This window comes from Pelophylax lessonae (assembly GCF_965119305.1).
Source record: "Pelophylax lessonae genome assembly, chromosome: 12".
NCBI classification, from domain to species: Eukaryota; Metazoa; Chordata; class Amphibia; order Anura; family Ranidae; genus Pelophylax; species Pelophylax lessonae.
Window position 1 is genome coordinate 35,255,051 of NC_138779.1, and position 72,089 is coordinate 35,327,139.

A 72,089-nucleotide genomic window follows, 5' to 3' on the forward strand; every position below is an offset into this window, starting at 1 on the left:
GGAATGGTGTCCACTGTAGTATTTGCAGTGACAAGGCAGTGTTGGACTGGCCATAGAGGGATTACTTTGACGCAGTTGGCCAGCTTAAGCATGTATTGCAATAGATGTGAACTTAATATCCCTGTTTTTCATTTTTAACACTATATTGGACATCTGAGCAGATTTCCTTATAATGGAGGTGTTCTTGGAGGTGCACCTGCAAGTCAGATTCTTGGTGGTGGTGTGCGATCCTTACGTGCCTCACGAGAGCGGTTTCTGACCACCTTGCTGTGAATGGTGCAGCTAACACAGTAGTGCAGCTTCACATAAAGCTTAGAAGTGGAGGGGGGGGGGATGCTTTCCACATCCAGAGAGGAGTCCAAACAAGGGGGTTCTGGGGGGGAGAACAATAAGCAAGTGATGATTCCTTTAGGAAAGCAAAAGTCAGGCAGGAGGGAAACAGAATCAGGTTTGTTTCCCTCATCACATGATTATTGTTTCCCCCAGAACCCCCTTGTTTGGACTCCTCTCTGGATTTGGGAACCCCCCCCCCCTTCACTTCTATTGATAATCAGGGACTGCTGACCACCATTGAGGACCCCATGGTGACTGTGATTGAGCCGGTCTATGGACTCTGAAGATGAAGCTCTGGCTAAGCTGCTTTATTCCTAGTTGGATATACGTGTGGTGATTCAGCGGAGGTCTCTCTACTATCCGATATCCAGAACGATCCTGGAGTATGTACGTTTAAGGCATTTCAGCTACTGTAATGGTAGCCAGATTATCTGGTAATGGCGGAAATACCCTTTACACACTGGTACTGACTAGTATTCCAGTGTTTCTCTTCTCCCTCAATTTCTCTCCATCAGTCAGTTAATGTCAGCCCAGTGCTGAAGGAGAGGGGCAGAGGAGGGTCAAACAAGGATGCTGGGGAGGCAACAGACATCCTCCATATTAACTGAAGACGTCATTGGTTGTTAGGATGCCAATGTCTAGAAATTCGTAATGGTGCATAATGAAAACTCATGGGTTTGTGTAACTAAAAGGCATGTTTGATCCATCTGCTGGCTTGTATACAATTTTTGATCAATTTTATGGCATTTTGCCAAGGCACCCCTGAAGAAACCTCAAGGTGCCCGAGCACCCTGGTTGAAAAAGACAGTACGAAAATGCAACCACAGTGACCCCTGTAGTGGGATGACTTTTGCACAACATAACAGAACCAGAACTTGCAGCAGACTTGCAGAATATTTTCAAAGAAAGTTAATGTGGAGTCATGCAGTGCGGACTTGCTGCAATTGTGCAACAAACCTGTTAAGCTTGGCAAGTCTAGCAATAGCTTAGCAAGTCTTTCTCAAACTTTCATCTCAATTGCTTGCTATCTGAGAGAGTTAAAGACATGGGCGTCCGCAGAACTTTTTTAATGGGGGGGCATCATTTTAAGGTCACCCATGCTCCGCCCCTTTTCGCCCCACATAGATCCCCCTTTAGAGCAGTCCAGGCCAGGGTCCCCCATAGTTCCCCTTTAAAGCAGGGTCCCCATAGATCCCCCTTTAGAGCAGCCCAGGCCAGGGTCCCTCATAGACCCTGCTTTAGAGCAGGCCAGGGTCCCCATATATCCCTTTTTAGTCTTACCTTTTCACCTATATTCCCCATGCTACCAGGTTTTCCTGCACCAGGTACTCCAGGCTCTCCCTGCAAAGGATATATATATATATATATATATATATATATATATATATATATATATTTAGCCAATATGACCCCCTTTAGAGCAGGCCAGGATCTCCATAGATCCCCTTTAGAGCAGGCCTGGGTCCCCATTGATCCCCCTTTAGAGCAGACCAGGTCAGGTTCCCCTATAGATCCCCTTTAGAGGAGGGTCCCCAAAGATCCCCCTTTAGAGCAGGACAGGCCAGGGTTCCCCATAGATCCCCCTTTAGAGCAGGGCACCCATAGATTCCCCTCCTTGAGCAGGCCAGGAAATTTCCTGCGGACGCCCATGGTTATAGACAGGTTTATGAACACTGCTAAAATTGCCTCACTCATCTTTGCATCACTGACCTCTAGTCATGTAGGGGTTAAGGCTTGCGGTCAAAATACGACTACGCCATCCACAGACAGGACAGAAATCGGAGAGCGCAGATCTCAGGAATGGGTCCTAGGGAGTTAAAGGGTCTTAGTGGGCCGTTAACCCTTTGTTGCAGTCCCAGTGACCCTTTGTTGCAGTCCCAGTAGACATTCCCCCCACAGTCTTTACCTATGAAGGTCAGAAGGTTCTTCTTCTGCATCCCTGAAGGTCGCAGAATAATTTGAGAACTCTCAGTGACGCTTCTGCTTGTTCCTGCAAGACCTGCTGAGCAACTTTGTGTTTCAATACGGGGATGAAATGATGATTCTCACAAAGCTGAACCAGAAGATCTTAGTAAAGAGAGAGCAGGAATGGGTTAAAGATGAGGCAAGAAGTGCGAAGGATGCAGCGTCTTACCTGTAAGGGGTGAAGAGTTGGTAGTTGGAGCACACAGGCCCAGGAGCAGCTCTGTACAACGTCCTCCCAGCACTGTTTCCCAGTCCCAGCCTCTTCCTATTATTAGGTTACCTCTTGGCACTGGTTCCCATAGTGTGTCAGCACAATTCCCAGCCTCCCCTTACATCATGCTGCAGCCAATGCATCTGCAAGGGCGAGGCGTGGATCTGTCTGAAACTTGATGTCTGCAGTAGTTACCGGACCTGACAATGCGAGGACCGTCCATTGCTGGTGTGAGTCAGCGGAGTACTGGAAATGGGATCAGCAGAGGGACTGAGTTTCCAAAATTCCTTGAATATTTTATAACTTTTAAAGTCACATACACACTGTATTCTATTATACTATCCTTACAGGAGAAAAGCAGAAGAAAAAGCACAGTAAAAGTCGCAATTTTGCATGCACAATTATGCACATGCGTTCAAGCATTTGGCCTTAATGCATTCTTTTAGCCATAATAATTCTTTATTCTTTACTACAATAATATAATTACTGTAGTAAAGCCGTGGTAAACTCTAGGAATAAAAAAAAAAAAAAAAATGAATATAAAGTTTTCCCCTGCAAGGCACCGTGCATACAAGCACATTTTGAAAGTCTTACCCTTAAAGCGGAGTTCCACCCAAAAGTGGAACTTCCGCTCATTTTCTTCCCCCCCCCTCTGGTGCCACATTTGGCACCTTTCAGTGAAGAGGGGAGAAGGGTACCTGTTTTCGACAGGTACCCTTCCCCACTTCCGGGATACGGAGCCGCGGAAGTTTGGTCCCCTCCTCCTTCGCCCGCCGCAGAGCTAACCCGAATGCGCAGCGCGGTTTGCGCATGTGCAGTAGGGATCCGCCCGTGAAGCTGCAAGGCTTCACTGCCGGGTTCCCTTACCGGCAATGGCGGCGGCAGCACCCGACAGCCAATGGAAACATTGGCTGCGGTGCCGACATCGCTGGACTCCAGGACAGGTAAGTGTCCAAATATTGAAAGTCAGCAGCTACAGTATGTGTACAGTGTGTGTATCTGCTGACTTTTAATTTTTGGAGGGGCGAGCGGAACTCCGCTTTAAGTCCCCATTCACATCGGGCCGATTTGACATTGCAAATTGCATGCCAAATCAGAGTCTGTTGCTGTGAACGCACATGCAATAACACCGCTTTAAGTCCCGGTTCACACTATTGCGATGCGGGAACACTGCGAATATACACCCCCAGATCAGATCGCATATCGCAGTGTGATCTGACAGTTCGCACATGAATCGGATCGCATTGGTGTGAATCCGATTCTGCTGCGGACCAAAAAAAGGGTCCTGTGCGAGTTTACTGCGATTGCGGTGCGAATTCAGCCATACAAACTGTATGGCTGAATTTGCACCGCACAGAGATCGCATGTGATTTTAGGAGCAGTGCGCTCCGAATCATATGCAATGTCTGTGATCGCAGAAATGTGAACCGACACTTATTGTGTTTTTTTTTTTTTCTTCTCCTGCTTGGGCTGAAAAAACGTGCATAAACGCGTGTTAATGAGTTTATGCCCGTTGGCACGTTAATACATTAGAATGCCCAGAATGAATTAATATTCTGGGCAATAGAATGCGTTCATGCCAAACGCTTGAATGCATACAATTGGGAATGCGCTTGCAATAACACAGATTACAGATTTTATTACATGTTTTCTGTTGCTATTTGGGCTGTAAAAATGTGTAAACGCACATAAACGCTAAGCGTATTCATGCGCGTTTGCGCATTGAAGTGGTAGTGAACCTTCTGCCTTTATTTTTACCTGCAAGTAAGTTTATAGTAAGACTTACCTGTTGGCAGTGGCGGCTGGTGCATTGGGGGCGCAGGGATGGCGCCCCCCTATCCATGTGTCCGGCCCCCTAGTCTACATGCGGGGCACCGGACGCATGGACTTCAATGGGGCTTTTTTTTTTTTTTTTTAGCCATGTGATTAGAGCCAGAGGCTCTAATAGGCTAAAAAAAGGGTGGGTTCAGGGTGCAGGGCAGTGCGCCCCAAGCCCACCCAGTTGTGTGAAAATAGCGAATGAAAATTCACTATTGTTACACGGATCCTCCTCCTGGCCAATCAGAAAGTGTTTCCCGATTGGCCAAAAGGAGAAGCCATGCCATTGGGCATGGAGGAGGAGGGAGGAGACACAGAAGACAGGAGGAAGAAGCCGAAGCCGCCGCCTGCTGCTGCAGATATCCAGGCAGGGTGAGTGAGCAGGGGGGGGGGTCCTGTCCTCTGTCCTCTGTCCTGTCCTCTGTCCTGTCCTCTGTCCTCTGTCCTGTCCCCTGTCCCATCCTGTCCCCTGTCCCCTGTGTCCTGTCCCCTGTGTCCTGTCCCCTGTCCCCTGCTGTACCCACAGATCAGCTCCAGCTGTGTCTAATCACATGCATGCGCGCCCCAGACCCAGAAGTACAGGATCATGTACAGGTCGGCGATTCTGCAAAGGAGAGCTGCTGCCCCGATGTGTGTATATATATATATATATATATATATATATATATATATATATTTATATACACATACACAGTATACAGTCAGCAAGTGCTTAAGGCCCCTTTCACACTGACAGACTGGGATCCTGTGTTCCTCTTATTTAGGAACATAGGTCTCTGTGTTCATGCAGAAAGCCCATCCCTCCCATACAGTTAGAAAACACCCCCTATGGACACACTTAACCCTTTGATCGCCCCTGGTGTTAACCCCTTCCCTGCCAGTGTCATTATTACAGTAACAGTGCATATTTTTAGCACTGATTACTGTAGTAATGTCACTGGTCACCCCGAAAGTGTAAAAAATGTCAGTTGGGGCTCCGATCTGTCCGCCGCAATGTTGCAGTCCCGCTAAAAATCGCAGATCGCCGCCATTACTAGTAAAATAATAAATAAAAAATGACATAAATCTTTCCCGTAGTTTGTAGACACAATAACTTTTGCGCAAACCAATCAAAACACGCTTATTACGATTTTTTTTACTCAAAAATATGTAGCAGAATACAAATTGGCCTAAAAGGATGAAAAAAAAAAAGGATTTTTAAATTGTATTTTTTTGGGGGGGAATGTTATATAGCAGAATGTGAAAAATATTGTTTTTTTTTCCGGAATTGTCGCTCTTTTTTGTTTATAGCGCAAAAAATAAAATCGCAGAGGTGATTAAATACCACCAAAAGAAAGCTCTGTTTGTGGGAAAAAAAGGACATCAATTTTATTTGAGTACAGCGTCGCACGACCGCGCTTTTGTCGATTACAGTAACACAGAGCCGAAACGCAAAATATGGGTTGGTTAAAACCTTCCGGTCCAGAAGTGGTTAAAAGCCGCACCACAAATGCGGCAGAATCCGTGTGAATGTGCCCTTCGCCTAGGTTCACAGTGAATGCGGATTTGCACGATTTCAAACCGGCATTTCAATCCGACTGAAAACATCTGTGCGGGTTCATGCACAAATATCTATCGAAATCGCCCCCTGAAGTCGCCAAAAGTAGAGCAGGAACTACTTTTGGGAATAGGTGCAAAGTTGGCCTCTTACAGATTTGGACGGAGCCTTTGTCAGCGTTTGTGCGTTCACATGCCTTTAGGCGCATTAAATCGTTTGGTTTTATTGCATTCTAAAATAATTTATTCTGTCCATTAGAATGTATTAATGTGCAAACACACGTTTATGCGTTTTGTGCATTTTTTTCAGCCCAAACAGCAGAAAAATGCAAAAAAATCTGTGGTATTGTATGCACATTCACACATTTGGCGTTAATGCATTCTATTGCTCAGAATATTCATTTATTGTGCAAATTAGAATTTATTAGAAAAAATAAACGCGTGTTTGCATGTTTTTTTCAGCCCAAGCAGGAGAAGAAAAAAAACACAGTATAAGTGATGGTATTGCATGTGCGTCTGTGTGTTCACATGCGTTTAGGCGTATTCAAGCGTTTGGCATTAATGCATTCCAATATTTATTCATTCTGGCCATTAGAATGTATTAATGTGCAAACACACGTTTATGCGTTTTGTGCATTTTTTCAGCCCAAACAACAGCAGAAAAATGCAAAAAAATCTGTGGTATTGCATGCACTTTTATGCACATTCACACATTTGGCGTTAATGCATTCTATTGCCCAGAATATTCATTTATTTTGGAAATTAGAAAGTATTAGAAAAAACAAAATTATACTGCGCTCGTCGTGTCAATATCAAAACAAAACTTAGGCCCCGTGCACACAGGGCGTCAGAAAAAAACGAGCTGCAGAGCCACTTCTAACGCCAGGAAAAAGCAGCTGTAAAAACGTGCTTTTAGTAGCTTTTTCCATTGGCGTTATCGCACGTTTGGCCACGTTGGCTTTAAGCAGCATTTTTTCTGCCTCTATTCAAAATCAATGGTTGCCTAGGAGCCGTCATTGATACTGCTTTCAGCCCATTGATTTGAATGGAATTCACATCACAAGTCGGATCAGGATGATCTGACTTATGGTGCGACTTAGGCTCTGAGAATCTTGAGGGGGAACTTCACGCCAAAAATGGGAAAAAAAGGGCATGGGGGCCCTTCGGGTCTGGTATGGATTTTGAGGGGAGCCCCCCCCAAAAAAAAAACGGCGTATAGTCCCCCCCAAATCCATACCAGACCCTTATCCGAGCATGCAGCCCGACAGGACTGGAAAGGGGAGGGGACGAGCGAGCGGACCCACCCCCCGGACCATGCCAGACCTCATGCCCTCAACATGGGGGGGGGGTGGGTGCTTTGGGGCAGGGGGAGCTCTGCATCCCCCACCCCAAAGCACCTTGCCCCCATGTTGATGAGGACAAGGGTCTCTTCCCAACAACCCTGGGCGGTGGTTGTGGGGGTCTGCGGGCAGTGGGCTTATCGAATCTGGAAGATCCAGATCCCGGACTGCCTCCCTATGTGAATGGGTATGGGGTACATTGTACCCCTACCCATTCACTCCATAAAAGGCAGTGTATGTAAATAATGACAGGAGACGTTTTGAGAAGTTTATTAAAAATCTTCATCCGGTCTTCTCCGCTCTGGTCTTCTCCGCTCTGGTCTTCTCCCCTCTGGTCTTCTCCCCTCTGGTCTTCTCTCCTCTGAGTGCGATGCGGGAACCCGCAGTGGTTTCGCAGGGTTCCCGCATCGCATATATACAAACCAGGACACACATTAATTACACAGGTTCTGTGGCTGATTAACCACTTGCCGACTGCCTAACGCCGATCTACGTCGGCAGTCAGCCCCTCACAGGCAAAGTGACGTAGGGCTACGTCACTAGCTTGTGAGGGTCTAGGGAGCGAGCGAGCGAGCGCGCGCCCCCGGAGGCGTGCTCCCGCTCCCGCGTGGTCACGGACCCCCCCGCGCGTGTGACCAGCTCCGCCGGTCACTCGGCGATCGGCGGGGGAGAGGGAGAAAGTCAGGCGGCTTGTGTAAACAAGCCACCTGTCATTCTCCTCGCTGTAAAGACACTGATCAAACGGATCTAGTATGTAGATCCGTTGATCAGTGTCCTTACAGCTCAAGCCACAGCCAATCACAGTAGAAAGCACGCCCCTAGGGATACACACAGCCCCTCCCTCCCAAATAAAGTTAACCCCTTCACAACCAGTGTATTTTTACAGTAACAGTGCATATGTATAGCACTGATTACTGTAGAAATGTCACTGGTAACCCCAAAAGTGTCACAAATGTCAGTCAAGGGTCCGATCTGTCCGCCCCAATGTCGCAGTACCGCAAAAAAAATCGCAGATCGCCGCCATTACGCGTTAAAAAAAAACAACAAAAATTACAAAAATCTTTCCCTTTGTTAGTAAACGCGATAACTTTTGCGCAAACCAATAAAAATACGCTTTTTGAGATTTTTTTTACCAAACATAGGTAGCATAAAACAAATTGGCTGAAAATTTTAAAAAATTTTGATTTTTACTTTTTTTTGGGGGGGAATTTCATATAAAAAAATGTGAAAAATATTGCTATTTTTGCAAAATTGACTCTCTTTTTTTGTTTATAGCGCGTGATCAAAAAAATCGCACAGGTGATCAAATACCACCAAAAGAAAGCTCTGTTTGTGGGAAAAAAAGGACGTTAAATTCGTTTAGGTACAGCGTCGCACGACCGCGCAATTGTCCGTTAAAGTCACGCAGTGCCGAATCGCAAAATACCCCCTGGTCAGGAAGGGGGTAAAATCTTTTGGGGCTTAAGTGGTTAAGGTGGTAAATAAACTCACTTAGTGCCTTATGTGCATTATATCAGCCTCAGAACCTGTGTAATTAATATGTGTCCTGGATTAAAGGGATGAGGTGGCAACCATGGAACTTGGGACTAGGATCCCAAACACATCAGATCCCATTTCTACCCCTTCCATCCAAGCCCCAGGCAATTCATACTGCCCTCTGTGAACTGCTGCGGGTGTCAATACAAAATTAATGACACCCCCAGATCGGTTCACAGATTGCGGTGAGAACTGTGAATTCAGACACAAATCAGAACCCATAGCAGACATCCCAAGTCCACCGCCTCCCCCGACTCACGGACACCCGCCAGTGCTGTGCGATCTCCTGTCAAATCACTGAAGGGGTCATGGTGGTTAGAGTGTTCCTTTAATATCTGTCAGAAGAAGTAAACCCCATTTCATTTGATCATCCTCTAGTTGTGTTAAATTAGTGTGGGGGGGGGGGGGGCACAGCGCGGAGTGCCACCTCCCTGAAATCGGACAAAAAAGAGGGACAACGCCGGAGGAAAGTGGGACAGAATAATTTGAAAAGAGGGACAGACCCTTCAAATGATGTACAGTTGGGAATAATGCAGCTAGTGTTTTTAAGCCTCATTCACACAAGTGGCAAGAGCTTCTGCTCAGCTGAAAAGTGATCATGCTTGGATTGCTTTTAAGAGGCATTTGACCAGTTGCCTCCTAACCACCTGTTTAACCCCCTAAACACCTAAATGCTGCAACAATGGCAGTTGCAGTGCAGCCACATTCACCGGAATGGGTCATGTTTGGCAGGCAGTAGTGCTCACCAAACTCAACAAAGTGTACAATTCCGGCTGCGGCACATACACCCATCCCCTCTTCCCATGGTCTGGTTTACATCTCTGCAGTTTGCTTTTGATCTGTTTCTGCAGTGCTTTTTGTGGTGCGTTTTGCATTTTCGCACACACTCCTTTTCTATACTTTTTTTTTTTTTTTAGGGAAGATGTTTTTGTTGTTAGGCAGATTTAAATCCACAAAAAAACAAAAATCGCACTACAAGCCTTTGCACAGCATGTCCATTGAAGTCTATTGAGCCAAAAACGCAGGGAGGAGAGCCTATTCATTTGAATGGGCTGCCGTAAGAAATTACGGGGCCCCATACAGCCTTCCTGACAGGGCCCCCCTTTCTCCCAGCTGAAACTGACTGAGGACTTTCCCTTTCTCTGCAGCCTCAGCTTTACAGATAAATGCATAGGAAGCACTCTGATCTTCCTGCTCATTCACAAACGGAAGCACTGTTTGCTATGCTTCAGCTATGAATGGACACAGGAGTGATTGCTACCAATCCCTCATTGTGTTCAGGAAAGGAAGGGGCCAGTAAATTACATATCCTTCCATCCTGAAACATTCCCCTGTGTGCCCGCAGCAGCTGCTAGTGGAAGAGAGGAGAAGCCAGCAGCGCTGCTTGACAAAGGAGCACACTGGGGGTCCCTGACAGCATATGGAAGGGGCGCATGTGCAAGATCACTCCCCATGCAGTGCAGCCAGGGGAGAAAGAGGAGGGGAAGCCGGCAGCGCTGCTTGACAATGGAGCACACTGGAGGACCCTGACAGCATAAGAAAGGGGCGCATGTGCTAAAATCACTCCCGTTGCAGTGCAGCCAGGGGAGAAAGAGGAGGGGAAGCCGGCAGCGCTGCTTGACAAAGGGGCACACTGGGGGTCCCTGACAGCATAAGAAAGGGGCGCATGTGCTAAAACCACTCCCGTTGCAGTGCAGCCAGGGGAGAAAGAGGAGGGGAAGCCGGCAGCGCTGCTTGACAAAGGGGCAAACTGGGGGTCCCTGACAGCATAAGAAAGGGGCGCATGTGCTAAAACCACTCCCGTTGCAGTGCAGCCAGGGGAGAAAGAGGAGGGGAAGCCGGCAGCGCTGCTTGACAAAGGAGCACACTGGAGGACCCTGACAGCATAAGAAAGGGGCGCATGTGCTAAAATCACTCCCCTTGCAGTGAAGCCAAGGGAGAAAGAGGGAGGAGAAGCTGGCAGCGCTGCAGGGGGAGATAGAAGAGGATTGGTGTCTTCAATAAGAAAGGACAGCCGGCCCTCCTGCTCAGCAGGTGCCTTGGCCCCCTTTTTTAACTGATGGGGCCCAGGCCCAGTACAGGAGGGCTGACTGTACTGCCTTATCAGCAGCCCTGCTGCCGCGTCCCGTGACATACAGGAAAGAAGTCCCTGCACAATTTTTGCAGCCTGCACTGCTATTGAGGTTCCCAGTACAAGTGTAATTTCCAGTGTGGGCGGCTTTCCATTAGGATTAATGGCACCCGCCCGCAGATCCTGCATTTCTCTGTGTGGGTGGTTGCGGCTCCCGGTATTTGTGCGGGTCCCGCACAGATGTGAACCTAGCCTTAAAGGGGAGCAGTTGGGTGACAGTAAAAATGTGGCTCAACCGTGTTGTTTTATCCTCCCCCAAGTTTGGGTGTGAGAAGACCAGGAGCCGTACAAGAAGGGAGCTCGTCATACACAGGTGTGGGAAGGGCCGGCCGTTCCTGATTTGTAGCATAGCCAGGTGAGCGACCCGCATTTCCACCTTCAGACTTGGAATGGCTTTGCTGAACTTTACATGTGAAAAGCTGAATGTCTGACTCTTCAGAGTCCCTGGGATGGTACACCTCGACCACCAACATCTGTTTTCAGATCAGCTTCACCTGTTTGCACTGAGCCTGTGACAGGTAATGGAGGGGATAATATAGTCACAGAACACAGAGGGACGCCTTCTTACATCACATTCTTCCAGGCTGCCTTCACACCTTGCTGTTTCCTTTTGCATGTATTTTTTATGACTTTGGGCAACTGCTATGTCATACATTAACATGTGCTCCTGTTCCTATGAAAAGCCTATATATTGTGCATCAATAGATGAAAGTACTACACTAATGTTAATGCTTACCATCCTCTGAAAAGCAACCTGCAATTGATTGCTTTTCAGAGGGTTGTATACAGTGAGGGGAAAAAAGTATTTTATCCCCTGCTGATTTTGTACATTTTCCCATTGACAAAGAAATGATCAGTCTATAATTTTAATAGTAGGTTTATTTTAACAGTGAGAGACCGAATAAAAAAAAAAAAAAAAAAAAAAAAAACCCCAGAAAAACGCATTTAAAAAAAGTTATAAATTGATTTGCATTTCAGTGGCGGTTCACACTGGTGCGATGCGGGAACCCTGCAAATCCACCGCCGTACCCGACTCACGGGCAGTTCACATTGCCATATCAATACAAAGTGTCACCCCCAGATTAGTTTGCATATCGCAGTGCGAACTGACGATTCGGACAGGAATCAGATCACATAGGTGTGAACACCCATGCGATCCGATTCTGGTGAGGACCAACAAAAAAGGGTCCTGTACGACTGAATTTGCTTCGCATTCGACCATACAATCTGGATGGCTGAATTCACATGGCACAGACATCGCATGTGATTTGCAGTGTGGTGCGAATCACATGCAATGTCTGACATCGCAATAGTGTGAACCGGTGTTCCGTGAAAAAACCATACCCGTGAGAAAACCATACCCTCGTCACTTCCGGTTCCGCTACGGAGGGTATGGATTTCTCACGGTAGTTACACTTGCGGCGCTTACATTAAAACAGCTCCTCTGAAACGTAAATCATCTCCGCTCTTCGCCCTGTCACTGCCCTCATCTCCGGTAATAAATATAAAAGCGGATCACGGAGCCGCGATCGCCGTCACATTTACATCTCATACACCCGCCGCCGCTTTTATATTTATTACCGGAGATGAGGGCAGTGACAGGGCGAAGAGCGGAGATGATTTACGTTTCAGATGAGCTGTTTTAATGTAAGCGCCGCAAGTTTTACATTAGACACAGTGCCGTGAGAATTTCATGCCCACCGAGCATGCGCACTTGTCTAAGTCTTTAATGTTCAATCACGTATCCGGGGCTCTGAGCATGCGCACTGCTGCGCTGCTCAGCTGTTTCAGCCCGGAAGTGACGAGGGTATGGTTTCTCCACGGGGTATGGTTTCTTAACGTTACACCGGCACTGAATGAGTGAAAAAAGTATTTGACCCCCCTATCGATCAGCAAGATTCTGGCTCCCAGGTGTCTTCTATACAGGTAACGAGCTCAGGTGAGGACCACTCTCTTAACCCACGTTCACATTGGTCGGATTTGACATGTGATTTGCCATGTCAAATCGGAGCCAATTGCCGGCAATTGCACCGTCTGAATCGGTATGATGCCGACTTTGCGGCGCCGCACCGATTCCCAAAAGTAGTTTCTGTACTACTTTTGGCAACCTCAGGGGGCGATTTCAATAGACATCTGTGCAGATCTGTGAAATCACCCCCGAAGTCGGGCTGAAATGCGTGCGAGTTCAGATTTCAAGATGGCCTCAGTGTGAACCTAGGCTTAAAGGGAGTGCTCCTAATCTCTTACCTGTATAAAAGACACCTGTCCACAGAAGCAATCAATCAGATTCCAATCTCTCCACCATGGCCAAGACCAAAGAGCTGTCCAAGGATGTCGGGGACAAGATTGTAGACCTGGAATGGGCTACAAGACCATTGCCAAACAGCTTGGTGAGAGGATGACAACAGTTGGTGCCATTATTCACAAATAGAAGAAACACAAAATAACTGTCAATCTCTCTCGGTCTGGGCATCCATGAAAGTCCTCACCTCGTGGAGTTTCAATGATCATGAGATCAGTGAGGAATCAGCCAAGGACTACACGGGAGAATCTTGTCAATCATCTCATGGCAGCTGGGACCATAGTCACCAAGAAAACAATTGGTAAAACACTACGCCGTGAAGGACTGAAATCCTGCAGTGCCCACAAGATCCCCCTGCTCAAGAAAGCACATGTGCAGGCCTGTCTGAAGTTTGCTAATGAACATCTGAATGATTCAGAGGAGAACTGGGTGAAAGTGTTGTAGTCAGATGACACCAAAATCAAGTTCTTTGGCCTCAACTCATCGTGTTTAGAGGAGGAACGCGGTCTATGACCCCAAGAACATCAACCCCACTATCAAACATAGGGGTGGAAACATTATGCTTGCCTGGAAGCTGAAGGGGTGGAACTTCTGGGAACTCAGCCTGCTCTCCTCCAATAATCAGACTTGTCCCCCCACCCATTCACTGGCAAAATGGGTGTGCTGCTGTTTCTCCTCCCCCCAGCTCTTATGCAGCTGAGAACAGCTCTGGGTCAACTGTGTGTATAGGAGGTGTATATGGGATTTTATTTTTTTTTCAACCTAACTATGTAACAGAGGGAATGTGATAACTTACATTTTTTCCCCCTTGTATATATTTATGTCTTTTAGATCTATACATAAATGTGTTACCTTTCATTTCTGTTTTAAACTGACTGGGTTGTTTCATAATGTGATCATTTACCTATACACTCAAAAACATTAACCACATAACGTCTGCTCACGTTGCTGCTACTGCAGCAACATGGCTCATTATCGTCTAGCAACGTAGTACTACGTCGCTAGACTCCTCCCCCTGTAGGCGGCGCTCGCGAGCCGCCGAAGGCGCGCTCCCGCTGTTTTCAGTCACAGCGGGAGTCGGGCCAGGGGAGGAGCGGTGGCGATCGCCGCTGCTCTTCCCTGATCGTCGGGGAATCTAGTTTGGAGATCCGCCCGCCTGTGTAAACATAGCGGGCGGATCTCCTAAGTGACAGGGAATGACAGATTACAGGGTTCAGCATAGCTGAACATCCAATCTGTCCCTGACTCACATAGTCACCTCCCCCCACACACGTCAGTAAGCACCAGGCATACATTAACCCCTCCCTCTCCAATAAAAATTAACCCCTTCCCTGCCAGTGTCATTTTTACAGTAACAGTGCATATGTATAGCACTGATTACTGCAGTAATGTCACTGGTACCCCCAAAAGTGTCAAAAATGTCAGTCAAGGGTCCAATCTGTCCGCCGCAATGTCGCAGTCCCGCAAAAAAAATCGCAGATCGCTGCCATTACTCGTTAAAAAAAAAAAAACCACCAAAAATGACAAAAATCTTTCCCTTAGTTAGTAAACGCAATAACTTTTGCGCAAACCAATCAAAATACGCTTTTTGTGATTTTTTTTTTTTTTATCAAACATAGGTAGCAGAAAACAAAATGGCCAAAATTTTAAAAAAATGTGGATTTTTACATTTTTTGGGGGGAATTTCATATAAAAAATTTTAAAATCTTTTTTTGTTTATAGTGCGAAAAGTAAAAATCGCACAGGTGATCAAATAACACCAAAAGAAATCTCTGTTTGTGGGAAAAAAAGGACGTAAATTTCGTTTGGGTACAGCATCGCACGACCGCGCACTTGTCCGTTAAAGTCGCACAGCGCCGAATCGCAAAAAGTGGCCCAGACGTAAGAAAGCAAAATCCTCCGGTGGTAAAGGAACACTCTTTAATCAGAGTATGGGTCCTTTCACACGAATGATGCGATCAGATCCACCTGTCAGTTTTTTAGGCGGATCTGATTGGATCCTCAATGCATCCCTATGGGGCAGTGGATGTCAGCGGAGACATGTCAGCTGACACTTTCTGCCATCCGCATCCGATCCTGTCTGTGAAATCCAGACGGATGGAAACCCTATTTTTCATCCGTCCAGGGGATCGGATCGGATGGGATCAGATGAGATGCATGGGGCTCTGACACCTCCCTCCCTGCACACAGTGCGGAGACTGACCTGTCATCAGCTTGCTCAGCAGGGGATCAGTGTATCGATCCCCCGCTGAGCAGTGCGGAGTCCGCCGACGGAGCGGACCGTGTGAAAGGAGCCTATAGCATCAAGTCAATTAAACTCCTGGGATATTGATCTGGTCAGTTAAGTAGCAGTGGGGGTTGTTAATCAGTTTCAGCTGCTTTGGTGATTGTGTTAATGAAATTAACAGGTACAGGAGATGGGCAACAATTAGGAGACCTCCAAAACAGGAATGGTTTACAGGTGGAGGCCGCTGACATTTTTCCCTACTCACAGAGACACACAGTCCTCTACAGGATAGACAATGGAACCCTGACTGCCTTTAGGTATCAGGATGAAATCCTTGGACCCATTGTCAGACCCTACATTGGTGCAGTTGGTCCTGGGTTCCTCCTGGTGCACGACAATGCCCGGTGTTCTATCAGAAAACCCTACCCTGTCAGATTTCCCTACGTACGTCATTTCCGGTGCGGGTTCGTCATGCACCAGCTGTAGCCGCGTCACACGTCCTGTTGGGCATGCGCGGAATAGGTAGGGAATTTTGATAATGTCGTAGAGGGTGAGGCAAAAGTCCTACTGCGCATGAGTGGGCGCATGCGCACCAACGGATCGGGCAGCGGCATCTCCTATAACAAACATACATCCGATCTCTATGGCACACACTGCGGCGAGCTGACAATGGGACAATCCTATTCCCTACCCACACGCGCATGCCCACTGTCGGGTCAGCACAGTGTGGGGCATGGAGATCGGATTGTCGAGTCGGCGCAGTGTCGGGTCAGCGCAGTTTGGGCCATGGAGATCGGATGGATGTTTGCTATAAGAGACCCGACACTGCACCGACCCGACAATCCGATCTCCATGCCCCACACTGTGCTGACCCGACAGTGGGCATGCGTGTGTGGGTAGGGAATAGGATTGTCCTATTGTCGGCTCGCCGCAGTGTGTGCCATGGAGATCGGATGGATGTTTGCTATAAGAGATCCTGCTGCCCCACCCGTTGGTGCGCATGCGCCGGCGCATGCACACTAGGACTTTTGCCTGACCCCTTACAATGTTATCAAAATTCCCTACCTATTCTGCGCATGCCCAATAGGATGTGTGACGCGGCTACAAGCTGCTGCATGACGAATCCACAGCTGATCTCAACCAGAAATGACGTAGGTAGGGAAATCTGACGGGGTAGGGAAATCTGATAGAACACCTGCATTATGTGGGGAGAGTATGCAGCCAGTTAGGATGGAGAAATTGATAACATTGAATAGCCCCCCCATACTCACCTGACCTAAAATCTAATTGGAAAACACTTCTGGGACATGACTAAGGTATTAAATAAGGCTTGCTCTTTAATACTATACCTACAAACCGCCCTTCCGGTAAAATAACCACACCACAACCAATTGGAGTTAAATTGGCCATAGCAGCCTCTTATTAACCACAAATATAAATAACTGATCAATAACATAGTAACCTGAACACCGTGCATAAAATAAACTTGTCAGGCCTCCAGCTGTAAAAACACACTGACTCGGAGACAACTCACAGGTACACCTACACCACATGGGAGCCGTACCTCAGACTGGTCCCTACACCATACCTTCTTGTGCCCATATGAACCTAAAAGGACCTTGCACCCCACCACCATCACAATAGGCTCCCCACCACATCCAATAATCAAATAAAAAGCCAGGAGCACGGGTACATGAGGTCTTTGGCAGGAAGCAGAGTCCCAGAAGGAGGGTGGTGACGGCCTCCTCTTCTGAAGAGTTGGTGTATGGCCACAGGCGGGCGGCAGAGTTTTATAAAGTACTTGAAACCCATACTTGAGTAAAAGTACAAGTGCTCGATCAAAAAGTGACTTGAGTAGGAGTGCTAAAATATTCAACATTTTTTGTACTTAAGTATTGGTATTGCAAGTAGTTATTTTAAAAATTGTGCTACTCAAGTACTGAAAGTAAAAGTACCAGTAGTTTTGAAAAAAAAATTGCTACTCAAGTACTGAAAGTAAAAGTACAAGTACTGTGTTATGTAGTTATTAAAGAAAGAAGTCAAAAGTTTGAACATCATATTGTTTTTTATTATTTCAAATGCAGCTTTTATTTATACATACAGTAGCATTTATTTTCATATGCACTGATAATACACATGTTTTGAGCTTCATGAAACCTGCCATCTACTGTTCTGGCAGTGGTAATTTTTATAATTGTAACGAGTACCTATGCAGCACAAAAAACAAATATCGGAGTAGAAGTATTGAAATCATTGAAAAAATGTAGTGAAGTAAAAGTGGAAGTAGGAGAAAAAAATCCTACTCCAGGAAAGTACAGATACCGCCTTTCGGTACTTAAGTACAGTAGTGAAGTAGTTCTACTTAGTTACTATACATCTCTGGCGGGCGGCCTGGTGAGCCAGAGGTTTAGGAGAGCTGAACCCAGAGGTCCAGGAGAGCTGACTGGAGGAGTTGAGACACTGCGAGACTCTGGAAAGCAGTAGCGGGAGTACAGAGGACCTTGCCTAAGGGGTCTGCCCAGGAAGGGGACCACTCCGGAGTAATGTAGAGTCAGTGGACGGGTGTCAGCTGGAGGAAAGTGGGTACTAGGTGAGTGCCCTGAAGAGAAATATTATAAGGAACATTTACCTCAGATTCATCCAGTGGCAGGTTGAAGTAGTGGCCTTGCCGCATCCTCAAGTTAGAAGTCCTCAAAATTGTGAATAGTTCATAGTTGGAGTATCCCACTCATCCCTTCTCCCATCCCAATATAAAATAAAAACAACAAAAACATCAACCCCCTAGACTGATCATTGACTGAGCCAAGGAAGTAAAGTGCTAAAATTTCTGCTCGCAGTTGCTATGGGTAACCCAGGGGAATCCAAAAGTGTTAAAAACCAGCAGCTCTTAAGGGGGCAGTGCTACATATGTATGTGTGTGTGTGTGTGTGTGTATGTATATATGTGTGCGTGTGTGTATGTATATATGTGTGTGTGTGTGTGTGTGTGTGTATATATATATATATATATATATATATATATATATATATATATATATATATATATATATTAGCAGAGACCCTATAGAATTAAATGGTGTGTGTTGCAATTTTTTATGTCACACGGTATTTGGGCAGCGTTTTTTTAAACAAAAAAGTAAACTAAGCCCAACTTATTTTTGTATAATGTGAAAGATGATGTTACACCGAGTAAATGGATACCCAACATGTCACTATTTAAAATTTGCATCTGCCTGTGGAAAGCGGCAAACTACGGTGCTTAAAATTCTCCATAGGCAATGCTTTAAACGCTTTTACAGTTGCACAGGAGGTCCGGTGCTAGGAGGTCCGGTGCTAGAATTATTACTCTGGCGTTTGGAAAAATACAAAATAAGCACAGTGGGATGGGGGCTCTTTACATTTTTTATTTATTTTATAAAAAAAAAAAATTTTTATGTAATTTTTTTTTTTTTGTACAAACTTTATTGCTATGAACAACATCCCTTGCGATAGCATGGGCCGTGATAGGTCCTCTTTATGGGGAGATTTAAGGTAGGGTCTATTTGCCCCCAAATCTCTCCTCTTGCCCCCCATGCAGCCGATCGGACCACTGGGGGGCCAAGTAAACAAAGGGGTGGACCTGGAAGTGACAAATACTCTGTTATTAAAAAAAAAAAAAAAACATGTTATACTTACCTCCTCTGTGCAGTTGGTTTTGCACAGAGCAGCCCGGATCCTCCTCGTTCCTGCTCCTGGCCACTCCCTCCTGTCGAGTGCCCCCACAGCAAGCAGCTGTTTGGGCCGCATCTCTAAAAAAAAAAAATGTGGATTTTTGGATGTCGTGACAGTGGCGGATCCGGGGGGGGGGGGCAAGGGGTCAATCCCCCCCCCCCCCCCCCCCCGAAAATATCACCCACTCCAGTCTAGACCAGTGTCTGAGTTCCAGGCCAGCAGCGGTGGCAGAGCCGGGAGCCTCTGTTGTTGTAGTACCGCCGACGCGCCGCTGGCCTATACTACAGTGCACTGGTTGCTATCGCCGCCTGGCGTCTAGCAACCAGTGACGTCACCTGAGGAAGAGGAGGAGAGTGAGGCCCCAGCATTCACAGCGGAGCCTTCTGCCGCTCGCCTAGTAAAGTGTTGGCTCCACCCACCTCCTCCATCCAGCTACTCCAGGCCAGGGAAGCACAGTGAGTCTGAGTGTCCGCCTATAAAAGTGAGTACAATTGAATCTGGAGGCTCATATTTAATGTTAAGAGGAGGAGCAGTTCTGGGGTCCCTGATGTGAGGGGGGGCTCTCTGGGGACCCTGATGTGAGGGGGGGCTCTCTGGGGACCTTAATGGGAGGGGGGGCTCTCTGGGGACCCTGATGGGAGGGGGGGCTCTCTGGGGACCCTGATGTAGGGAGGGGGCTCTCTGGGGACCCTGATGTAAAGAGGGGGGGCTCTTGGAGGACCCTGATGTAAGGAAGAGACCCTGATGTGAGGGGGGGGCTCTCTGGGGACCCTGATGCCAGGGAGGAGCTCTCTGGGGACCCTGATGCGAGGGGGGCCTCTCTGGGGACCCTGATGCGAGGGGGGAGCTTTCTGGGGACCCTGATGTAAGGGGGAGCTCTCTGGGGACCTTGATGTAGGGGGGGCTCTCTGGGGACCCTGATGTAAGGGGGGAGCTCTCTGGGGACCCTGATGTAAGGGGGGGAGCTCTCTGGGGACCCTGTGACAGGGGGGGCTCTCTGGGGACCCTGATGCAAGGGAGGAGCGCTCTGGGGACCCTGATGCAAGGGGGGAGCTCTCTGGGGACCCTGATGTAAGGGGGAAGCTCTCTGGGGACCCTGATGTAAGTGGGGAGCTCTCTGGGGACCCTGATGTAAGGATAGGGGGCTCTCTGGGGACCCTGATGTAAGGATAGGGGGCTCTCTGGGGACCCTGATGTAAGGAGAGGGGGCTCTCTGGGGACCCTGATGTAACAAGAAGGCCTCTTGGGACCCTGATGTAAGGTGGGGTGCTCTGGGGTCCCTGATGTAAGGAGGGGGGCTCTCTAAGGACCCAGATGTAACAAGGAGCAACTCTGATGTAAGGAGGAGGGCTCTGGGGACCTTAATGTAAAGGGGGTGGCTCTGGAGACCCCGGAGTAAGGGGGAGGGTGACTCTGGGAACCCAGATGTAAGGGGGGGAGGGGTGACCCTGGGGACATGAGGGGGATAGGGATTTATGATGTAAGGAGGGACATTCATGTAAACAAGGGGGCTTGTCCTGACTGCAGCACTCTGTTGTTTTGTCTGATAGACTGGCTTCTGATAAACAGTCCTGCAGTATTCGGTCAGCACATGCAGCCAGTGACTGCAATGCTGATCAGTGTATTCTGACAGTGGGGGAATCCTGCTGTCAGAATATACAGACACAACAGGGGGGATTTGCCTATTCACCTTGAATGTGTGGATGGGGACATTTTATTCAGTTTATTTTGTTCAGCTGGCTGGCTGAATGGAAAAATAATGAGCCAAATATGGCAAGCTTTACTCGTGGCCCCTGTTCTCTATACATTACTCATGGTCCCTGTTCTCTATACATTACTCATGGCCCCTGTACTCTATACATTACTCATGGCCCCTGTTCTCTATACATTACTCATGGCCCCTGTTCTCTATACATTACTCATGGCCCCTGTACTCTATACATTACTCATGGCCCCTGTACTCTATACATTACTCATGGCCCCTGTTCTCTATACATTACTCATGGCCCCTGTTCTCTATACATTACTCATGGCCCCTGTACTCTATACATTACTCATGGCCCCTGTACTCTATACATTACTCATGGCCCCTGTACTCTATGGACGTAATTATTTCCCATACCCCTGAATGTTTTGATCTTTGAGATGTATGTCCAAGAGTCTTTTAAAAATAGCCATACCCCCCGCAGTTACCACCATTTGTGGAAGAGAGTTCCACAATGTTATTGTCCTTACTGTAAAAAACCCTCTGTGTAGCCTGAGGCTAAATCTCTTCTCCTCTAACAGCATTGAATGGCCTCGTGTCTTTTTTGCGCTTCTTGAGACTGAATAGATTTTTTTTTCTATGCTGAGATCACAGTTGAGGTATTTGTAAATCGCTATCATGTCGCCTCTCAGACGTCTCTTCTCCAGGGAGAATAAATCGAGCGCTTGTAATCGCTCCTCATTATTTAGGTCCTCCAATTCCCTAATTAGCTTAGTTGCCCTTCTTTGGACTCTTTCCAGTTACAAAACATCCTTTCTGAGGATTGGCGACCAGAACTGGACAGAATACTCCAGATGTGGTCAGACCAGTGTTTTATAAAGTGGTAGGATTATAGATTCATCTCTGGAATACATCCCTTTCTTTATGCATGCTAATATTCTGCTGGCTTTGTTCTGCTGGCTTTGGCAGCTGCAGCTTGACATTGCATGCTATTCCTTAGTCTATCTTCCTTTAAGACTCCCAGATCTTTCTCCATTTTTGATTCCCCCAGAGGTTACCCCCCCCCCCCCCCCTAAAGCGTATTTTGCGTTTGTTTTTAGTTCCCAAGTGCAATACCTTACACTTCTCCACATTAAACCTCATTTGCCACGTAGTTGCCCAACTTATTGTACCAACAGTTTCAGGTTTTAATGAAGATTTTCTGTAAGGTAGGCTCAGGGATCAGTTTCTGTGCGAAGTAAAGCATATGTGATGGAAACGTTTAAATTTTTAAAAATGATCGTTCATTCTGAAGTTTATATTTGTCTATAAAACGGTTACCTGTGGCACAGTGTTTAGGAGTGTAGCACTACTCCGATGGGAGCTGCTGGTTACGGATTCCCCTGGGTTACCCATAGCAATGACTTGACAATATATAGCATATTCTAAGTGCTTGGCTCAGTCAGAAAACAGTCCAGGGTTTTGTTTTTTTGTGGTTTTATTTGAGAACTGGGATGGGGGAAGGTATGAGTGAGATACTCCAACTGAATAACTATGCACAATTGCTGGGACTTCTGATAACAATGGATGCGGCAAGGCCGCTGCTTCACCTTGCCACTGTAGTGAAGAATTAAATAAACTGCACTGTGAAGCACTCTTCAGGGTCCTACTTGGCACCCCCTTTTTCCCTACTCTTCAGGGTTTTACATGGCACCCCCTTCACTCTGACACTCTGTGTGAGCTGATCCCTTGATCCTCTGACTTCACTGGAGTAGTCCCCCTTCCTGGGCAGACCCTTTGGCAAGTCCCCTGGTACTCATGAACACTGTTTTTCCCGGAAGACTCTGCCAGCCGCTCCACTGTCAGCTTTACAGGATCCTCTGCAGCTCAGCTCCACACCTGGTCCACTAGGCTGACCGCCTATGACCACCTTCCTCATGCAACAGGAGGAGAGACAGCCGTCCACCTCCTCCTGGGACTCTGCTTCACGCCAAAGACTCCCTGTCACATGTCCCCCCAGCTTTTATGAGCAATCCCAGGATGCACTGCAAGAGTGCCTTCTCACTGGAACTGTCAGGGACATAGACGCCGCTGTGCAGCCAACGACCTATCCAGTGCGCATGCGCGGGTGCGCATGCACGAAGACGTGGCGGCGCAGCGCGCGTGCATCATGATGCACATCGCACCAACCCAGCCTCCTCTTAAGGACCACTCACCCTGCCATCCGGCGCTGGATTATCGACAGCTTCCTGTACCTTTTGACCTGTGTTTGTTCCTGCTTCCTTGTTGTGACCCGGCATGCCTTCTGACCTGTTGATCTCGCTCCTGTGCTTTGACCTCTGGCTGTAACGCTCTGGGGTTTGACTTAGTGAACTGGATTTGCAGCTGCAGAATTTCCACTCAGTAGTCTTGTAGAGATGTGTTGAATCACCTTATCCAACTCTCCTGACTCATCATAGTGGCTCAGCCCGCTTCAGTATGCACATACACAAACACTCAGATAAGATGTTGCTGGAGTGATAGATATCTATGCAATAGTATTGAGGTGATATACTGAAGGAATAGGCTTGAGTAGTGATAGCAATTAATGATAGGCACTCAGGTAGTAATGTTGCAGGAGCGATAGCAGATGGTGATAGATAGTATGCAGGAGGGTTAGCAATCATGTACAAGTAACAGGTGGTAGGGGATGGCAGATGAAGTGTACAGGAGATGCTAAGTTAATGCAAGGTTATAAGTTACAGGTGGTAGTAGGCTCAAGAGCTAGCAATCTAGGTAACGATGCAGGTGATAGATATTGTAGTGCATATATCCTAGAGTTTAGCAACAGTTCTTAATATGCAAGAATAGATAGCATGTGACTTGATAGGAAGGGATCCCCTGCGGGGTACTTATCACTAGCTGGTAAGCGAGGTAAAGGATCAGGTAGCGAGGTAAAGGATCAGGTAGCGAGGCTCCGGTCAATCCAGGTATAGGAAGATAGCTGGAGGATTCGGCAGCGTCAGACAGGGATGTATAACGAGCGGTTGCACGAACACCTTGTGAGTGCACAGCGTCGGTTGAAATAGCCGCTCAGAGCGGCGCCTAGTGATGACGTCATCAGATGTTAAAGAGACATGCAGCTATATGCGTTCCACCTACCTGAATGGTGGAACGCAATGCGGAAGTAAGAGGCTAGAAAGGTACTGAAAGTACCAGGATCTTACACTGGCTCGTCTGACCATCCCTACGCCTGCTGCCTCTTCTGCATGATTACTTGTGTACCGACCCCGGCTTGCTCCACGGACCTGCTTCTGCCTGATTACTTGTGTACCGACCCCGGCTTGCTGTACTTGGACTGACCACATGTGTATGACCCTCGGCCTGGCATTTACTTCCGCACTACTTGCTCCCACTGGAGTTTCAAGGAAGGAACCCAGAAATCCCTCTCAGCCATCCACCTGCACTCCACAAGCATCCAGTGCTACTTGGGTTGCGTCACCTCCTGTCTCACTTCCAGGGGTGATTCGCACCGAGCTGCAAGGGAAGCCCTCTCAGCACTTCGGCCTCCAAGAGATCTGACAGGAACTCTCACAAAAGCCTATGTGTCATTGGCTGGGTTTCCTCCACTGTCCAACAGGCTGCCCTATTGGATACAGTGGGGACACTTCCTAAGACCCAGTGAATTGCACCTGGGAACATGCAACAGGCAAAACTAGAAGATCAGACTCCCCTGATAAGCAGATGGAGCGTATTATGCTTTTTTTTTTCCTAGCACTTACCCAGGAGGGTGCTACAGGAGTATTTTGTGGTAGAAGGATTGAGGTATGTGCAGTGCTTTAAGTGGGCCGGTATGCACTGGTACTCAGTACCGCCACTTCCAAATATGGCCCTCGAGCATACCGCCACCTTTCCGTGCGCCTTAGCGTACCAGTACGCTCATTTTGGACATCTGCGCCTTTAATTGCCCCCCCCCCCCAAGAATATTTCCCACTCCAGAGTCAGATCAGTCACCACCAGTGAGTCCCCCTTCTCCGGAGTCCCAGCCCAGGCCAGGGGGGGGGGTGCTATGTGGGACCCTGACAGGGGAGGAATGGGCCAGGGGGGCAATTGCCCCCTGGGCCACTCTGATGCCCCGTAAAAATGCCCCACTGGAGACTCTCCTCCAGCCCCAACCTAGCTGCCCCCCTCCTGACCGCCCTCTGCTGGCTAGGTCGGAAACCCGGATTCAGCTAGTGAGTAAAGAGAACCTGGTGCGGAGCTTCAGCCTGGAATGGGGGTCACTAGGGGGCAGAGAAGAGGGAGAGTGGGAGGGAAGCCGAATCGATGCACCATGGGCCTCTGGTTTGAACTTGCCCCCTGGGTCGAAAGTTGCCAGTCAGCCCCTGGACTCTGATGTGGGGTGGGGGACAAAATCTATAGGCTATAATAGAGTACCGGAACCTCTTTTGGGCCACTTAAAGCACTGGGTATGTGTGTGCAGTGTATACAGCGAGTGGGCACAGATTCTGTTTAATCGCCCCCCCCCCTTTAAGCCCTTTCCACTTTTAGCTGGGTACACAATTAAAGGAGAAGTACGGGGAAAGCTCGTTTGGCTGTACTTCTATGGATCACAGGAGTGCAGTTCATTTTGCAATACAGTTCTGTAAGCAAACAACTTATTTTCTGGCAGTGCCCCTCCCGAGACTAGACTCTGGATAGTAGTTAAATGCAGCACATCCTCGCCCTCAGTCTCACATGACGGCAAAAGCAAAGGTTTCTCTGTATTTGACTAGTCAGCTGGTATAATGACAGGTCCTTGTTAAGCTTCCCGGCTTAACACTCCCCCCTCCCTTGTGAGGCCAGTCGCTGCTCGCTGTCTGTCATCCCAAGTCAGGAGATTCCCCGATGACTGCTGGGAAATCCATCGGACGCACACAGGCAGCATCAGGAGCAGAGAGAGGAAGTAATCGCTGTGTGACGTTTACACCTGCACCGGTGATCCCCTCCGACTTGTCCCCCCATCTACGTCATCGTGCAGAGTTCTCCTTCAATCCTACGATGAGGAAAGGTGAAAGTGAAACTTCAGCGTAAATCCCACCCCGGGGAGAGACGACGTCTTCCTGTCTGCGAGGAGATCCGCTGCGGGGACAATCTGCGTCCATCATCGAAAGGCAGGAGGGGCCCCATAGATCTGATGTAGGGAAATTTTGTGCCTTTGGGGATGGTGGGGAGGCGGAGGGGGAGGGGGTGGGCGGGGATCGATTCTGTTTTCTGTAATTTGCTAAGAGGCTGCAAAAAAAATGCAGGCTGAGCTTCTCACCGTCACTCCTTTTATTTCTGCTTCCTGGTGACAAACCAAGACAGAGGTAAAACCAGCAGCAGCTGTACAAAGGCAACATTTTAATCACTTCCTGTCCGGGCCAATCCTGTCATTCATCTCCTACATGTAAAAAAAAACATAATTTTTTGCCAGAAAACAACTTATAACCTCCAGACATAATATACACTATATTATCAAAAGTATTGGGACGCCTGCCGTTATACATACATTAACTTTAATGGCATCCCAGTCTTAGTCTGTAGGGTTCAGTATTGAGTTGGCCCACCCTTTGCAGCTATAACAGCTTCAACTCTTCTGGGAAGGCTGTCCACAAGGTTTAGGAGTGTGTCTATGGGAATGTTTGATCATTCTTCCAGAAGCGCATTTGTGAGGTCAGGCGCTGATTTTGGATGAGAAGGCCTTGCTTGGTGTTCTATCAGGTTGAGGTCAGGACTCTGTGCAGGCCAGTTAAGTTCCTCCACCCCAAACTCGCTCATCCATGTCTTTTTTTTTTTTTTTTTTTTTTTTTAGTTGTCAAAGATTTTTATTAGTTTCAAACATAAATGAACAGGAAAGCATCAAAATGCACAGCAGGTTGAAAATAACAACAAGGTATAACAGGGTGTGAATTTGGACTGTGAAGTCACGCAAACCTAAGAGATTGAGGAAGACATACAATGTAAGTAACAAACCATCTAGTGATCCAGGCACCCCTATTGGGGACTAACTGTGCCAGGAGACTAATAAAGTAGTCCTCTCAACGTCCATGAAGGTTGGAATGTTCCATGCCAGTTAGCTGTATGCCCAGTGGCGTAGCATGAGTTGTCAGCGCCCGGGGCAGGGTAAGTAATTTGTGCCCCCCTACACAAATCTACACAGACCACTACACTGACACCTACACTGACTTAGCTGACTACTACAGAGACCTACCTGTCCACTACACAAACCTACCTGATTACTATACTGACACCTACACAGACCTACCTGACCACTACACAGACCTACCTGACCACTACACAGACCTACCTGACCACTACACAGACGCCTACACTGACCTATCTTATTCCTACACTGACCTACCTTATTCCTGCACTAACCAACCTGATCACTACACAAACCTACCTGACAATTACACTGACCCCTACACTAACCTACCTTATTACTATACTGACACCTACACAGACCTACCTGACCACTACACAGACCTACCTGATTCCTGCACTAACCAACCCTGATCACTACACTGACCTACCTTATTACTACACTGACCCCCTACACTGACATTCCTGATGCCTACACTGACCTACCTGACACCTTCACTGACCCCCTACACTTACACCCCTACACTGACACCCCCCCCCCACACTGATACCTTCACTGATACCTTCACTGATACCTACACTGACACCTACACTGACCCTTCTTCCCTGCCCCTCCTTCACTGACCCCCCCCCCTACACTGACCCCTTCACTGACACCTACACTGACACATACACTGTCCCCCCCTTCACTGACCCCTACACTAACCCCTAAACTGACCCCCCTACACCGACACCTACACTGACCCACCCTACATTGACCCCCCCATTCACTGAACCCTTACACTGACCCCCCTACATTGACCCCTTCCCTGACCCCCCTTCACTGACACACTGACCCCCCCCCCACATTGACACCTACACTGACACCTACACTGACCCCCCCCCCCCCACATTGACACCTACACTGACACCTACACTGACCCCCCCCCCCCCCCCCTCACTGAACCCTTACACTGACCCCCCCATACATTGCCCTTCACTGACTCCCCTACACTGACCCCCCCCCACATTGACACCTACACTGACCCCCCTTCACTAACCCCCTCCCCTACTGACACCTACACTGACCTCCCCTACAGTTCCACTTTCACTTTATTGCAGTCAGTGCTCTCCAGTCCAGGCTGCTCCCCCCCCCCCCCTCCTCCTCCCTCCCTAGATGCCTTGTGCATCTGTCAGTCCAGAAAAACCTCTCTCATGGTCTCACCTCACCTCTCACAACTCTCTCTTCAGTCCTCTTCACGCTGTGCTGGCTGAGTGCCACAACTGGAAAGATAGAGATGAATGATTCCTGTGACAGCGCCGGGCGGCTGAGTGAAAAGAAGGCTGCTGATTCGCTGAGCTGACTGAGCTGTGCAGAACACGCCGCCGACAGGCGGGGCTTGGCTTGCAACACTACGCCATTGGGCAGGGGAGGCACAGTCCAGCTCCGCCCCGCCTCGACCCGCAATTTCCAGCCATAGGGCGCCCGCCGGCTATCTCCCAGCCTAAAGATGGCGGCAGCCGCAAATAGTGTGTGATGACACCGTGTTAGTAATATATATAATGTCAGACAGAGTGACACTGCAGGATGCGCCCCCCCAGATGTTGCGCCTGGTGCGGCCAGCCCCCCCTGCACCCCCCCACGCTACGCCACTGTGTATGCCAGGGGTGGGGAACCTACAGTTCGGGGGCCGTATGCGGCCCCCGAAGTCATCTGGTCCGGCTCTCCATGCAGCTGAGTCTGTGTCTCTCAGCTGATCTGTCAGAATGAAGTCGATGCTTCCTGTATAGTTCCTGCTCTGTTATGACAGTCTGAGTGAGTCATAGGCAGAGTGATATCAAATGCACTCCGCCTGTGACCAATACAGGAAACATCACCTCTTGCAGCCAGAGCCAGCATTACCAGCCAGAGCCAGCAGTACACACAGCGGAACCAGCAGTACTCACAGCAGTACACACAGCGGAACCAGCAGTACCCACAGCAGAACCAGCAGTACTAGCCAGAGCCAGCAGTACCCACAGCAGTACCAGCCAGCAGTTTTTTTCAAAACTTACCACCACAAAAAAGTTGACTGCGCTCCAGACTGACCGATGCAAATCTGGAAAACCAGTTGCGAGCATCATCAATACCAGCCAACATCACACACCTCACCAAAGAGAAGCAGTTGCAGCCATCACATTAGGGGTGAGTTAATTAAATGTTTGACCAAATATAACAGGCTAATTTTTAAGGTGATAATTTTGTACGGCCCCCGATGATTTTATAAATACCCAAATGGCCCTTGGCAGAAAAAAGGCTCCTCACCCCTGGTGTACGCCATAACAGTAAAGGAATCAGCCGCGGGAGGCAATTACAAAAAACCCCGTTAGCCCCTTAATGGGGCCAGCGGAGCTGTGTAGATTGCAGTCAACTGCGGCTGAATGAGTTGAAATAACAAAAATCCAGAAGTGCCATAAATTCAGAACAGAGGAGGTAGAGTAGAGAAAGAGAAGGAAATAATAGTGAGGAGGGAGGAAATAGGGTGAGTAGAGAGAAGGAAAGAAAGAGAGGAAAAAGGCGAGCAGGAGAAGAAGGTAGGGCAAGTCTCCTCAGGGGCCTCCGTGGGTGGGTGTAAAGTGTCCTGGGAATAGTGGGGTCTTCGAGTAGACAGCCCAAGGTTCCCAAACTGCTTCAAATAGATGTTCCTTGTCGAAGGATACTGGCTAGTTTTTCTTGTGTCATAATTCAGGAGACTTTTCGCTTTACTGCATGAATCGAAATTCCCTCCCGCATCCAAGACTTGGCAAGTGTCATTTTGGCTCCTAACAAAATGAAAAAGAGGAGCCTAGACATATGTTTAGGGGCCTTGTCAATTTTAAAGTTGAGAAGAATCATCCATATCTTTATGGACCTTGTTTGTGCATTGGCCCAAATCATTTGGTGGAGGGGGGATTATAGTGTGGGGTTGTTTTTCAGGGGTTGGGCTTGGCCTCTTAGTTTCAGTGAAAGTGGAGTTACGCTCTAAATTAATTTTTATTGCACAGAAACACAAAAGAAAACGTGATTGTTTGCTTGCAAAATATAAAAGATGTTACGTCGCATGTATGGATACCAAACATGTCATGCTTTAAAATTGCATCCGCCCCTGGAACGACTGCAAACTCCGATACCTAAAACCTCCATAGGTAACGCATTAAAAGCATTTACAGGTTACCAGTTTAGTGTGATCACCGTTTACATATGTGAGCGCCAGTGGCGGCTGGTGCTCCATGGGCTGGGGGGCGGCAGACGGACGGCACCATACCCCCCCACGGACTACACCAGCCTGCACACCATACCCCCCCCCCGGGTCACCGGCTCACTCATCCTGGACATGTGGAGGGCAGGCAGGCGGCGGTGGCAGCTTCCCCCTCAGTCTTTTATGTCTCCTCCCTCCTCCTCCTCTTTGACCATTGGAATGGCTTCTCCTTTCAGCCAATCGGGAAACGGGTCTCAGGACCCGCTTGCTGATTGGCCAGGAGGAGGATCCGTGTGACAATAGCAAATTCTCATTCGCTATTGTCACACAATTGGGTGGGCTCAGGACGCAGTGCTCTGTGCCCCGAGCTCACCCTTTTTTAAAGCTATTAGAGCCTCTGGCTTTAAACACATGGTTAAAAAAAAAAAAAAAAAACCATTGGAATCCATGCATCCGGCGCCCTGCATGTAGATTAGGGGGCCGGGCGCATGGATAGGGGGAGGCGGCACCCCTGCACCCCCAATGGATGGGCCGCTACGGGTGAGCGCGACCTTCAAGCTTGTGAACAGGGACGCTTTGCTTCTTTTCTTTTATTATTTATTTATAGAATTATATATAGAAAAATGATTGTTTACATTGTATCTTTATTGATCTTCATGGCTATGGCTATCACAAGGGATGAACAACATCCCTTGTGATAGCATGGGCCATGACAGGTTATTTTTTAATGGAGAGGTCTGGGGTCTATTAGACCCCAGATCTCCCCTACTGGACTCCTTACTGGGCTCCCCGACTGAACTTGAGAGCCCGACCTGCTGGGTGGAGCCTGGGGTGGTGGGTGGAAGGGGGGGAGGGGCTTGATACAGGTGACCTGTCGTCACTCTTTCTTTTCTATGTTTGCCCTGTGTGGCACTGTGTTTGTGTTATGTTTTTGTTTCAAATTAAAAAAAAAACTAATAAACAGAAATTAAAAAAAAAAAAAAACGGAGGCCAGAAGGGGGCGGGCTTCCTTGGTGCTAGGATCCATTTGACAGTGAAGGGAATTGCCGCCCCTAAATGTCTCGATCATCGCTGCAAAGACCAAGATATCACCCTTCCAGTCGCTGGATAGGAAACCATTACAAAAAAAAGAGAAAAAAAAATTAAAAACTCAATGCTGTGTGCAATCTGCCACCGCTTCCTTCCTGAAAGCAGATGAGGGTTACAAACCAGGTGTGCAGGTATTTTGCCCTAGTTTGAGGCTGCAGGGTGTTGTCCAATAGCAGCTGTGTGTCTCCACTGACAGGTCAGTAGATCAGAGGGAGTACAGTCAGGGAATGAGCTAGCCAATGGGCTGTGATTGCGGGTATACGGTAATATTAGAGCATTCAAATGTCGCTCCATTTTGTTTGCTTTCAACCACTTCCCACTCATAGGACGTCCAATGACATCCTGGACTGTGAGTGGAGATATCTGAATGATGGGTGCAGCTGCAGGCATCATTCGCATCATTCAGATATCATTCTTTTCTGCTGGTGATTCCCTGCAAAGTAAAAATAAATCATAGCTGCTGTTTAGCCACTTGATTGTTCTTACATGCGGTGGGAGGGGACATCCCCCCTCCCTCCGCCTTCTGGTGCTTCAATCGGTTTACCCGTACGATTGGCAAGCCGGAGAATGAATCGGCCGACGGCGGAAGTTTACCATAGAGCTGACCGAGGACTAGATGGTCCTTGGCCATCTCTATGACCTTCAAAGGTCACTTTCGGCACCGACAGATGTAAACATGGTCGTGTTTTTAGCTGGAAAGGCTGAGATCTCTTTTTTTTTGTTTTTGTTTTTTTTTTGATCTCCAGGTTTTCCAGCCTAGAGGAGAGATATGGGGACTTGTAGACCCCAGATCTCCCTGTAAAGAGGACCAGTCATGCCCTTTTACTATTACAAGGGATGTTTACATTCCTTGCTATAGAAATAACAAGTGATAAATAAAAATAAATTAAAGGAAAGTGTAAAAAGAAAAAATTAATAAATAAAAATTAAACATTGTTTTTTTTCCAAAGTGCTCCCCCCCCCCCCCCATCCCCTTGTGCTCACAAGCAGAAGCGAACGCATACGTATGTCGCGCTTGCATATGTGAGCAGCGTTCAAACCACACATGTGTGGTATCACCGTGAATGTTCGAGTGAGAGCAATAATTCAAGCACGAGACCTCCTCTGTCACTCTAAACAGGTAACCTGTAAACAATTTAAAAGCGTAGCCTATGGAGATTTTTAAGTACCAAAGTTTGGTGCCATTCCACGCATGTGCGCAATTTTAAAAAGTGTGACACGTTGGGTATCTATTTACTCAGCGTAACATCTTTCACATTTATTAAAAAAAATCGGGCTGAGGTTAATTTATTTATTTATTTTTTTGTTATTTTCCCTAAAAAATTGCGTTTGAAAAAAATTGCTGTGCAAATACCGTGTGGCACAAAGAGTTGCCATTTTATTCCCTAGGGTTTCTGCTAAAAAAAAAAACATATATAATGTTTGGGGGTCCTGTGTCATTTTCTCGCAAAAAAATGATGGTTTTTACATGGAGAGAAATTCCAGAATTGGCTTGGGTTGTAAGTGGTTAACATTCGATTTTGGAAGGAGTGAACTTTACCGAATGAAAACCACTTACACTGATAGAAATGTTTACATTTGAGCAAAATTATGCTCATTACTGCGGTCAAAAAAGAACGTTGATTTGACCCCAGGCTGAAAATCGGGCCTGGGCAGGAAGAGGGGTAAAAGTGTCCGGTATTGATGTGGTTAAACTCTAACTTGTTGGAATGCTGCATAGCTTGGCTGGGATATGTGACTGCATCAGGCATACATGGGTAATTTCAATTCATAGCAGGAGTTCAGGGGGCAGAGGGGTAACTTGAACCTTCAGGGCCCCGGTGCAAGAAACCATGAAGGGCCCCCCAGACCCCTGGCTGGGGCCCTTCCCTTCAAGCCTGGGGCTCTTCCCACTGATCCTGGGGCCCTTTACTCTCATTGCGGGGCCCAGAGACAGCAGAACAAAAGTGAACTGGATAGGAGTAGTGGGGGCAGCATACAGAGGAACCAATCTCCTCCATTTTCCTCCTGCAGCTACAGGAGGAAAAAGGAAGACAGTGATTTCTCTACATGCTGCCCCCGCCACCCCTCCTATCCAGGTGTACAGGGGAGCCGCACAGGCCCCCTGGAGCATGGGGCCCGGTTGCAATTGCAACCCCTGCAACCCCTGTAGTTATGCCCCTGTCAGGGGGCAATATATGTACACAGCTAATACAGATGAGCCCATTCTTCTTACTGCACAGAGGAGAATCTGTGAGTAGAAGGTTAGTGAGGTTAAGGTCCCTTTTCACACTTGTGCGACCTATCCTGCGACTTGGGACTGCAAAGTCGCATGACAAGTCGTACTCCAGGATTTCCAATGAGTACCATTCATATCTGTACGACTTCAAGTTGCAACGACTTCAAAGTTGGCCCTGCACTTTTTCTTTTTTTTTTTTTTGAGGTCCACAGGCATTGGTTCAAGTCCAGTCAAAATCACGCAAATTTTAGGTTGCATAAATATGAAAGGGAAAGTAATGCCCCGTACACACGCATCGATTATTGGCGGGGAATTTTCGGCCAACGTCCGATCGGCCGATTTTCGGCTTGTTAGTATGATGCTTTCGACAAACGACTCCGACTTTTCGGCCAAAAAAAATCTAGTGTGCAGGCTATAAAATTTTTGTTGGCCGTCAACACAACGGCCGATTTTTCGGTCAGTCAGTACAGATTTCGGCAGACAAAAATCTGATGAGCAAGACTGGGCATGCTCAGAGAAGAAAGAACACACGGAAAGTAAACCAGCACATGACATCACTTCTGAAGTAGATTTTTGTTGGCCGAGAAAATTAGTGTGCAGTCTAGGCACATTCCAACCAACACAACACCACTCTGGACAAAAGTCGGACGATCGGTCGGCTGATAATCGTTGCGTGTGTACGAGGCATTAGTTGTGTCAGCTGCTCTTGTATAAATTTAATTATAGACTGCCCATTCTGATCACTAGTTTGGGTTAAATAAGGAGGATTATAGGTCCCTTGCCAATGATGGTAGCTCTATTATAATTTAGTGGGGTCCTGTAATTTCTAGTAATGCCATTCAGGGGTAACATGGAGTTATACTGTGATTTGTACATGGTTTTTATGAGTCTCTGGGTGTTTGCCATTTTAATTTTTGCTTTTTTGGACTTTGCAAGAATTAAACAGGGCACAGAATGATCATTAACGGCATTCCGGAAGGCGCTCTGCTGGAAATTCTGTCCGTGGTCCCTGCCTGCGATCTCATCCTGCACTGTCGGTTGGTCTGCACTCTATGGAGGGATATTATTGACTCTCCAGCCTTGTGGAAAAGGAAGTCTCAGCAGGACGGACTTGTCTCTAAGCGCTGCCAAAGAATTCCACCTGACTGGAGGATGTTCTACTTCCTACATGAGAAGAAGAGGAATTTACTTAAAAACCCCTGCGCTGCAGGTAAGAGTGCTTCACCCAATCTTATCCAATCTAATCCTCTTGGGCTGGTCAACAGATGGTCCCTAATTCTGCTTGTTCAGAGATGCTGGTGGTTAGACTCTGCCTATGCCACATCCCTTATCCATTATAGAAGCAAGAAAACTCTCCACGGTGGTGGGACGTTTAAGGCATTGTATATTGGATCATGACAAATGGAAAAAAATAAAAATGTAAATACAACTAATGTTTATAATCCGATGTAAAAATAGTATGCCTGGTATGCAGAGGTATGATAAACTGGTGGTATATCCCCCGCGCCAATGGATAAAACTATGAGCTAGAAAAAAAAAAAAAAAAAAACGTAAAAAAGCTACTACTAAGGGGGTGGGATGCAGCTGCTATAGTAAAGTGCTAGTGACTGTGTGAAGTAACCTTGATACAGGATTACCTATAGCGCTTGCTCTATTTAAAGTGCAGATATTTGATATAAATTATATACAATCCTATAATATTTCAGAAAAATTAGTACTTATATTAAAGTGCATAGAGTTGTGAAGAAAACCAAGTGAGCAAATAAATGTGATATTCAAAAGAACAAAAATTGCTTGTTCAATGAATTAGATATATAAAAAAATGTACATAAAAAAATGGAAAAGTTCAAGTTCATAAGTAGTGCATGAGATGTGTGAATGATCTCATAAATACTCCATACAGTTCATGTGCAAATGTGACTTTTTGTGATAAAAGTTCAAAGATATTAAGATAATTCAATGCAGTGCAAGGTGCAGGTGCTCAGTGCCAGGCTCTCCAATCAATTACTGGTGTCACGTTTTACTTTCCACTGTGGCTAATAGTAAAATTGCTCACTCACCAGACCACGTGAGTCTTATATGCTTTATGGCATTAAGACCACATAAGCTTAAGTGACCCCCAGAGCCGGGATGGGTTCCCCCTGAATGGGTGCCTCCTCTTTATTCCAATAGTGTCACTCCTCCGCTGTCCTCCTCCGGCCAGATATGTTTAAAAAGCAAAGCTCCAGATAGTGCAGTAACGTTTAAAAATATATTTTATCGCACAAAAATCCAAAGAAACCGTTCACACGGTCCAATTGCAGGAACTAAACCATTAAAAACGCCGTCACATAAGAGCTGTGGCGTGGAGAGCGGTACTACCGGTTTGCGTTCCACCCAGCTCATGTGACGTCACGATGTGCGTTCCAGCTAACGCGTTTCGTCATTGGCTGACGTCTTCAGAGCTCTTCCGCGGCTCGCCCGGGTCTCCCATCCAACCGGAAAAATATGTATTGGTCGATCCCTACACTTAAGTGATTTGGTAACCAGTCGCAGGGCACACTGAACTATGGGGTTTTACAGACCCCCAAAACGCAAATGTAAACAAGCCCTTACTGTCCTGACCCACCTTCTCTGTGTCGGCAACCTTTTGATCGCAATCTGGGCTTGCTGACCCGCAATTCCAGTGCATGGGCATGCGCATCCTTGGTTTTAGATCACTGGCCACATCAGAGGGCTCCATGACCTCGGGTTAATCTCCCTCTCCCTCTTCTCCTTTAAAATTCTTTTTTTAAAGGGGCAAAAGAATGACCCTTGCCTCCAGGTTATTCATCTACTTGTACTAGGTATTGTTAAGAAAAAGGTCTAGCAAGTGTAGTGCTTACTCTTGTAGGAACCGCTGCAAATTTACCCAGGTCCTTCCCCAGTGGATTGCCCCACAGCCAGGTACACAATCTCAGCCACACTATTACTAAAAAACAGTCTAGGGGTGTTTTTGTTGTTTTTATTTTTGGAGCACATGCATAGGGTTGAGGGAATTGAGTGACATACTCCAAAAATAGAAACTATGTACAGTTTGAGGACCGTTCACTTCTTTCTGTAAGGTATAAGCAGAAGTCCTTGAATAAAGCAAACTGTGGACTTGTAATCATGGCTGCAGTTAAAAGCGGATTTCTTTCTTTAGAGCACCAAGAGCATAGTCCCTTCACAAGGAATTAGATAAACTAAGCTCTACAAGACAAGACACCAGCCAATGTCCCCTTTTAACAGACCCACAGCTGACTCTTTAGCCCATGAGGGGTGGCAGCAGCTGAAAGGTCTCTTATCTCAGAAGTCTGTACTCACAAATGTCCAGGGACAGTTGGTTGCCTTCCATACAACACCTACAAAACCTTTCTCCAGTGATAGCAGACTAGATCTTCGAGCTCAGTGTGTTCAGAGAAGATATACAGACTCCCAGCAGCCTTCAGGGCCCAGCTCCCAGGGATTGGCCAAGGCTTTATAACAAGTAAGAGAAGTGCAGCGCCACTTAAAAATCTATATGAATGTTAAATGTGTAACATTAGTAAGTGCAAATAAAGTGAGAAAGTGCCATACATACTGTAGATATACACAATCACAAGTCATATGAATATAAATCGTGCATAAAAATATTGTCTCTTAAAAACACACAAGATAAATGAATATATAAAACACCCAAGTCAAAAATCCCAAAACCTCAAATATATAAAATTAAATGTATGAAAGTCCAGTGCAAGAAAAGAGTCTTTTGTGCAAAAATGTCGAGATGTGGACAATAAAAGCCAGAAAGTGCTTGTGCTTGAGAGTGAAATTTCAGAAATCAAAAATCCTCCACCACATACAATTGGCCGCTCACCTCACGTTCTGACCCCTGTGTTTTCAGTGGGTCAGAACAAGCTGTTCCCAGAAAGGGATACAATCTTGTGGATGATAATCAGCCAGTATCTTGTGAAATGCGATCCTCCACACTCGCTGTCCTTAGCAATTTCTCCAATGGGTGACAAAAAATAGGGACAAATCTTGTGCTCTGTATGTATAGCTTTATTAGGGAAAAAATACAATCGATATCCAACTCACATTTTCAGGCACAATCAGCTGTGCGGGCTTGATAACTCGATCCTCTCAATACTGGGATAGAGAGCGAGGAGATGCACAAACACTCTTTTTTGCACTGGACTTTTATACATTTAATTTTATATATTTGAGGTTTTGGGATTTTTGCATAAGCTTGAATATTCTAATTGGTGTTTTTATATATTCATTTATCTTGTGCGATTTTTATGCACGATTTGTATTCATATGAATTGTGATTGTGTATATCTATTTATGGCTTTTTCTCACTTTATTTGCACTTACTAATGTTGCACATTTAACATTCATATATTTTAAGTGGCGCTGCACTTCTCTCTACTATTGATCTTAGATGTGCAGTGGAAGCATTTTTATAGTGCTAGCAGCCGCTTGATTTCATCTAACATTCAATATTAAATTTTTGCACTTTAATTAGCGCTAGCACATTATTTTTTTTCTTATGATTTTAAATTATTTGTGTTTTCACGGCACAATAATTTCAGTTTATATATCCATTGTGTTGCTCTGATTTTACTCTCATATCTAGGAGAATGGTTGTATAAATATTCATGCTGCCATCTGCATAGTTCCACACATATGCATACCTCCCAACCGTCCCTGATTAGCTGGGATTGTCTCGGAAAATTATCCCTGCCCCGGCGAATCAAGGCTGAGTCCCGGAATGCCCGCAAGCAAAACATGCCTGCTGGCATCTATCCGAGCTGAGTGCACTGAACTCGCCCTTCCTCCTTCCTGTGTTTTCCTGTACACAGAGGAGGAGGCAGGGAGCAGCACACCGCTCTGAATGGATGGAGCTGGTATGGGATCAGGGGGAAGGATGGAGCTGGGATGGGATCAGGGGGAAGGATGGAGCTGGGATGGGATCAGGGGGAAGGATGAAGCTGGGATGGAATCAGGGGGAAGGATGAAGCTGGGATAGGATCAGAGGATGGTTGAAGCCGGCATGAGATTGGGGAATGTATAGAGTTGGGATGGGATCAGAGGATGGATGCAGCCGGGATAGAATCGGAGTAGTGAATCGATCAGGGTGGTGGATGGAGCCGGGATGGGATTGGGGGGTAATGGATGGAGCCGGGATAGAATTAGGGGAATGAATGGAGCCGCCCCCTGCATTCTGAACATTACATACTGTAAGGTTCTGGCACTCTCAGTGCCTCCTATCACATCATTTCCGGGTGCGTTCCATCTACCTAGATAGATGAAGCACATATAGGTGTGTTTCCCATTAAGAGTGCTGACATCATCATGAGGCGCCGGACTGAACAGCTATTTAAATCACCAGCTTTCACTCACATGTGTTCGTTCAACCTGCTGTGTGCCTAGATGTGCCTTGATGCTTACCTTGTCTTGTGCCTTGATGCTTACCTTGTCTTGTGCCACCGCATAACCTGCCTTGAAGCTCGCATGCTTGCAAGCATACCTCGCTATCGGAACCACGCTGCTGATCCCTGTATCCCGCTACCGGATCATCCGCTCTTGCCGAACCTCTCCTCCACTACATTGCTACTAGTGATAAGTACCCCACAGGGGAAACCTCTATAACCTTCATACTAAAGCTTACACTATCTAGCTCTGCATTCTAAGGACTATTACTATATCTGCATTAACTAAGATTGCTAGCTCTTGAGCCTAATACCATCTGCTCTTGCACTGGGTTGGTCTATCCTGTATGTTCACCTGCTACTCTATCATCTGCTACCATATATGATTGCTAAACCTATCTGCATCCCACCTGTTACTATCTCATTCTCAAGAACATTCCTCTCAAGTGTCTGTCACCTATCGTCTCTACTCAACCTGTCTCTTCAGCCTATCACCTCTATACTACTATATACATAGATCACTCCAGGAACATCTTATTGAGTGTGTATATTTGTATGCTGAATTGAGACTATCCACATATGATGAGTCTTGGGAGTTGGGATTGGTATCTCAGCGTTTCTCTACATGACTACTGAAGTGGAATATTTCTGCAGCTGCAAATCCACATTATACAGAAAACGCAGGAGCGTTACACATACTCCTGCACACTGCATTGTGTACGTTACATACTCCTGACCCCTGCATTCTGTACGTTACACACTCTTGTCCCCTGCACTTTGTACATTACATACTCCTGTCCCAACCCCTGTGCTCTGCTTTACATACTCCTGCACTATTTACACAATGCTGTATATTATATACTCTTCACCAAAGTCTTCATTGTCTCAACAGTTGCTGGTTACTATGCAGTCCCTGTCTGTTTTTAATGAAGTTCTTCTTTAAGGTAGGCTCAGACAAAGCAAACAAAGCATATTATATAAGTACAAGGAGGCCTGCTGGGTTTTGTTTAACCACATCCCTTAAGCTGCTATGCGATTGGCCACACCCACATTTTGCTTTGCTTAGCATGCCGCAAGTATTGTCCCTCCTCAAGCGTTCCTCATTCTGAAGTTCAAATGTTGGGAGCTATGCCTATGATCCAGAAACTTCTCACAGCTTTTCTGGACAGCAGAGGGAGTATACAGACTGGCAGCGGCTGAGAACACAGAGCAGACCTAACTAGTCGAAATCAGCTGCACGAAGTACAGTGGGCAACTGAATTTAACTAACACAGCAACTGCAGCCACATTGACTACAGTGAGACAAGCTAAATTTACTTAGGAAAAAAAAAATAAATACAGCTCCACAAAACACATTGAGCCAACACTAATTCTAACTAACCCTGGCATCTATCTAGGAGGGCGCTAAACAAGCAATATACTTTGGGTATAAATGTGGAGGTTTTTTTTTTCGACACTCTAGAACTCGACTTCGACACTTTAGAATTTAACAAAGTGCCTTGGATACGCAACAAAACCTCTTTAACATTTTATATCAAGTCTTGCTGAAAGAGATTTAACTACTGATCTCTTCAAGAAATTATTTTATAATTTCCAGGGGACCTCCAGCAGTGGGAACTAGAAGAAAACAGCGGAGACCAGTGGAAAGTTGAACAGCTCCCAGGAGACCATGGAAAGCCATTTCCAGATGAAAATGTTAAAGATTACTTTGTTACCTCTTATGGGTATGTCATTTTTTTTTCTTGCTTAAAAAAGGGCACTGTAGCATATTTTTTCAAAAAGTACATTTCTACTTCATCAATAAGGCCCCATTCATATCCCGAATTTCACCCAACCCAATTCTGCATGTCGCAAAGGGCAACTTGAACTTGAGCGGGCAACCCTATGTGTTTTTGTCGCCCGAAAAAAAAACCTCCTGCTCGTTTTTGGGTTACAAGCTTCACGTGATTTACGAGATACAATTGTGGCAGAGTCGCATTGCATAACGTTTAGGGGGCCATTGAAGAAGGACGACACCAAAATGTGTACAGCGCATTGTGCTGCGAATGTCACATAATTTGGGATCGTGGGCAGCATCGCAATGATTGTGCCAGGATCCCAAATTGCGATAAGTGAATGAAGCCCAAGTCACACTTGTCAAATACTATAGTCTCATTGCTGGGAGCACACCAATGACAAGATAAGTAACCGAGAACATTTTTTTTTTTTTTTAGCACAAAAATTGCCTGGACTGGGTAGCAGGCAAAAGGAAAGAATGCCTACTTATTATTTAAAGCCCAACTCCAGGCAAAAGTAAAAATGCTCTCTTGCAGTTGGGGATGCATCTGCACTGCAAGGGTAAACTGGTCCTTTGTCCAAGTGTCATTAAAAGCACTTTTTATTTACCTGATCCTCCTCTTCCCCAGCAGATGGCGCTTCCCTGCACTCTGTGAATGAACCGAAGTTTACAAGACCATCCTATATGGTGCTACTCTCACTAGCTTTTACAAAGGCCACACCTTTGAAAGAACCCACCACACTAGGGTCATTCCAAGAACTGAACAGCCACACAGGGCTTAATTTACAAAGCGGTGTCTTACCGCATCCGAGTATGTGGTAAGATACCGCACAGCGTTTTTCAAAAAGTTTTTTGGCATTCACTAAAAAAACACTACTAAAATACTGCATCAGTTATTTTATAAAGTGATGCGGTATTTTAGTAGTGAAAACATGGTGATTTAATGCCAGTCAGTAGCTGGCGTATTTATTAACATTAATAAATGGGCGTGGTAAAGGAGTGGGTTTGCCGTCTGCGTCCTTAACCACTAAACAACATGGTTGTTAAGGAGCAGGCGGCCACCACATCCTTAACAACCTAAGAGTCTTTAGCTGTCAGCAGATTTCCCTGCTTACAGCTGAAAGTTATAAAAAAAAATAAAAATTGCCGGCAATTAAAAAATATGAACAAAATGGTGTGGGGTCCGCTCACATTAAAGGCTCCTGCCATCTGCCAGTTCTTAAATAACTAAGGGGCAGGGCCACTTGGTGACATCACCAGGTAACCTCTGCTCCCTTGTGATGCCATCAACCTAGCATGCCCCTGGCTGACGATGTCACAAGGGTGAAGTCACTGGGTGGCTCCTAGTTATTTAAGAATCCTCAGACAGTGGAGCTGGTAGACTACGGGAGCCTTCAGCTCGACGGGACCTCTTTTTTTTTTTTTTTTTTTTGCGCTGATTGTCGATGGATCTAAACTGGAGGACATTTATTTTAGTTTTTAGAAAAAGGACTTGTCAAAAACTGTCCAATGATTATAAAAAAGGGGTAACCGCGCTGGATAATGACCAAAAAGGTTAAAAGCAGCAACTTAAAATGTGACAAACAACCAAAGAGCATAATAATTAGAAAAGCTGCGCTAAAGTTAGAGGACTGATTATATTAAGTCCTAATAAGGTCCAATGTTCAAAAAAATTATTTTTTTTTTTTAAGTGAAAAATTAATTAAATAAAAAAAATATATGAAATATAAATGTCCAAATATATCCAAATGATGTATAACTCTTCTATAGGGATTGACCATAGATGTGTACTGCTTACCAGAAACTGCAGATTAAATCGCCTGATAAAATGATATTAGCTCTCCCAATCCACTGTATAACCAGGGGGAAACCCTTAACCGCTTGCCGACTGCCCACAGTATATTTACTGCGGCAGTCAGCCCCTCACAGGCAAAGTGACGTAGGTCTACGTCGCTAGCCTGTGAGGGTCTCGGGAGCGAGTGCGCGCTGCCGGAGGCGCGCCCCCTCGCAGTCACGGACACCCCCCGTGCATGTGACCGCCGGGTGGAGAGGGAGAAAGGCAGGCGGCTAGTGTAAACAAGCCGCCTGTCATTCTCCCCTGTGTAGGAATAGTGATCATACGGTTCTACTATGTAGGACCGTTGATCACTGTTCCTACACCTCAAGCCACAGCCAATCACAGTTAGAACCACGTCCCTAGGGACACACATAACCCCTCCCTATCAAAAAAAGTTAACCCCTTCACTGCCAGTGTCATTTTACAGTAACAGTGCATATTTATATATAAAACTGCTTACAAGCACACGGAAACCAAACTAATTGTAAGCAACCAAGCGCTTAATGAGGAGATATCTCTCAGAGTAGTATGGTAAATGCTGCTACTTAATAAAAAAACATAAAATTAAAAGAATACTAAAACACACAGATGGTAAATATTCCTGTAGCGCAAGGGGGAGAGACACAGTCACAACCCCTAATTGGTGATTTATTTTGTTTTACATTGTCAGTGTTAGCTGACGATTTGGTAGGGGTTGTGACTGTGTCTCTCCCCCTTGCGCTACAGGAATATTTACCATCTGTGTGTTTTAGTATTCTTTTAATTTTAGTGCATATTTATAGCACTGATTACTGTAGTAATGTCACTGGTAACCCCAAAAGTGTCAAAAATGTCAGTCAAGGATCCGATCTGTCCGCCGCAATGTCGCAGTACCGCAAAAAAAATCGCAGATCGCCGCCATTACGCGTTAAAAAAAACAACAAAAATGACAAAAATCTTTCCCTTTGTTAGTAAACGCGATAACTTTTGCGCAAACCAATCAAAATACGCTTTTTTTTTTTTTTTACCAAACATATGTAGCATAAAACAAATTGGCCGAAAATGTTAAAAAATTTAGATTTTTACATTTTTGGGGGGGGGGGAATTTCATATAAAAAAAATGTGAAAAATATTGTTATCTTTGCAAAATTGACGCTATTTTTTTGTTTATAGCGCATGATCAAAAAATCGCACCGGTGATCAAATACCACCAAAAGAAAGCTCTGTTTGTGGGAAAAAAAAGGACGTCAAATTCGTTTAGGTACAGCGTCGCATGACCGCGCAATTGTTCTTTAAAGTCACGCTGTGCCGAATCGCAAAATAGGCCCTGGTCAGGAAGAGGGTAACATCTTCCGGGGCTTAAGTGGTTAAGAGGGATGCCAGGCTTCAGACGACTCAATATATTCAATAAGCGTCAATCGTATATATAAAAAATAATATGTACATAGCGTGATACTGTATCAAAAAGTGCACACACCAGGTGTAAGTCACCTAAGTATATAAATAAAAGTAGGTGATAAAATAAAGTAGAAGACCACCACCAACATCACATACTGCTTACCAGACACAATGTGTGATAGCACAATAAAAATAGATCCCAAACCGCCAGAGTTCAAGTCACATGTGATAGAATCCAGTCCACAACTGTGACCACCACCAACATATATCACTGCTTACCAGATGTATAATGAACTGATGCAGGCAACAGTTAGAAAATCCCCAATGGCGTGCCCCTCTAAATCGTAGAGTACAGTGGTCCCAACCAAAAAGAGGAGTTGAATCCAGAGATATTCTCACATGTGTCAATAAGGCGTTCACATATGGAAAATAAAAAGCCCCATAGCGTAAAACCATTTAATTTATTAGCATAAAAAAAGAGAAACACTTATAAGATGGCAAAAAGTAAGCGCTGAATGAAAGCCGCCGGCCGGTCGGCTCCAAACACCTGTCCTCACGTCTCGTGTAGGTGATGTCAGCACGCCGCGACCGACGTACGTTTCGTAAAAACTGACGTTCTCAAGGTACGACTGTCCAATGTTTTTTTTTTTTTTTTTTTTTCACTGCACATTTTTTTTGGGGGTGAATGAGTAGGCCATACTCATTCTCATAGGCGGGCTGGGATCGGGGATCCTAATTCCAATAAGCCTCCTGCCCGCCCGCAGACCTCCATAACCCAGGGTTGTGGTGAAGAGACCCTTGTCCCCATCAACCAAAGCATGCCCCATGTTGAAGGCATGTAGACTGGTATCCTTCAGTAGGAGGGGCACTCACTTGTCCCCTCCCTTTCCTGACCTGCCAGGCTGCATGCTCAAATAAGAGTCTGGTATGGATTTTGGCAATTTTTTTTATTTTTTTTTTTAAATTTTGGTGTGGATTTTCCTTTTAAAATCCATACCAGACCCCTAAGGCCTGGTATGATTTGGGGGGGGGGGGACCCCATGCTTTTTCATTCCAGATTTTTTTAATTGCCGGCAATTTATTTATTTTACTTTCATCTGTCAGCGGCCGCCCACTCCTTAACTACCAGATTGTTTGCTGGTTAAAGATGCCTTAAATATTGCATGCCAACACCACTACTTTTATAAAGCATGCAATATTTATTTATTTTTTTCTGAATTGACTCTCATTCCTGTCTTATGTGGTATTTACCAAGTGTTTTTGCTTCATACGGTAAATACCGTATAAAGCAGTAGTGAATTGACATTTTCATGATCACATGCAGTGTTCGGGAAAACGCCTAAATACCACATGCGATCTGGTTCTATGAATGGGGCCCAGAAGACCTTCTCTTACAAGATCCAGCACTACCTCACACCCACATTACCTCTCTGTATTTTTTTTTCTTTTGTTTCTTTTTAGATTGTGTATAAAAAGCCAGTTGATTGACCTGGAGAAGGAGGGATATCCTGGGCAATGGTTGGATATTATGCAGCCAGATATAGTCATCAGGGACTGGTGAGTGTTGCTGAGAAGAGTGAGTGGTGGTAATATTGTCTGCTCATAGAGGACCCCAAACTTGGCCTTGTGGTTTCATGAGCTTTTACAGATTTGGCCAGCGCTGGTGATCAGATTAGAACACTTATGCAGACAGAATTCCACTAATACGCAGTCTTTATTTTTTCCTTCCTTTTTTTATCTTTAGCCAAAACGTAATTTGTATTTTTAAACAGAGTATGAAGAAAGTAGAACCTTGATCTACAACTACAAATGCATTTTGGAGGTTCACAGATCTCCCAATTTATTAGGGCTCTAAAGTTGTATGTAGTTGTAGCGCCCCCCATGACCCCTGGAAGGATGGTGGCAGAGGTGGGGGACTTGAGTCACAAGACTTGACTTAAGTCAGACTTAAGTCACCAGTTTGAGGACTTGAGACTTGCTTGACTTAAATTAATAAAAGACTCGACTTGACTTTGACTTGGTATTCATGATTTGAGACTTGACTTTGACTTAGTATTCATGACTTGAGACTTGACTTTGACTTGAGACATATGACTCGAAATGACTTTACTTTTTTAAGTTATTAAATATTTGCATTTTCTCAAGATGTGTTAAAACAAAATTAATGTGCCTGTTATGTTTCTGACACCACAGTCACTTAAAACTTCTCAGTATGTTCTGATTTTTAGGACACTGACTGTTTAACAATGGACTGTGGTGTTGAAATATGACCGGACGAAGGATTTTGAGCTGTTTGGGCATTCAAAGTGTTACTTTAATATGCCAAGAAAAAGCACTAAGCAGTTTTGTTAATGTTGAAAATAAAACAAAACCTTTCCTGACCACTGACTTTTAATGGATTTAAATGTGAAAATTGGGTTAGATCAGTATTTTGACTTGATTTGTGACTTGACCAAAATAAATGACTTGACTTGACTTGCTTGACTTCTAGCAGGGACTTGACTTGCTTGCTTTTCGCCACAGTAACTTGGGACTTGCTTGAGACTTGCACATGTGTGACTTACTCCCATGTCTGGACAGTGGTGCCTCCAGTGACCGGATGGGATGATATTTTACCTCGGGGGTTAGATCACTTAGGCCAGGGTTTCTCAACCAGGTTTCTGTGGAACCCTAGGGTTCTTCCAATGGTTGCTAGGGGTTCCTTGAGCAATGACCAATCTTTTTCTCTCAAATAAGTTCTCAGTGACACCAATTACTTTTTAGCTATCTGTACAGGGGAAATTCTTCCCACAGGGGTTCCCTAAGACCGGAAAGCTATTTCAAGGGTTCCTCTGTGTTGAAAAGGTTGAGAAACTCTGACTTAGGCAATAGTGGGACATGTGGACAAATGGACGCCAGTCACTTTTTGGTGAAACAAAAAGGGTATTTATTACTTACAGTTCATGGGGTTAGCATTACAGATGCTCTATATTGAAGCAGCATTACATCACTGCATTGTACAAGGCCCTTTAAACCGGAGCTCCGTCCAAAAACAGAACTTCCACTTTAAGGCCTCCTCCCCAGGGTGCCTGGTTTTGACAGTTACCTGCTCCCATTTCCGCTCAGATTGCCTAGGTTTCTCTCCCCCCTCACTCCCCGCAGCCTTCTAGGACACGTCACAGGTCCCACAAGACTATGGGGACCATTCACAATGCACTGCGCAGCTCGCGCATGTGCAGTGCACACCTCGCTGTCAACTTGCAAACTATCAGCCAGGTGCCCACAGTTTAAATGCCGGTGCTGAGGACAGAAGATCGAGGGAAGCAATGGCTTGGGTGATCCCGTCTCTTGATCCTGGGACAAGTGAGTGTCTTTTTTTTTTAAAAGTCATCAGCTACGGTTTTTAATCGTTTTTAACTTTTAACCACTTACTCTCCACTTGTCGCTCTTTTTTTGTTTATAGCGCATGATCAAAAAAATTGCACAGGTGACCAAATACCACCAAAAGAAAGCTCTGTTTGTGGGAAAAAAAGGACGTCAAATTCGTTTGGGTACAGCATCGCACGACCGCGCAATTGTCCGTTAAAGTCACGCAGTGCCGAATCGCAAAATAGGCCCTGGTCAGGAAGGGGGTAAAATCTTCCTGGGCTTAAGTGGTTAAAGTAGAACTATAGGCAAAACTTTTTTTTTTCCTTTTTGGATAGATGGAGAGAGGGCTATTTTTGTTTGCCATTTTTGTCCTATTACATAGATTTCCTTTCCTGTCTCATAATTTGTTGGGATTTTTAAAAAATTCCTGTTTGGTTAAGGGAATTCCTTGGGGACCCCCAGGTCACCAGAAATAGTGTCCTATTTCTCCTCCTATTACTTTTCTGTAGACAACCCAAAATTTGGGGTTTTCTTTTTACTTTCACTTTCAATCTTAATGATAAACAGGAAAAATAGAGAGAGTGACTCTCCTTAATGGGGGGGCACAAACAGCAATAAAAACTGGCAAGCATTTTAAAGCGGAGTTCCGGCCTCGGGGGTCAATTTTAGCTAAAAATACCCCCGGGACAGTCAGGGCTAGTACATTCCATAATGGATAGCCTCTGAACTGTCCCGGGTCGCACTTACTCTTTAGAAGAAATACTTACCTTTGAAAATTTCTTCTCCAGTGCTGCCATCTCAGGTGTGGGCAGCTGAAGCCGCAGCGTCCCTCTTAGTCTTCTCTTCCATGATGTCGGAGTCCCACAATGCACTGCACCGGCATGCCCAGAAGCTGTTTAGCAGGGAATGCCGCACCTGCACCGGAAGTGACAAGCGGGGCCGGTGCAGGCGCATTGACCCCTGGGAGCGATGACGTTCAGCTCCCAGGAGTAATCACAAACCGGAAGAGGTGGTGCGGGCCGCGGCCGCAGAGGGAGGAAGTGGAAGGAAGGTGAGTATACTTTCTTCTATAACAAGGTAAGTGACCAAAAAAAAAAAGTATTTTTTGAGTATCCATTTCTTTTTCAGATTGCACTCAGCAAGTGAATGGCCCAAAATCTATTTTTTCGATTTTGAGGCCCGGAACTCCGCTTTAATTCTTCTGCACTATCCAAAACTATAAAAAAAAGTTTTGCCTTTTTAGTTATACTGTAAATATGATTCTACAAAAAAAAAAAAAAAAAAAAATACCCATACTTCCTTTTTTAAGACATGTACCATTTGGCACCTGGCTGGTTCAACGAACATGAGGAAATGTGTGCAGCCAGGAAGTGTTTACACAGGAAGACATGTTAACCTCTTGTAGGCACCTGCCTATATGCATTTACCTGCTGCAGTTAAATGCAATACAGGTTTTTTTCTCGTTTATTGAGGGATACAGTAGTCAAGAATATTGGGTAATATTGCCACCTACAGGAGAATTTGAACACTGGAAAGCATAAATTGTCAACAAGCCTGGTATAACCCCTCCTACTCTCAGCATGCCTTAGTTTTTTTTTTTACTAGTGTCCAAAAGGATGAACATCTTTTCTCCTTTTTTTTTTTTTTTCTTTTCTTACCATACCATCCAGTTTCATTATTGCTGGTTTTCACAATATGGCTGATGAAGCCTAGAATCTGAGGGCAGAAGTATCTCTGAATTTGAGACCTTTGAGAATTTCTGGTATAGTCTAGCATAGCGCATGGTAGGCATATGTCATTAAGCATGATGCAAAAAACTTTCATCTCAGCTTTTACCTCAGTAATGGCCGAAGAGGGCATGGTTGTTGAGAGGTGCTTAGGCCATCAGTTGGTGAAATCCAGTCCTGGTGGAGCTGACAATGGTGTATGTTGTCAACCCCCAACCACGCTTAAGAGCTGGTACATTTCTGGAAGAATAGGAGGGATTTTTCTGTACTTGCAGGGTCTTTAAAAGTATAAAACGCCAGGAAATGTGCGTGTATTGCAGAGATCAGCATGTTTTTCTTTTTTTTTTTTACTTGACCAGCATATTTTAGCACCAGTGACCTTTTTAAAGGCCACCTGTCTTGACATGGAGACTGCCGTTGCGGACCTATCCTCTTGAAAACCTTGATACTTCTCTAAATTAATCTGATATGTAGCACTGCCCCCTAGGGAGCTGCTGAGAATTACACCTTGCGGGTCCCCTGGGTTACCATTAGCAACCGATAGTAGGCAAAACGGCATTTGAAAGTCCTTGGCTCAGACCATGAACAGTCCAGGGGATTTGGTTTTTGTGCTTTATTTTAGAACTTGGACGGGAGAAGGGATGAGTGGGATTCTCCAACTTGAACTATGCACAATTCCTGAGGACAACTGACTGTAGAATGCGGCAAGGCCGCTGCTTCACCTTGCCACTGAAGTGAAGAAGAATATGGACCCTTACTTAGAGATTACTCTTTAGGGTCTAACTTGGCCACCCCCTTTCTCACTGACTGTGTGTGCTGACCTTCTGTCCACTGACCTCACTGGAGTGGTCCCCTTCCTGGGCAGACCCTAGGCAAGCTTCCCGGTAATCACGGACACTGTTTTTTTCTTGAGTCGCTCTGCCTTCAACTCCCTTGTTAGCATCCACAGGACCTCCTGGCTCTGCACCACACTTCTGGTCCAAAAGGCCGTCCACCTGTGACCACCTTCCTCAGCAGCAGGAGGAGAGACAGCTGTCACCCTCCTCCTGGGACCTGGCTTCCCACCCAAAGACGCTCTGTCACATGTGCCCAGGGCCGGATTAAGAGCATCATGGGCTTGGTGCTGAGGATTTTGAAGGGCCTTAAGGGCCGTGCCTTGGCATGCACCCAGAGGAGGAAGGGTGCAGCCATGCATGCCTAATTCAACATGGGATGCTGTCTCTGAAGCCCATAAACACATCCATGCATCGGCAACTGTCCCTCCTTGTCCGGCCTTCGTGCTGTGTGGGGAGGTTCTGAGGGAGCTGCCTGGGGAAGCGAGCATAGAAGCCAGACTTCTGGGTTTACAAGTGACAGAAGAGCGGTAACAGTGAATATGGCCAACCCGGGGGCCTATATAAAAGGTAGGGGCCTGGAGCTGCAGCTCGAATAGCCCCTACGTTAATCTGGCCCTGCATGTGCCCCTGGCTTTTATGACCAATCCCAGGATGCACCACTCTTGTGCAAACCCTCTGGGACAGCCACAAAAGCCTGTGTCACTGGCTGGGTTTCCTCCACTGTCCAACAGGCTCCCCTATTGGACACAGTGGGGACACTCCCTCAGACCAAGTGAATCACACATGGACACATGTAACAGGCCTAACTACTAATCCGGCTCCCCTGATAAGCAGATAGAGCAATCTATACTTTTTCCTAGCACCTACCTAAGAGGGTGGTACAAATACTTCTATGTTATTTCTTCCTGCTTGTTTGAAAATGATTGATTACTAGGAACATGGACCGTTTTTACTTCATACACTCATACTGTGGCTAGTTGTCTCTCATGGTGACCTGTCTTCTTGCAGTAGGCTGTGAAAAAAAATAAATTTTAAGGATGGTCTTTGTGTTTGTCTCTCTAGGTATGCCGCCAGACATGACTGTGGGTCCATGTATACCATATGTGTGCAGCTGCTCTCCAAGGAGGAAACCATTATTCAGGAGTTTCGTCCAGATAAGATTTTCATAGAGCAGTGGAGTGATGCCAAGTGGTCTCAGGTATCCCCACCCATTGCTTTGCATTTTACCCTTAAAAGCCTGATACTTGTATCTGTATAAGGGGCACATTGTAAGTTCTGCTGCTTATATCACACTGTGGAATTAGCTGTTGGAAACAGCAGCTGACGATTTAAAAAAAAAAAAAAAAAGGGGGAAAGCAGGCAGGGGACAAAAAAAAAAAAAAAAAACGTAGCAACCAAAACCAAACCAAAAAACAAAACATGTCGTTCAAAAGTACTTCAGAATTTAATTTGTTTTGAATATTGGATTGGGGATGAATGGCATTTCCTGAACGAAAACCACAATCTCTGTTAGAACTTTTGTTCATTCGAGAACAAATTTCCATCTTGTAATGGGGAATGGTGAGGAGAGATTCTATTGTTGCAATAGGAAGACCCACCCCTCTTACTTCCTCAGGAGAAGAAGAGGTAGAAACAGAGGGATTTGAAGGTGCCAGGCATAAATTGACACACAGACAATATTTAAAAAAACAATACATTTTTATTGATATCAAAATCTTAAAATTGAATAGCATCTTGATTCTTGAATAATACATTTTGATCCAAATTGTATATCTCACTGGACATAAACAGTTACACCAGATGTGGGTAATTCTGGATCTACACGTTTCTCCTAAGCATGAGGGCTTCTTCAGGATCCGAAGCAGATGGATTAACACCACTAAAGATACAAGAGTATATTTAAGGACAGATCATATTGATCAACATATAAATCTACATGTCCATATGTGTACGTTAAAGGCAAAAAATATATACATTAACCAAAAAATATGATTACATATTAGAATACCAAAATCAAAAAATAAATAAAGATTCAGGATGATTAGCACTCGCGTGTGCTCTTGTGTGTGCTAATTATCCTGAATCTCTATTTTATTTTTTTTTATTTTGTTATCATATTTTTTTAGTGGTGTTAATCCCATCTATTTTGAATCCTGAAAAAGCCCTCACGCTAGGGCGAAACACGTAGATCCAGATCCAGAATTACCCATATCTCGAGTAACTGTTGATGTCCAGTGAGATATACAATTTGGATACAAATTTATCATTCAAGATGCTTTTCGATTTTGATATCAATAAAAAATTTCCATCTTGCTCCTTTTGAATGTTCTCCTTGCTGTCAAGGAATGACGATTTGACCCCACCAACAATCTGAAAACTGAACAAATATTTCTGAAACGTGGGGGGGGGGGGGGGGCCCGCATGCAGACAGTTGGAAGCAGTGGTGGCCATTAATCTCTCACTAAATAGGGAGAAGAAAAAAACGTTCATCTGCAGAAAAACAAATGCATTTCTCAGGTCAAATGTATCCACTTTCAACTGCCAACATGGGAGACCTAGGAGGGAAGCAAAGGATTGTGATTAGTGTTGAGCGAACATGGACTGTATAATTGGATTTTTGTTACCCGGACACGGACCCGAAAACTTTACTGTATGTTCAGGTTTAAAATCTGTGTTCGGTAATTTTATTTCCTGTTTTGTATGTAATGGCGCGGTTTTAATGGCGGGCTTTCAACAGCCAATCAACAAGCGTTTAACTGGTGTGCCATAGAAGCCATCACAGCCATGCCTACTAATGTGATTGGCCAGCTGAAGCTCGAGACACAGCGTGCTGTGCGTCAGTCTGCTCTAGTGTAGGGAGAGAGCACACACAACGGTGCTGGCTGCTGCTGATTAGGGACAGACAGGGAAAAAAAACATTGTGCCTGAAAAGAATGCAGGGACAGGTTGGAGTGTAGGCAGGGAAAGATATTTGAGCATTTTAGGGACAGGCTGGAGAGAGTAGGCAGGGAGAGATTAGGAGACACAGGACAGAACAATCGTCCGTTAGCGATCTACATCGATTTTGCTGAATTTTTTTTTTTTTTTTAAGAGCACTTGCCATGCTCTTAACTACATTTTGCTGCCATTTGCAGCACTCTAGCCCTTTCCATTGTTTTTTTTAGAGCCATTTTAGTGCCTGAAAGTTCGGGTCCCCATGGGGTTCAGTGTCCGGGTAAAGTTCGGAAAAAGTCCGGTTCACGGACCCGGACTTTTTTTTCAATTTCGGCCGAACACGGACATCCAGGTGTCCGCTCAACTCTAATTGTGATCTAATGATTTGCTATTGGTTACCAAGCTTTTTAAAATCATCCCCAAGTACTCCATGCCCCCCTCCCCGGTAAAGCTGATACTAAAGTATATTATGGTGGGAACTGAACTGCAATTTTGTAAACTTTTTTTTTTTTTTTTTTTTTCACATGTAGATTGAATACAGATTTAAAAATTATGGACCTGGAGCCCGATACATCTACTTCCAGCATGGGGGAAATGACACTCAATTCTGGGCCGGCTGGTACGGTATTCGAGTCACCAACAGCAGCGTCACCATTGACCCAGGAGACCTCAGCACGTAGCACAGGAACCTGTAGACATTGTTATAATATATTCTATGATAACACAATACTACATCCCTGTGTACTGTGTAATAAGTATGTATCTTATAATAGGGTCACCAAAAAGGAAGAAATGGGACCGTTTTATGTGAAGTTTTCTGCAGGACAGGCCAACCTGTTTGAGCATTATCATAATTCGGTATCGCTTCTGTGATCTGGACAATGTAACCTTTCTTAGCAGTCTAATGTCTTTATGGTTATTTGCCTGTTTTAAAAAAAAAAATAAATAAATAAATACCATTAAAAGAGTAAGTGTGGTCACCCCTGAGACCACATTCAACTAATGTTCAATAAAACACATTAGCAAATGCTTTGTACTGCCCCATGATTACTTGAAGTAGATGTAAACCCTCACATATATCCAGTGAAGTTAACAGCCTCAGATGATATGCAGAGATGAAACAAATCTCCCTACATAAGTTGTACATGTATATCTGCTGTCTTCCGCTTTCTACGCTGTTTAGAATGTGAACATTGTGTTAGAATTTTTTCTTCCTGTTTCGGCACTGGGGGTGGAGCCTTGACATACACTGTGTGACAGCTGATTGGAGGAAAGGCACACCCCCCCCCCTCCCTCCACAAAGGCAGAGGAAGGAAGAATGCAGAGCTGTGCTGTGAATAGACCAGCTCTCTGCTAATCTATCTCTATGCACCCACCCCGACACAAATTTTCAGCTGCTTTTATCTCCAGTGCCGAAGAATTCGTCATAAGTTATCATGCTGATAACAGAGGAACAGAGCAGCAGAAAGACACGGGACTTAGTGCTTTGGAGAGAGATAAGTAAACACTACAGATATATGTGCCAAAGTCCGATATTGTGAACGGGGTTTACATCAACTTTAATGGGAAAGTAAATGTTTAAAACTGAGTGCCAGCTATGGTTTTTATTGCATAGTTACACTGGTCCAACTTGATCAATGTAAGTAGGCATGTGCCATACCTGTTGGAACACTGGGGAAGCAGAAAATTCCTGTAGTATTAGTAGCTACAGTGATTGCCGCTATCTCTTTAGTCCTGCACCAAGCGGCTGCCTTTCTGCATAGTGAATAAAGATGGTTGCCCACTCAGCATAGGTGCCATTCATAGACGGCTATGTATTTTTTTCAATGAAAATCATCTCACCTCCCCGCCTCTCCATCTTGTCCAATCAGAGAACGCCTTATATTCACTGAATAAATACTAGGGCTTCTGTGATTGGCGGAGGTGGAGAGGCAGGGTAAAGATGTCATGATTGTTATTGAAAAGACAAGGCCGTCTATGAACGGCACCTTCTTTTTTTTTTTTTCTAAACTCTTTCCAAATTCTGACCATTTTCAAGGCTAATGCACAAGCTATTGCCAAAAAAAAAGGGAGCTGGCTAATGCCGTAAAAAAACCAATTAACAATGAAAAACGGCAACATTGAAAACACAAATCCTTTAATACGCTCTGAGAACAAAGATTTCTGTGCAAAACTGCACAATAAACCCATCATGGACTTTTAAAGACAGACCAAAATAGTAAAAACATATTTATTATTCTATTTAATTTGTTTAAAAAAAGACATATGAATGAACATTACAAAAATGTGAATAATATACAAAATTGATGCAAATAAAACATCGAAGTATCCTTTACAGCATAGGGACATAGCAAGCATAAGGGCACCGGTATTTAAACTATCGGGCTTGCCGCCTTGAACTTTTGCTTGAACACCTGACACGTTTCGGACTAGTGTGGTCCTTCTTCAGAGGTCTTACAATGGGTGAAATTTTTTTTTTTCTAGAATATAAATGAATTATATTAGTAATATAGTCATACATATCACATTTGAGTAACATTGCATAAGCCAAAATGTATACTTCCATAGTTCAACAAATACATTGCACATGATAGCTAGATGTGCTATAGTGGGTTTTGCTGGATGGACCTGCGCAGTCATGGACCCCCTATGGTGTGAACCAGTAAGGCCGTCAGCTGGGGACAGAGCTGCAATCGCAAGAACCCCAAAACGGGCAACCGCCCATATACACACCAGTGAGTCAGGTTATCTATAAAGAGATGCTTACCTGCTCTGAGCAGAAGAGACCTTCCTCTTCTCGGGTCCCACGCCAGTGCTCCTGGCTCCTGCCAGGTGCCTCCACCGCAAGCAGCTTGATCTGGGGGCACCAAAGCTGGTGTGCTCCCGAGCCACGGCACTTTGTGTCCATTCATACACTGAACCACGGCTCTGCCCTGACCCCCTTTGTCTCCTGATTGGCTCACTGGCTGTGATTGACAGCAGCTGGAGCCAATGGCTCCCGCTGCTGCCAAAAGCCCATCAGGAGTGAGAGTCCCTGGAGAGGCAAGGCTCTTGTGGAGCTCGAGAGGAGGCTAAGGTAAGTATTGGGAGGGGGGGGGGGGTTCTTGCTGAACACAGAAGTTTTTTACCTTCATGCATAGGATGCATGAAGGTAAAATACCTTGTGCCTTCACAGCCACTTTAAAGCTGTGTTACTGAGCACTGATTTTCACGGACAGTCAGTAACCACCTACACTGGAAGATTAATTTTTTTTGCCTGTGGAATTGATTTTTTTTTTTCTTTACCAATTAGTTTGGCTTACACGAAGAACAGCACTCCAAAACTATCCATTTCAGTTGAAATGTAGTAATTCGAATGAGCTGAAAAAGGCAGATAACAGGGTGATGTCCCTCTTCCATTCTTACCAGACCTCTAGGCCCTGTTTACATGGGCGTATCCAAGTATACATCTACTGTATAAGAAGGGCCATGCTTGCCTGCTTGGGATGCATAGCTGTTCCAGGGACATGCACCTCAATGGCTGTCTAATAGGGACCAGTTGATGTGTCCATGCAACTGCTGCTTCCCAATAGGCATAAATAGGACTGCTTACACATGAATACATGGAATGCCTGTGCATCCCATCCAGGCCAATGCCATTCCAACACATGTACACTTACATAGTTACAAAGTTAGTGAGGTTGAAAAAAGACACCAGTCCATCCAGTTCAACCTATGATGTGTGTGTGTGTGTTAACCGTACATTGTATACCCCTGTATGTTGTGGTCTTTAAGGTGCCCATCTAATAGTTTTTTGAAACCACTTTGATATGCCCATGTGAACGAGGCCTTATCCAAGGGTGCAGCCTGGGTGGCCTGGAAAGGGGGAGCAGTGAGCATGCAGCTTCCCCCCTTCCTACACCATACCAATCCACATGTGTGGTTTAAAGCTGAGAAAATCTGCAGTGTCTGCATTGCTTTAGAAGTTTTTAACCATTGGGCAGTACCTCCGCAAAACTGAAATATTTTATTGTGGGGGAATCCTAAAATTTGACATGGATCTTAGCACAGACTTCTGGGGAACCAAGAGAGCCAATCACACAAGCAATAAATTAATTTTTAGGGGGTGTGCTGTACATCAATAGGGTACAGAATGCCTCCAGTTTGCCAAATTGCAATGAATTTTACAGAAAAATACAGCACTGCAGATTGAAAATGAAAGGTTGTTTTTAATAATCCTTAATTACTACGTGAGTCGTATAACAGCTGTATATCTTATTTTAGTTGATTTGCAATATGTTTTTAATCAAAAGTGGGGTTACCCTTTAAGGTAAGTCAGGTGGAGAGTATGTCTTATCACAGAGATCTTTACTAGCACATCATAGTACTGCAAAACTTTATTCTTAAAAGATGAAAGGTGTCCACAGGCTGAGAACTGACCACCAATTTATGAATGCACTGAGAACAAACCACAAAAGTAAGGAGGATATAAATATTTGGGAAGTGGCCCAGTAAGGGGTCTTTCTCCCCAGGCCTGTGGGAGGTGTGATAAAATGTGTTGGATAGTCCAGAACACACTTGTATAAAGTACTTGAAACCCATACTTGAGTAAAAGTACAAGTGGTCGATCAAAAAGTGACTTGAGTAGAAGTGGAAGTGCTCGATCAAAAAGTGACTTGAGTAGAATAAAGTATTCAACGTTTTTCGTTTTTTGTACTTAAGTATTGCAAGTAGTTTTTTTTTTAAATTTTGCTACTCAAGTACTGAAAGTAAAAGTACAAGTACTGTGTTATGTAGTTATTAAAGAAAGAAGTCAAAAGTTTGAACATCATATTGTTTTTTATTATTTCAAATGCAGCTTTTATTTATACATACAGTAGCATTTATTTTCCTATGCGCTGATAATACACATGTTTTGAGCTTCATGAAACCTGCCATCTACTGTTCTGGCAGTGGTAATTTTTATAATAGTAACGAGTAACTATGCAGCACAAAAAAAAAATATTGGAGTAGAAGTATTGAAATCATTGAAAAAATGTAGTTTTTTTTAAATTTTGCTACTCAAGTACTGAAAGTAAAAGTACCAGTAGTTTTTAAAAAAAATTGCTACTCAAGTACTGAAAGTAAAAGTACAAGTACTGTGTTATGTAGTTATTAAAGAAAGAAGTCAAAAGTTTGAACATCATATTGTTTTTTATTATTTCAAATGATTTAAAGGACAATCACAATTCCTTTGGCTGTAACTTTTTGTAAACAAAAACAGATAAAGTATGTCCCTCCCTTCCCCCTTTAAAGCATCCCTCCTTCTCTTTCCTGCATGTTTTTTTTTTCTCCACAGCTTATTGTTGCGCAAAATCATATATAAACCAATGTGATATACAACAATATATTCCAATAATGAAATAAAGGAAGAGTGTATGAAATCTAAGTCAATAAAAAGTCCACATATATATATATATATATATATAATGCCATAATACCATAATACCATATATATGTGACAAAACAAGATGAATATATTTTCAAAGGTGCGGGAATCAAACAGGTGCTATTCCAAATAATAGGTGCAGACTCCTCCCACCACCTTGTGGATTTCCCCCTTACCCGGCGGATGAAGGTAAGTGCAAAATAATATCCAAATAGACTCTTCCAGTGAAACAAAACTGCAAAACCTGTGCTCTCAACTTCCAGTGAAAAAAGCAAAATCAGCCTCTTACCAGAAAAAAGGTCTATGTACGCTTGTGACTCTCCTTGGTTGGGGGAGGTTCTCTTTACCCTTAACAGCAGATATGTAGACCATTTTATTTATACATACAGTAGCATTTATTTTCGTATGCGCTGATTTACACATGACCAGAGATGTACAGTAACTAAGTAGAACTACAGTACTTAAATACTGAAAGGCGGTATCTGTACTTTCCTAGAGTAGAATTTTTTTCTCCTACTTCCACTTTTACTTCACTACATTTTTTCAATGATTTCAATACTTCTACTCCAATATTTTTTTTTTGTGCTGCATAGTTACTCGTTACAATTATAAAAATTACCACCAGAACAGTAGATGGCAGGTTTCATGAAGCTCAAAACATGTGTATTATCAGCGCATAGGAAAATAAATGCTACTGTATGTATAAATAAAAGCTGCATTTGAAATAATAAAAAACAATATGATGTTCAAACTTTTGACTTCTTTCTTTAATAACTACATAACACAGTACTTGTACTTTTACTTTCAGTACTTGAATAGCATTTTTTTTTTCAAAACTACTGGTACTTTTACTTTCAGTACTTGAGTAGCATTTTTTTTTAAAAAACTACTTGCAATACTTAAGTACAAAAAATATTGAATACTTTAGTACTTCTACTCAAGTCACTTTTTGATCGAGCACTTCCACTTCTACTCATGTCACTTTTTGATCGAGCACTTGTACTTTTACTCAAGTATGGGTTTTGAGTACTTTATACAACTCTGTTAAATCCAAGGGTTCATACTTTTTCCACCTGCACTGTAAATATTTACATGGTGTGTTCAAGAAAAACATGGCAACATTTCATTCTTTGTGTGTTATTCGTTTAAGCAGACTGTGATTGTCTATTGTTGTGACTTAGATGATGATCAGATCACATTTTATGACCAATTTGTGCATAAATCCATATCATTCCAAAGGGTTCACATACTTTTTATTGCAGCTGTATATGTATATATGTATATGTATGTGTGTATGTATGTATGTATGTATGTATATATAATATATATGAGGAGAAAATGGCTGTCAGGAGTGATGCTCCTCCCCCATGCCCGCCACACTACTTTACTAGCGACGGGATTGTGGGCCGGTATGTCTCTGGACTTGCACCACAAGGGCCCGAGGCCGTGCATGACTGGAAATGGTAGGACGGGAAGAAAATTCACCCCCTATACCACTTCCGGTCAAGATCAGCCGATCCCAGAAGTGGCATGCGCCAGGTTGCACAACATTCCCTCTGATAGACACAGACTGGGGACACCTCACGCCAAGGACCACAAGCCACCTCCATGCAATCGCACCAATATACATCACACTGCAAAACCCCTCCCGAGCCTCAACCCGGGGAGAAGAAAAAGTGTGAGACAAGCAAATACCAACAATCAACCAACAAATCACAATAAGCACAAACCAAGCACAGACAGAGACACCCTGACAAAAATAATAATAAAAAAAAAAAAAAACACACACTCACTCTTGGGCAGCAAACTGCCCTGCAGCCAAACTATACATGAGAAGGGGATGCAATCCTCATACCCACTGGCTGAGAGAAGAAAAAAAAAAAAAAGGAGAAGAAAGAGAAAATTATAAAAAAAAGAAAAAAAAAATTGTATATTAAAAATAAAAAATGGTATGTTTTTTGTTTTGGAATTCATTACATGCTCATTGAAAGATGTAATATGATGTATTAATGATGTGAAAATGTATTTTGAACCATATAGTAATTATGCTGTGTCTCCCAGTGCCAATCGGATCCCCTGAGGAAGCTTTAAGCGAAACGCGTAGTGATCCATTGGCACACGATACATGAGATTCCTGTTTGGCCCAGACAATAGAAATCACCGCAGATTCTGTGTCTTCATGAGCTAGTTCTCTGCATATATTGGGCTTGCAACAGTTTTTTTTTGCATAACCATACCTACCCCTTTATGGGGAGATGCCGCAAACGTATCACTACATAATTGCTTACGAAATGATTTTAACATTTTTTATCAAGTTGTTATAATACATTTTTTACTTTCTATTACATTGAGTACTTTTTTTTTTCCTTTTATGGCATTATTGGTGGCTACTTTTAAAGTCCTATATATCCTTTTTTTCCCTTTTTTTGAATAATCTTTGGATGTGGTGCCACATTTATCGGAGTCACGTCTCTATATTCACTATGTACATTTTTGATGGCAGTATAATCCCATTTGGAACAATATTGCAATATATGTTAATACTTGCAACGTAGTTAAAGCGGAGTTCCGGGCACAGAAGTAATTTTTTAACAAACATACCCCCGGGACAGTCAGGGCTAGCACATTCCACAATGGCTAGCCTCTGATCTGTCCCGGTTCGCACTTACCTTTTAGAAGAAATACTTACTTATAAAATTTCTTCCACAGCGTTTTCATCCTTCTTGTGGGCAGCTGAAGCCGGCGTGGTCCTCTTCTGTGTCTTCTTGTCCCAGAATGCGCCTGCACCGGCCCCTCTCGTCACTTCCGGTGCGGCGCCGCATTCCTAAACAGCTTCTGGGCATGCCCAGAAGCTGTTTAGCAGGGGAATGCGGCGTCGCCCGGAAGTGACGAGCGGGGCCGGTGCCGTCGCATTGATTCCTGGGAGCGATGACATTCAGCTCCCAGGAATCATCGCAGCGCAGGAAGTGACAGCGGAGCCGCGGCGCTGAGGGAGGAAGTACCCTGAGGTGAGTATTTACGATCGTCAATTACAAGGTGAGTTTTTAAAAAAAAAAAAAACCTAACTATCCAATTCCTTTTCAGGTTATGCTGAACTAGCGGACGGGCACAAAAAAAAAATATCGATTTTGTGCCCGGAACTCCGCTTTAAAGTTGCTTATTGTTTTGTATCATTCTTTTCCCTTTTCTTATGTAACTTTAGCCTGTTTGAGTCTCAGCTTTTCCACAATGGCAAGTTATTGTCAATAGACAATCATGAGAGGGATGGGATTGTCAATTGGCAATCATGGGTGGGAATGATGGACAAACTCTTGTTAGAAATCTCAGGTCCAGAGAATACACACATCAATACAGATACTCACTTTTTGAAATTCAAACAGTTACTAATTAAAAAGTTTAATTTCTCCTGGCACAATAGGTTCTTTGAGAAATATTTAGAACAACAATGTGTCCCATTTGGGTTACGTGTCCAAATGTTTTCAACAATACCACAGGTCAATAAAGACGTCTAAGAGGCATGGGAACAGAATCGCCAGGCCTACTCATTTAAAATGATGCAGCTAATACAAGGACATTATCAAACAGAACACTGTTGGCACAAAATCTGGGGAATAACACCTCAAGTAATTATTAGATTCAACAAAAAGCCCTACAAGAATTCTTAGAGAATCGTAACAAAAAAAGTATAAATAAGAAAAAAAAAATGTCAAGAGATTTAAAATGTCAAGAGATTTACTGGCATATAGTACAGGCCAAGCCTATAAATGGGCCCACACAAAAAGGAGCAATACAATAAGCCGTCTCTCATTTAGGTGTTTACATAAGAGCACTTGGAATTTGATACAGATATTTCCACTTCTATGACTTCACTTTCTTCTCACGGTAGCGAGTTCTCTTCAACACGCATGTCCACACACACTGGACGAGGAAAACACAAAAGGGGTAGTACCAATACACGGAAGACTGAGGCCTCATGTACACTGCTGTTAAAAAAAATTGATGTTTAGGAGCAGTTGGGCGTTTTTATTTCAGCAGGCCCTGAACTCTCCTCTGTTATCTTATCTGTCCATGTACACTGAGTCTTTTATACTCCTTTGGAGAGAGTTGAGTTTAGTGGTATTTTTTTTTAAAGCAAAAAAATGCATTCAGACAAAGTTTATCGGCATTTGAAATGCCGAATGCTTGTAACAGTGTGCAATATAGGATACCTGGAATTTCCTAAATGTGAAAGATCCTGTTACTCATACCTATACTATGCCCTGCCCAAGATCCCTAAGAGCCTTGTGGATCCCCCCAGGCAGACCAATAGTGTCCGGTCTGGGCTGCCTAACCAAAAATGCAAGTAAACTTAGAGATAACTACCTGAAACCTTTTGTTTCCCCACTCCATCATATATACAGGATACTAGGGACCTGCTACACACCCTGGAGGGCCTTGCTGCCCCCCCCCCGGATGTGTGGCTGGTCACTACTGATATCGAAGCTCTATACAGCTCTATACCAGACAGTGAGGGTCAAAAGGTCTCAAGAGATTTTCCTGGAGTCCTATAATTCATTTGTCATAAAACCTTTGAAATATATTCTCTTACACAATTTATTTTTTGGAGTTCCCACTTCCAGGTGCAGGGGGTAGCGATGGGGACACAATGTGCCCCATTATACACCAACCTGTACCTGGGGGGGTGGGAGCGCGATTTGTTCTTTAATGGGGACGCGTCAATGGATCTGTGCCACCTCAAATTTACCATGGAATGCAGTCAGGAGAGGGTTATGTTTCTTGATGTACAGATAGGGGTGGATGAACATGGTAACCTCTTCTCTGATCTGTACAGGAAACTGTCATCGGCCAACACAATTTTACAAAGTATCCCATACAAACAATACCTTAGACTAAACAGAAACTGCACCAGAGAAGAGGATTTTCTAATACAAGTTAAGGAATTACAGATGAGACTTCTCAAGCGGGGATATACTAAGACTTGCTTTAAAAATGCCTTTAATAGAGCCAGACAAAAAAAAAATAGTCAGTCTATGATACATTCTAAAAAGCAGGATACCCAATCTCAATATACGAGATTAATTACAAAGTTTTCTAAACAACATTCACAGTTACGTACTATATTGGCACAACATTGGCATCTTGTAACTGAGGATTCCATTGTGGCCAAATATGTGAGCAAAAACCAACAGTCACTTACAAAAAGGCAAAATATCTGAAAGATCGTCTCACAAGGAGCCATGTTCCAAAATGCTCCATTTTATTAATTACTAGGCCTAAAAGAAGGATAACATTCCCATGTGGGAAATGTGAGTTCTGTGAATAGGTGAAATCAAACAGATCTTATAACAAACTATGGAATGGTTTAGATCAAAGCATATTCATGTGTTAGAATGGCCCAGTCAAAGTGCAGACCTAAATCCAATTGAGAATCTGTGGCAAGATTTGAAAATTGCTGTTCACAGATGCTCTCCATCCAATCTGGCAGAACTTGGAGCTATTTTGCAAAGAAGAATAAACAAAAATGTCACTCTCTAGATGGGCAAAGCTAGTAGAGACATCCCCAAAAAGACTTGCAGCTGTAATTGCAGCGAAAGGTGGTTCTACAAAGTATTGACTCGGGGGGGGGGGGGGGGGGCTGAATACAAATGCACACCACACTTTTCACTTATTTATTTGTAAAACATTTTGAAAACCATTTATAATTTTCCTTCCACTTCACAATTATGTGCCACTTTGTGTTGGTCTATCACATAAAATCCCAATAACATACATTTAGGTTTTTGGTTGTAATATTATTATTATACAGGATTTATATAGCGCCAATAGTTTGCGCAGCACTTTACAATGTGAGGAAAGACAATACAGTTACAATACAATTCAAAACAGGAGGAACTAGAGGGCCCTGCTCGTTAGAGCTTACAATCTAGAAGATTATGACAAAATGTGAAGAATTTCAAGGGGTATGAATACTTTTTCAAGGCACTATAAAGCTGGCGATATGGATCATTTTTTTTTGAGCAAAAAAAAAGAAAAAACAAAACAAACAGGTTCCCTCCATCCATACAGTCCCATTCGAAAGGAGTCAATAATTAGATTGACTTCTTAAGCACGGGAGCAGCCATAGATGGATCAAAACTTGGACTCTCCCTGCTGAGCCGGCTGAGTTTTGATCCATCTATGGCTGGCTTTACATCAGAACCAGACCCATGATTCTGTCCATCTCATCCCCCATCATCCCTCTCTGCAGAGTTCTCCCTCAATCCTATGATGAGGAAGTGGGAAAGTGAAACTTCAGCGTAAATCCCACCCCGGGGAGAGACGACTTCTTCCTGTCTGCGAGGGGGACCTCTACGGGGACAATCTGCATCCAGCATGAAAAGGCATGGGGCCCCACATCTCAGTTTTGGGCCTTTGGGGAAGGGACATTGGATGGGGGGACAGCTTCGTTAGTCTTGTCATTTGCTAAGAGGCTGCAGAAAGCACAGGCTGAACTCTTCACCGATGTTTGCTGTTCACCCCTCCCCTCCATCCTTTTCTTTCTACTTCCTAATCACAAACTAGAAAGGGGAGGGGGAGGGAAGCTGAATATCAGCAACAGCTGTACAAATGCAACAGCAAAAGCAAACAGCAAGTGCAACATTGTGTTTTTTTTTTTTTCTTTAAGCCCTCGTTTACATTGGAGCAATTTGTCATGCATGACAAATCGCAGCCGCAGCCTATTGCCAGCATATGCATATTACCGTGTGTACAAATGGGACATATGTTCGGAATCAGGGTACCATTCACAACTTTTGACAAAGGAAACTACAAAAATTGCGTACCGAACCGAACCGTACCACTCAGTGGAAACAAGACATAAGTGACACTTTTTAGGGACCAGTGACACCAATACAGTGATATGTTCTAAAAAATATGCACTAATGTACTAATGACACTCACAGGGAAGGGGTTAACATCATGTTTCCCTAGGGAGTGCTTGATAATTGTGTGGGGAGTGCTTGTACGGTGGGAAGACAGAGATCTGTGTTCCCGCTTAGCATAAATATAGGATCTCTATCTTCTCTTGTCACAGAACGGCGATCTGCCTCGTTTACATAGGCAGACCGCAGTTTTGGCTTTGTCGGTAATGATCGGTGGGTCCCGGTGGACATCACTGATTGGCTCCTGCTGTGTCCAATCACAGCAGGAGCTGGTTACAAACCTGGAACAGGTGATCATGTACAGGTTCATGATTTTGCCTGTAGGAGCCACCACCCCACAGTATAAATATGCGGGGTCGTCAGCAAGCAGTTAAAGTATTTCTAAATGTTTTTTTTAATAACAAACATGTTATACTTACCTTATCCATGTACTGGTTTTTCACAGAGCAGCCCTGATCCTCTTCTTTTGGGTCCCCCACCAATGGTCCTGGCTCCTCCCTTCTGCTGAGTGCCCCCAATACCAAGCCTCTTGCAATGGGGGCACTCATGCAGGCTCACTCCAGAACCAGGCTCCTGTGAATAAACATTGTCCATTCACACACAGAGCGCGGCTCGGCCCCATCCCCCGCTCTCTACTCATTGGCTCACTGACTTTGATTGACAGCAGAAGGAGCCATTGGCTCCCACTGCTGTGTGAGCCAATGAGGAGACAAAGACCCAGGAGGGCCGCTGCTCTCATGCACCATTCTGGATCGAGATGGGGCTCAGTCAAGTAAAAGGGGGGCTGGGGGCTGCACCCAGAAGGTTTTTTTACCCTAATGCATGCAATACATTCAGGTAAAAAACCCTCTGCCTTTAGGGCCACTTTAGCCACCTCAATATTGTGCACTTTCACCCCCTTCCTGCCCGGCCATTTTTCAGCTTTTAGCGCTCTCACAACAATAAATAAGAATAACTCAGTCATGCAACACTGTACCCAAATGACATTTTTATCATTTTTTTTTTTTTTTTTTTAACACAAATAGAGCTTTCTTTTGGTAGTATTTAATCACCACTTGCATTTTTATTTTTTGTGCTACAAATGAAAAAAGACAGAAATTTTGGAAAAAATTAGTTTTTCTTAGTTTCAGTTATAACATTTTGCAATTTTTCTTCATAAATTTTCCCTTTTTTGGAAAGTAGACAGCCCAAGGTATTTAGTAAGAGGCATGGCAATTATTTTTTTTTTCCCACAATGTTGTGGAAAATTAAGAAATTATTATTCTTTTTTTTCACAAAAATGTCATATTAACAAGTTATTTCTCACACATTGCATAGGCATACTTGCAACTACATCCCCAAAACACAATCTGCTAATCCTCCTGAGTGAGGGGATACCACATGGGGAGGGACAACATCCAAGAAGTACTTCAGGCATTATCCAGTAAAAATCTGTATTTTTTCTAGAAAATGACTTAGTATCCCAAAACATTATCTTTTTATTTGTAGCAGAGAATAAAATGGTGGGTTTTGCACATTTTTATGTCTCACGATATTTGTGCAGCAGTTTTTCGAACGCATCAATACATTTTAATGAATTTCAATGCACACAGGGACAAAACTTTACCCACATTTTAGGTAAAATATAAAATATGGTGTTGCGCTGGGTAAATAGATACCAAACATATCACATTATAAATTGCGCACATTTGTGAAATGGCGCCAAACTTTGGTATTTAAGAATCTTCATAGACAATGCTTTATAAGACTTTATTGGTTACCAGTTTAGAGTTACACAGGAGGCCTAGTGCTAGAATGATTGCGCTCGCTCCTATATTCACGGAATCGCGGCAATACCTCACGTGTGTGGTGCAATCACTGTTTACATATGCGTACAGGACCAACATGTGCCTCTGCCTTAGCACGTGAGCACGGGGGGGGGGGGGTGCTTTAAATGTTTTATTTATGTTTTTATTTATTGGTGGGACACTGGTACACTATTACAGATGTTAATCATCCACCGGCAGACACTGACAAATGTTGATGTCACAATGGAATACTACTGCACTATTGAAGATGTTTTTTGTACTTGTACAGATGTTCTTTGGGACACTGACAGATGTTGATTGGAACACTATTGCATTATTGCATGTTTTTTGCACTGGTACAGATGTTCATTTGGACACTGTGACAGATGTTTTTGTGCACTGTTACAGATGTTCATGGGAACACTGTGACAGATGTTTTTATGCACTGGTACAGATGTGATGGGGACACTGTGACAGATGTTTTGCGCACTGGTACAGATGTGATGGGGCACTGTGACAGATGTTTTTTGTGCAGTGGTAGACACTTACAGATGTTCATAGGACAGGGACAGTGGTGCACCATGCACCATGTGTAGGGATGGTGTGAATTGTGACAGCTTTGTGTGTAAAATCATCCCTTACACAGAAACTCCAGCCCCCCCACACTGAGCTCTTACTGAGCTGAGCGGGGAGAACTGTCACAGAGACACTTGTCTCTGTTTACACTGTGAAGGCTGTGATTGGACACAGCCATCATGTGATCAGGAGGGCCAATCACAGTGCCCATATCCTGATCCTGTCTTGGCTGTGACCTGTTATCAGTGTGAGTGACCGCACAGCCTCCTATTCTGAGGGATGTACGGGTCGTCCACTCAGAATGATGAAGCCAAATTTTCCTGCACTAACAATTAACTATGTATATCCCTATCTAGCACACTAGAGAGTGCTACACTAACTTAACTGCTTCCCACCTGGCCAATGTACATAAACAGCCAGGTGGGAAGCAGATAAGCTAGTGTAGCACCCTCTAGTGTGCTAGATAGGGATGTACCAAGTTAATTGTTAGTGCAGGAAAATTTGGCTTGGCTGGCACTCAAGCCTGGGTTGAATCTGGGTCAGGGTTGAGTGACTCAGGGAGGCTGGATGACTCAGCAGCGAGCATCTGTGGTAGCTCCCCTGCTGCCTGGAACCTCAGAGAAGCTTCCAGAAGTAGAAGGTGGAGTTTAGGAGAAGTTGCCTGGAGTATTGATGAAGGCCCCAGCCAATCCCCAGTAAATGCCTTAAAGTACCTTATAAATACTCAAGGGTCAGGCCAGCAGAGGCAGTCAGGTGGTAGATGGAGAAGGAGTGCTCAGAAGGCTGTCAGTTTCCCTTGAGGGTACTCCCTAGTCTGGGGGGGTGACCTCGAGTCTGGGGCTCAGGTGCTGAGGGTCTCTCAACAACGCATGAAGGATATTCTTCCTGGAGGCACAGGAGCAAATATGAGGACAGCAGGAGCAAGTCAGCATGTTTAGAAGTTCTCAAGGAGAAGTCAGCCATGTGGGCTGGTGAGTGTGCAGTCTGGGAGGACTGTGGGAAATAGCAGGGAGGGCTAGTGAAAGAGGCAGCTATAGCCAGCCGGGCTGGCAGTGCCTGAAGAGGCTTTGCTGGGATCAGTAGCCACAAGAATGTAAGCCAGACATTGGACTTTTTCTCTACACACCAAAGGGGCCCGGGGTCCCTGCCTGTAAAGGGCTTTTGCTTTAATCTGGCAGAGTGCCTTGCTAGATTCAATTAAAGTGCCCCAGCTGAGTCTGTGTTTGCAAGCAAGTGAAGTGCTGGAGGAAGAAAAAAGAGTGTATATAGACTGTATATAGAAAATTTGTCCCTGAAGAATTCTGAAGTCAAGTGGGCATCCCATAATAGCCCACCCCAGCAGAAGTCTTTTTTTCATTCAGCCAGCTGTGTTGGATGAAAAAAAAAATCTTCTTGTGTGTACTCGGCATTACAGTACTAATGAAAGAATCCTGAGGACACCTTACTAGTACATTCAGGGAATGAGCTTGTAGGCAGGTATAGTCTACTTTCTCCCCTGCAGGTGTCGTTCCCTGTAGCGTCACTGTTGTTGGAGAGGAAGTAAAAAGGAACAGGGTCACTGGGGAAGCTATCTTATTGGGCACGAGATGGTCAGGCCACATTCTGCCCTCTTTACAGGCGCTGTCAGTCCGGTTGAACATCGTTCAAATAAGATTGCTGAAAATCGTGAGTGCACCCAGTTGGAATGCCTTAGCTCTGGGTTCTGTTGTGAACTGTTTCTGCATACTTCAATACATGTTCTTTATTGCACCTGTCTGTGTGAAATATTCCCATTGCACCACGCTGCGCACCACATACGAGCTAGCTAATGGGCTTTGAGTGTGTGAGAAAATGAGATCCAATGAAGATCCCGCTTCTGCTGATTGGCAGAGGGTGCAGTGTTTTGTGAACTGGGGTTCCCTGACCCTTGTGACATCATTGTCTTTAAAACTAAGTGCTATACTAATAATTAGAAGCTCAACATCAGGAATTAGAAATAATCCACCCTTAAAGTGGGCTTCCCCCAACACTACAAGGGTTAAATACTCTTATGTCTAGGGGGTAAAAGGTTTTTTTACTTACCCTATCCCCCACTATGACCATCTTCTATTCGAAGCTCCAGTCTGTGCGTGGTCCCTCAATATGATCACATGCAATGCATGGCTATTTACCCTGCATTGTACGTTGAGAATGCAAGCATGCAACCAGGACTATGGAGGCTGAAGGGGACCAGTGGTACAGCTGGAGGGCAGAACAGGGTATTTCTATTTATTCTGGCACCCAAGGCATAATTAACTTTTAATAATTGCTCTGTGTGTGCATAGGGGAGCACCACTGAGAGGGTATTATTTTGTGCCCAGAGTTGGGCTTTATAGAGACCTTGTCACTAGACCATTTCAACAAAAATCTTCCCAGAAGGTTATATGTGCATTTAACATACATTTTTCATCTTTTTTTTAGCTGTATAGGCCTCCCTTGTGTAGACTCCTAAAAGCCCTAAGACTGTTCCCAGGGGCTGCCATCTTGGATGTGTTGTCAGCAGCCCCAGCAGACCCAGTTGTCCCTCAAGTAAAACCTCATGGCACCCCCCTTAGCATCTCCCTGGCAGCAACATAAAAGGCTATCTAGGTAGGTTAGGGGAGGGGTGAAAGTGCAGAAGGTAAATGGACGCTCCCAGAAGAAGAGAGGGCTATGGCATGCAAGGAGGGAGGAGGTTGCGTCTAGTCAAATTTGCTTGCAAGTACAGAGGTTCATTACAAAAACAAATAATTTTTGGAAAAACTGTAAGCTCTCCTTCCAAGCTCTTAAACTTTTTGTATTGAATTGTATTGTAACTGTACCGTATTGTACCCTTTATTTGGCGAACAGTTCTGGTTGACCACACAATAAAAGCTCCTGTTCTTGGATACAGCAATGACTCATGAGAAGGCATCCAAGTGTCTGTATAGCTCAGTTAACACCTTATTAAACTGCCTGGTTACTATTTGTAAGTAGTTAGTCATGGTAACCAAAAATGGCAAAGGATCTAAACAGAAGCCCTGTAGGGGTGAATTATAGACTGACCACCAGAGTTTCAGTAAATAAAAGGTCCCTAAAGGCACTATAAATATGTTGTGGTTCCCTGTAATTTTAGTGATGCCACGCAGGGGCAGCATGGAGTTAAACCAAATTGTGACTTTTAAATGTTTTTTTTGAGTCTCCAGGAGAATGCCAATTTAATTCTGTTTTATAGGCTTTTCAAGAATTGGAGAGGGCACAGGAATACCAGAACAGGAATGGTCATTAACGATATTCCGGAGGATGCTCTTCTGGAAATTCTGTCCAAGGTCCCTGCCTGTGATCTCATCCTGCACTGTCGCCTGGTCTGCACTCTATGGAGGGATATTATTGACTCACCAGCCTTATGGAAGAGAAAGTCTCAGCAGGATGGACTTGTCTCTAAGCATTGCCAAAATATTCCACCTGACTGGAAGATGTTCTACTTCCTCCACAAGAAAAAAAGGAATTTACTTAAAAACCCCTCTGCTGTAGGTAAGAGTTCTACAATCACAATCTTCTACTTGACCCCTTTATCCTCTTAGGTTGATCTTCTGCTGGTCTCTAATCCTTCTTGGTGCATCAGCTGGTTCCTAATCCTCCTGTGTGGGTCGTCAGCTGGTCACTTGTCCCCCTGAGCTGGCCTTTGGCTGGTTCTTAAATTGACCTGGGTAATTACTCATCTGGTCACTAATACGTCTGGGTGGTTCCTCATTTATTCTGTGTGGTCAGTTAATTCCACTTTATAAAACTCTGGTCCGATCGCATCTGGAGTATTCTGTCCAATTCTGGTCGCCAGTCCTCAGGAGGGATGTGTTGGAGCTGGAGAGAGTCCAGAGAAGGGCAACTAAACTGATTAGGGGATTGGAGGACCTTAACTATGAAGAGCGTCTGCAATCGCTAGATTTATTCTCCCTGGAGAAGAGACGCCTGAGGGGTGACATGATAGCAATTTATAAATACCTCAATGGTGATCTCAGCTTAGAAAAAAAGCTGTTCAGTCGAAGGGATTGCATGAGGACAAGAGGGTATACAATGCGATTAGAGGAGAAGCGTTTTAACCTCAGGCAACGTGGGGGTTCTTTACTGTTAGGGCTACAAGATTGTGGAATTCTCTACCACAAGAGGTGGTTTCAGCAAGAAGTATGGTGGCTTTCAAAAGACTATTAGACGTATATCTCAAGGATCAGGACATTAAGGGCTATGTGAGATGATTACAGCCACACACACCTACACAGGTTGAACTGGATGGACTATTGTCTTTATTCAACCTCACCTACTATGTAACTATGTAAATGTATGTAGGCTCAAGAAAAAATTTCATATTTTTTCAGAAGGCTTCAAGCACTGGAAACTAGAGGAAACCCGTGAGGATCGTTGGTACGTTGAGAAGTTCCAAAAAAAACATGGACAGCCATTTCCAGATAAAAATGTTAACTATTCCTTTACTACGAAGAGTAGGTATGTAATACATTTTATTTTGCCTAAAAGAAACGCTGTAATGTATTTTCAATAAATACACTTTTGTACTTAATCCATAAGTCACGCATGCCAAATACCGCAATATTATTCCTGAACAACAGCTGTGAGAAGCTTATTGTTTTTACATAACTATTGACTGGAATGGAATGGGCAGGAATGGAATGGAAACTGGATCCAAACCATGCATGTTTAATAAGAAAATACAACTGATGTTTTGTACAGCTAAAAATACAAATTAGACATTGAAACAATT

The 72,089-nt window shown here is 44.6% G+C and overlaps 1 protein-coding gene across 1 annotated transcript; it reads left to right on the forward strand.

Annotated features, from left to right (window-relative positions):
• Positions 1–25,773: 25,773 nt before the first annotated feature.
• On the forward strand, positions 25,774–53,416 carry LOC309568616 (F-box only protein 6-like). Its single transcript, XM_082274324.1, has 6 exons — positions 25,774–25,950; positions 34,336–34,609; positions 40,411–40,537; positions 45,266–45,361; positions 50,778–50,913; positions 53,180–53,416. The coding sequence occupies exons 2-6, from the start codon at positions 34,354–34,356 to the stop codon at positions 53,327–53,329; spliced, it is 765 nt and encodes a 254-aa protein (XP_082130450.1). The 5' UTR covers positions 25,774–25,950; positions 34,336–34,353; the 3' UTR covers positions 53,330–53,416.
• The last annotated feature ends 18,673 nt before the right edge of the window (positions 53,417–72,089 follow it).

What these genes read in the sequence shown, in the direction of transcription:
- LOC309568616 (XM_082274324.1), top strand. Translation starts at nt 34,354, where the DNA reads ATGATCATTAACGGCATTCCGGAAGGCGCTCTGCTGGAAATTCTGTCC. An exon ending in TACTTTGTTACCTCTTATGG is followed by an intron (nt 40,538 to 45,265) that starts GTATGTCATTTT and finishes GTTTCTTTTTAG; the next exon opens with ATTGTGTATAAAAAGCCAGT. An exon ending in GTGATGCCAAGTGGTCTCAG is followed by an intron (nt 50,914 to 53,179) that starts GTATCCCCACCC and finishes TTTCACATGTAG; the next exon opens with ATTGAATACAGATTTAAAAA.